Genomic DNA, 55,748 nt, shown 5'->3' with positions numbered 1-55,748 from the left:
ATTAATTAATAAAATATTAGTATTTTTTTTAATCTAGTAAAAAAATAAAATATTATATTGAAATGTATACATTCAAAGAATTTTAACAAAATTTATTTATATCACATTATATAATTACTCAAATTAAAAAATATATTATGTAAAATAAAATGCAAAGTCCAAACCACAAACAAACACATTCGTGGAGTTTTGGTTTTGTTTGGGAAAAATATAAAATAAAATGTAAAATAAAATTTTGATTTTATGTACTAAATATGATACTTTTAATTTTAAAGGATCGACACTGATTTGATCTACACGGTCAGATCATATACGTGGTATATCGGATGTTTGATATAAAAAAGATAAAAATTAATTTAAACTTTAAATATATACTCTTTAGTTTTTGAGTAAGTATCAATCATATAATGATTGTGCATATAAGCATTTTGCCTGGAAAAAAAAAAAAAAACACATTCAATTGCCAGAGAAAAAAAAAAATAAAAAAAACACATTCAATAAAAAAAAAAAAAATCTAATATTGAGAGTGAGAAAGAAAAAGAGAGCGGTGAGATTCTAATTTCTTCAAATTTTTCTATTTGAATTTTGTATTTTTTGAAAAAAAAAATATTTTTATTTCTCAAAATATTTTATAAAATATTATTCAAATACAAAATCTAAATTAAATTTTTTCAGATCAAATTCAAAGAAACAGACCCTTTGTTTTCTTTTTTTTAAAAACTTACTAGGTATTTTGTAGGCGGAAAATCCGTATGTAGACAATTTTATGGAAACACATCACACATTTGTAGTCATACATTAATTTCCTCGCATGTTTGTGCATTATTATTTGTATAATTCTGTTTTGAATTATTATTTCACAAAAATCTGACACAATCTCCATATGCCCATGGTGAAAAACCTAAAAATATATGTTATCGAGATATTATGTTATTCATTATTTACCATGCGTGTATTAGATTCTTCATGACTTGTAGTGTACTTAAATCATATTTCTCTCCAATTTTCTTATAATATTTTTTTCTAAATTATAAATATTTTCTACTTCAACGTAATAGTTAATTATTATTTTCATCATCTTACACGTATATGCATATATAATAAATATAAACAATTTTAAAACTATCAAATCAACATATTTATTATTGTATCCATCAAAATTAGAAAATAAAAAACCAAATCTCTATATCTAAATGAAAACAAAATCTCAAATTCTTTTTAAAATTAAAATCTAATCCTTAGTAAAATAAAATCTCATAAACCAAACTCATGGGTGTGTATCTTCACACCCATTTTTTTCCACCCGCTGTGGCTTATGCTTCTTCTCCGACTCATCATATGTTGTGTTGTCTTTCCCTATTGATAGTGGCAAAATCAGTTTCTGAATTCTTGTGGGGACTGGGTGCTAGTTCATTTTCATCGATCTGACACCATCTTCTTTGATCCCCAAACGCAGCGACATTGAGGTGAAGAAAATGAAGGAAAATAAATAAAATGAAAGAAAGATAAAAAGTAGAAATAAAAAAAAAAAGAAATATCATAACTTGTGGTTGAAGAGACATTTAATTATAACGATATAATTTTTTTTTTATACGTAAAAAAAAAACTTTTTTGTGAGATTAGGACAGCTGCCTCTAACCCCTTAATAGTTATTCCTTAAAAAAAATTTACATTCTTGATAAAAGATTTTAGAAAAAACAATCAAAAAAACAAAAATACTTAAACTCAAAATTTCTCAAAATTCTCATTTTCACAACATTGTACACATATCTTTTTAGAAAACAAAAAAAAAAAAAAAAAAACCAATCTCTTTTGTATTAGAGAAGATTGCCGTCAGAAAAGAAGATTTCTACGGGCAAGTTTTACAGGATGTTGTTGTTTTTTAAAAATTTAATTTATGGCAGAAGCAATACAAACTTTTACTTCTTCTTCAAGTTCTTATATTTTTCGGTTATTTTATTCATACTCATTTTTATTAATTATATTTTTTTTTTGAATTTTTGTATAATTTTTTAGCCTTTTTTTATGGTAGAAAACAAAATTTTCTATTGGAAAAAATTGCCACCGGGAGCAGGAGCAGAAGTCGTCTTCTTGAAGTAAGATTTTTATTAAATCTAAGTTTTTCAATAAATTTTACTTTTTTTTAATTTATTTTAATTAATTATATTTTTTTGAATTTTTGTATAATTTTTTACCCTATTTTTTATTTTATTGTAGAAGTCAAAATTTTTCTACCATAAAAACCAGGAGCAGAGTCTGTTTTTTTTTTAAAGTAAATTTTTTAATTTTGAGTTTTTGAATAATTTTTTTATTGATGAATTATCCAATGAATTTGTGTATAAATTAATTATTTCATAAATTTAGAGATATCTTCATATTTAATCAAAAATAATTTGTAGAAAGAATAATCCCTAAAATAATAATCCAATATTTTATTCCGTAAGTTGTAAAAAACATAAATTGTTATATGTATATGAATAATAATTTTATTTTCATAATCAATCAAATTCTAAACACATCCAAATATACGTATAGTTTTTATATATTTTTTATTGATTTTATTCATAATAAATTAAATTGTTGTTTTAACATTAAATTATTTTAGTTATATTGTATATTTTATTCCAAATATATAATGTAAATCATAAATTTATATTACATATTTCTTTCAAGAAAAGTTTGTGTTCGAACAGTCGTGGCTGATGTTGGTGTCTGCAGAGGTGGCCTGATGCCGACTCTATTTGGTGCATGTGTTTGGCCGAGAATTAATGGATGATGATAGATGATGATGATGTTTTTAGTTCGAACTTGCAAAAGATCCGGCGGCAGCCGCTCAAATCAGAAGATGTGTTAAAATTGTTGTTATGGGTGTAGTGAAGATTTTGTTTGTTTTTCTTTTGTTTTTTAAGCAGTAGAATGAGAAATTTGTTCGGTAGAGTCTTGTTAGATGATATATTTTTATTTCTTAATTTATTGTATGATATTTAGTGGAAAGACGGCGGTTGTGTAAATTTTGGATATATTATTTATTAATTAATTTTTAATATATTTGTTTTTTAAAATGATAAAATAAATTTAAAATAAATATATAGTATTATCTAAAGGTAAATGCATATATTTTAGTAATTTTAAAAATAACTATGTAAATACATATATATGTTTAAGAAAAAGCATAGACTTAGGTTTTAAATTTATTCTAAAATTACAACGTATATATTGATAAATAATTTTTATTTGTAATTACTATTATAATGAAGATATAAAAAAAATTATGTTAAAACTTTAAAATGTAATTTATTTTGTATTCAAACTTATTTTAAATAATAATACTAATCTTATATTCAATTAAGAAATAAAAGTAAAATACTACAAAATTAAATATTTATTTTATAATTGGATGGAAAAATTACTATTAAATATAAAAATATGATTATAATTTTTTTCGTTGATTTCACCATGGGTATTCCACTAGTTAAAAAATAATAAGGAAGAAGAAGGTTATTTAAACTTTAACCTCCTCAAAATTCTCAATATTCTAGTTAGAATTTTCAAAAAAAAAAAAATAGTCAAGAGAATAAAAATAAAAAATAAAAAAATAACTCCATATTCTTTACCATTGTGATCGTTCTAAACAAATTTTTCTGAACAATCAGAGGATAAAAAATAAGCAGGATGTTATTTAAGCTACTCAAAATTCTCAATGTGGCAGATTAACTTCAAATTTTTTATAATTCTCAATATTTTAGGCACATTTTTCTGAAAAGAGCGGTCAGAGGATAAAAAGAAAACAGAAGGTACTAAAATTCCATATTCCTCAAACTTCTCAATGTGATAGATTAACTTCAAATTGCTTACAATTGTCAACATTCTAAGCAGATTTTTCTGAACAGTCAAAAGATAAAAAATAAGCAGAATGTTATTGAAACTCCTCAAAATTCTCAATGTGGCAGATTAACTACAATTTCTTACAATTCTCAATATTTTAAGCACATTTTTCTGGAAAAAAACAGTCAGAGAATAAAAAGGAAGCAGAAGGTTACTAAAACTCCGTGTCCCTCAAATTTCTCAATGTGACAGATTAACTTCAAGTTTTTTACAATTGTCAACTTTTTAGGTAGATTTTTCTGAACAGACAGATGATAAAAAAAAATAAACATAATGTTATTTAAACTCCTCAAAATTGTCAATGTGGCAGATTAACTCCAAATTTATTACCATTCTCAATAGGATATTTTTCTGAAAAAACAGTCAGAGAATATAAATGAAGCAGAAGATTAATAAAACTCCATATCTCTCAAATTTCTCAATGTGACAAATTAACTATAAATTGCTTACAATTCTCAAATTTCTAGGTAGATTTTTCAAAAAAAAAAAACCGCTAGAGGATAAAAAGGAAGAAGAAGATTACTTAAACTCCAAATTTCTAAAAATTTTCAATGTGGAATATTTTTGTGTAAAAAGTAGTAAGAGAAGTGAAAAAATTTTCTAAAATAAAACATTCAGAGAATAAAACGGAAGAAAATAGTTATTTAAATTTCAAATTCCTCATATTCTCAGTATTTTAGATAGATTTGTTAAAGAAAAAAACAGTCAAAAAATAAAAATGAAAGAAGAAGGTTATTTAAACTCCAAATTTATCGAGATTCTCAATATGACAAATTTTTCTAAAAAAAAAAAACAAACAGCGGTCAAAGAATAAAATAGAAGAAGATGGTTATTTAAACTCCAAATTCCTCAAAATTTTCAATATTTTAGGCAAATATTTTTTAGAAAAAATAGTCCGTTAATAAAAAGAAAGAAGAAAGTTATTTAAACTTTAAATTCTTCAAATTTTTAATATTTTAGACAAATATTTCTAGAAAAAATAGTCAAAGTATAAAAAGAAAAAAAATGGTTATTTAAACTTCAAATTCTCAAAATTCACAACATTTTATACAAATTTTTTAGGGAAAAAAAAAAAGAAAAAAGAACGAAGAGAGAATTAAGTGCGGAGAAACTCATAGGTTGTTATATAATTTATTAAAAGATAAAATATTTTCATTGATATTTAAAATATTCAAAATAAATAAATAAGTTTTTATTATAATGTTTTAAATATGAGATTTTTTTTTTAAAGAAAATTTTTTTATTTTTACAAATAACTATAAATAAATTTAAAAATATAAGTAAATACATATGTTGATTTGAATATCGTACAACTTATATGTAGGAAATGTAAAGGGGTTTTTTATTTTATTTTATTTTATTAATAATAAGGAACCATGGCATTTGAGTCTACCCCATTACCTCAAGATATTCCTTAGGGACTGTATGTATTTGACTTGATTTTGATTATGAATAAAATGTGTTTATTTGACTTATATTCTTAAAATTTATTATGTGTACTCTATACTTTTTTTAAAAAGTAAAAAATATTTTTGATAAAATATTTTATTAAATATTATTTATATAAAAAACTTAAATAAAAGTTTATATTCTCTCCGTCCCATTGAAATGTTGTCATTTTCTATTTTCGTCCGTCTCAAAACAAGGTTACCATTTCCTAATTTAGTAATTGTACTACCTACCTAACATAATAAATACCCTTCCAACTTACACTATATTACACAAATGTCATTACTTTTATATTACACAATGCTAATAGGGGCATCTTCGTCTTTTTCACTACAACCCATTATAATACTAATATTAAAAAGTCTACGTTCAAAAAGTAAACGACAACCTTGCACCGGGACAGAGAGAGTATTATTTATTTATTTAAATTATTTAAAATTTGAAATTATTTGTTTTTTTTTAAAAAAAAAAAAAGTTTAGTCATTATATATACTACCCAACACAATTTATAATTATTTACATTAATAAATAGGCATAATTTTTAAAATGATGCATAAGTTAATAATTATACATATTAGGAGTGTAGTTTACTTTTCATTATTCTTTTAATTTGGAATTAATCCATCTAGTTATATTTTATACTCCATTACCATTTTTCATTTTTTGTTCATAAAAAAAAATAATATTATTTGTTAGTTTATTAATTGTACTACTATATAACATAATTAATATCCTTACAATTTTCAATATATTACACAAATATTATTACTTTTTTATTATACAATCTAATCTAATAGAGGTATTTTTGTCTTCTTCACTATAAATCAATATAATACTAATACAAAAAAATTTATATAAAAAAACAAATATTACTTTTTTGCGGGACGGAGGTAATATATTAATTTTAAATATTAATATATATATATATAGCCCCAAAAATATTTTTTCATTTGATTTGAGAAATTTTTGCTTAAATTTGAAATTAATATAATATTTTATATAAACAAAATATTTAAAAAAAAAACATAAAATTTAAATAATAAAATTTAGAAATTTCAGCCAAAAGAATCATACGACACACAATACAAGAAAAATTCAAAAATAAAAATTTCAGTAGTGTTCTCTTACCAAACTTCATCCTATTTTTATTATTTATCAAATTTTTTTCTTAAAAAATATTATATTAAATTTTTACTTTCTAAATTTTATATTATAAAAAAAAATAATTTATGTTTAAAATATGAAATCAACGACTACTCATACCTTATTATAAAATTATTTTAATTTCAAAATTTTTTTACTATTTCAATTTCAAATAAAAATATAAATTAGGAACACAAATGCAGCTTGTGAATACGAGCGTTGGTACTGTCAATTAAATGCAGTGTGAACACGTGTCAGACACGTGGCATGAGTTGGAAAAAGCGCTGTTTGATAGGGGTAAAAGTGTCAAACACTTTAAAGCGCGCCTACTCTGGTGGCCAATTGCGGTTTCAAAACAACTTCCCAAAGCTGCTGCCAACCACTCAACTTCACTTTACTGCTCTGCACTTCTCTATTTTCTAACAATTTTTTGTTTGTTTAGGGCAGGGTAGGGTGGGGTTTTGAATGATTTTTATTATTTTTTTAAAAAATACTAATTTAAATTTATTTTTATTTTTTATTAAAATTTAAATTTGTATTCATAATATCGTACCAACAATCAACTGTGGGTGGGTTTGTTTTGTATTTTGCTTTCAAATTTTTTTTAGGTGAAATATACGAAGGATGTTTAAAGTATTTTTTAATGGAACAATTCTCTGTAAATATTATTAAAAAATATAAATATATATATATATTAATATATTCCCTCTACTTTTATATAAATATATATATATTAATATATTCCCTCTAGTAGGAGGGAGTAATAATAGTATTTTAATAATATTTACAAGGGTTACATTTACTTTTGGCGCAGTATTTAAAAATAATAGTATTTTAATTATAGTGAGTAGTTAAAAGTAGTGTAATAATATTTTTGCCCTTGTCTTTTGGTATAAAAGTAATGATACGATGTAAAGTAAGGGTATTTGTGGAAAAAAGTATGGTATTTAATGAAATGTAAACTTTGTAATTGGACGTCCCAAAATAGATACATGTAAACTTTATAAGCGGACGGAGGGAGTATTATTCATTCATAAAAATTCAACATTCAATACAAAATATTATTTTTTATATTATCAACACAATTTTTCATACAATACAAAAAAAATAAAAATTAATTCATCTAAAAACACTGATGGGATATAATTGAATTGAATTGACGTAGATAATATAAAAATAATGAATAATAATCATCTATAATTTTTTTTATTATTTTAACTAATAATAATTAATTTATTATTATATTTTCTAATCACCTAACTCTTTGTTATTACTATTTTAATAAAATTTCTATAATATTTTAATTTTACTTTCTACCTATTTCTTTTATTATTAAAATGTACTATTTTCGTTCGGTTCTAAGGGTCTCATTTAGTTTTTGCGTATTGATATTTGAATATTAATTATTATATTAAAATGTACTACAAATTAAGAAAAAAATTACAAAAATACTTTCATTAATGTCTTATAATACTAATAAAATGACATTTGTATAAAAAATTATACAAATTTAAAAATATTTTTAATTATAAATATAATGACACAAAAGATAAATACGAACGACGGATGGAAATAGTACAAATACCGTGTGCAAATAAACTTATGTAATTTTACATGGAGTATAACAACACACTACTTATGTTTAATCAGTCATACATATATCACATAATTAAGTATCATCCAACAATTTTTTATTTTTTATTTTTTATTGTTTTTTGGTGAATGCAATATTTTAAATTAAAATTTATTTATTAAATATTTTTTAATTAAAAATAAAATAGAAAAAACACACGCATACATAATAAATAACAAACACTGCACTATATTAATAGAACCTTGACTGTAATTGTTTATTTTAATATTTTTAAAATAAAATAATTGAAGTATTTTGATTAAAATTATTCATATAAAATATGAAATTTCTAAGGAAAATAAATATTGACAGATTTAATAACCACTAAAAGATTGATGTATAAATTACAAATAAATTAAATAAATATATGTATGGGTTGGCCCTGACAAGAACAAGTTTGGTCTGTAGAGATAGACATGATTTTGGAATTTCAATTGTTGATGGGATATTTGGACTAAACAAACAGCCCAGGCCAGGGCCCAAAATAATATAGATATATATATATATATATATATGTATAAAATAAAATGGGTAGTCAAATTAATTAAATACTTCATTTAGTTGGTTATATTTATGTTACATTTCATTTTTTAATTATCCGTTATATAATTTTATTATTCATATTTTAATGAATAATAATCGTTAGTATTTTTATATTTTTAACATCATTTTTTTTTAAATATTATTATCTTCATCCGAGTTTAAAGGTTCTATTTATTTTTTGTGTGGTGATATTTGAATATTAATTATTAAGAAAAAATTGCAAAAATATTTCAATTAATGTCTTATAATACTAGTAAAATGATATTTGTATAAAAAATTATATAAGTATAAAAATATTTTTAATATTAAATATAAAAATGCAAAAAGTAATTATAACTCTTAAATGCCAGACCGATAAAGTATAATGCAAATTGTGATAGGGTAAAGGGCCCGCTGAGTTGTAATTTGTTACATGGTAACGACAAGCAATCGTGCTTCTTATTTAATTGCCCTAACCCCACCCCACCCCACCCCAACCTTATTATTTATTTTATTTCGTTGACCATTATATATACTTGTATTTTATTTTGTTTTATGTATATATATTATCGGTAAGAAGATTGTGTGAAGAATTGAGATAATCTTGGGTTTTAATTTCGTTTCAAATTAATAATAATAATAATAATAATAATAATAATAATACCGACAACAATAATATGGGGACAAAAATCTGAGGCACGTGGGGTGGGAACAGCGCACGTGTGGGCACTTGATAGAAACTCAACTTCGAAAGGTTTAAGTGCGGCTCCACCTCACTTCTTTGACACTTCTATTTCTTTTTTCTTTTTCTTTTTTTAATTTGAAATATTTTTAAATCTTATTATTATTATTATTATAACGTAAAAATTCATAATCGTTATTATACTGGATAACTTTATGGGCAAACTTATAATCTGCAAATTAAGTCGGTAAGACAAATCACATTGAACAAATAATGTGTGACAGATAAGATCTGAAGACATCGAAGATTTAAGTCATAATTTCACGGTAAGACAAATCACATTGAACAAATAATGTGTGACATATAAGATCTGAAGACATCGAAGATTTAAGTCATAATTTCACGATTACGAGTTCATAGGTATTTTTGTTTGTATTTTAGATTTTGAGTTTAAGATTTAAATAATACTTCCTCCGTCCCACATAATTTATCCATATTTTCTATTTTCGTCGGTCCCACGTAACCTGTCCTTTCTATTTTTGAAAATATAATTATGTACTTTAATCGCATTTTAAATTTCAGATTTTATAATTTTCTTAATTTTAATTAAGCTATTTACTTATCTCAATCTTAATCTATAATTATTTTTATTAAATAATAATTATTTTTACTAATACACTTTTTAATTATTTACTAATTATACTCTACCTAAATTCTCGTATCTACCATGATAGTCTCATATTTTCTGGGACAGAGTAAAATATTGCTCTTAAATTTCACAATAATAATTAATTAAATAGAGAGGGTATTACATTAAATAAATTAACAAAAAAATAAATTGAAGCTTTAAATTAATTTCAGAGCCTTTGAGAATTAAATGAACTTACATCAATTAATTAATTAATTGATACAGGTAAATTTAAAATAATTGCAGAATTTATTAAAGCGATTCATATTTATTAAAATGTCAGATATATTAATTACTTCTGACCTAATTAAAGTTTAATTTATGGTTACTCTCAGATCTTCTTTAATTCAATATTAATATAAATTTGCAGGTTCAAATTTATGTTACTGAAAACCGAGGATATATTTGCATTACGGTTCCCTTTTTTTTAAAAAAATAAAAATAATAAATTTATATTATATAAAAAAAATTATCAAAATTTTATATTCAATATTTATTTGTCATTTCGAACATTTTTATTTTTATTACTATTTCTAAACTAACAAAAACTTTAAAAAAAAAAAAATAAATAAATACAAATATTTAAAACATACTTCAATAAATCTAAATTAATTTAAAATCTCGTTATTTCTATCTCTCTCGTAAATAAACAAATAATTTTACCTACATTTAAAATTATCTATTTTTTATAAAAATAATTTATGTTAATTATAAATAAATAAATATTTTTTTATTAATTTGTATTTTATAAAATTTTATTCTTTATAAAATAATATTAACTATATTACATATATTTTATTGGAATATAATTTTTAAAATATTTAAATACATATTCTAAGTTATTTTTAATCATATAGCATATTAATTTTTATTTTAAAATTATAACCAATATCACTCACATAAAAAACAATACTATTATAAATCATTGTTATTAACTAATTATTTTAAATATTCTGTCACAAACTAAATGTGTCAATCTTTCCGAAACAAATGAAGTATGTACTATTTATTTCGGTTTATCTCAATATAATTAATTTAATTTTTAAAAAATAATTATACATTTTAATCATATTTTATAATTTTTTTAATTAAATTAAATTAATTAATTATTCTAATTTTAATTTATAATAATTATTTATATTATAGTGCAATAAATATTTTTATTAATATATTCTCTAATTTTTTATTAATTATAATTTTTTACTAAATTAGACAGCAATGGGCAAGAAAAAGGTTGATGAGTACAACACCAAATATAGATTTATTACATTAATTAATTTACCAGCTTGCCTTGCAGCATATTTTGTCAGCTGATACTGACACGGTCATGGGATAGACGTTTGTTTTTTTTTGTTTTTTTATTTTAATTTTAAATTATACTCCCTCTGTCCCACATACCATGTCCATATTGTCATTTCTATCTGTCCCATATACCATGTTCATATTGCCGTTTTTGTCTGTCCCACATACCATATCACTTTCATTTTTTGGAAAATAATTACACACTTTAATCTCATTTTAAACTTTTTAATTTTATTTTTTTTAAATTTTAATTAAACTAATTAGTTATCTTAATTTTAATTTATAATTATTTATATTATATGATAATTATTTTCATTAATATATTCTTATTATCTACTAATTATACCCCTCATAAAATACTGTGTCTATGGTGTAATAGACACGGTATGTGGGACGGAGGGAGTAATTAATACTATTTATTTTATATCTTTTTCATGTAATATCAAATTTAAATATTATTTAAATAAAAATAAAAAATAATATTTAGTTTCAAATCACAATTAAATAAATTCGTATATTTTCATCCATTATGTAATTATAAGCTCAATTTTATTCTTGAATAATAAATATTACTCCCTCCGTCCCAAAACTATAGTTTGGGTTGTGTTTGACACAAAATTTAAGTAATATTGATATTATATTGGTAGTGGATAAAAAGTACGGGGTAAATAACTTTTTTGCCCTTGTGAATGTATTAGTGTAAAAAGTAATGGTAATTGTGTAATATTAATGAAAAAATAAGAGTAGTTTTATAGTGGTATGGTTATTTATGAAAATGAGACCATTATTTTGAGACGGACAAAACTAGTAAACAAGACTATTGTATTGGGACGGGGGGAGTATTTAATTATAAATTGAATTCTAATACTGTCTTCATCCGATTTTAAGGGTCTCATTTACTTTTTGCGCGTCGATTTTTAAATATTAATTATTATATTAAAACATAATATAAATTAAGAAAAAAATTGTAAAAATACTTTCATTAGTATCTTAGAAGGATATTTGTACAAAAATTTATACAAATATAAAAATATTTATAATGTTAAGTACAATGACGCAAAAAATAAATATGACCCTTAGAGGCAGACGATGGATATAGTATTATATATTTAATTAAAATAAATTAATATATTTTTAAAATATTCGTTTATTTAAACGAAACATAAATAAAAGATTACAATTTATGTAAGTGTGTAAGATAGTTTTGATTCATTTGGATAAATAGAAGTGTCTAAGATAATTCTAATATTTTTGTCATTTGCCTTTTTATGTATATATGTAATGTTATGTTTATAATTTTTTTTTTTATTTTAAATGACAAAAATATTAAAAAATTATCTTCCATATTTTTATTGATTAATAAAATATTACTATATTATTTTTTAAATCTACTACAAAAAGAAAACAAATATATTGAATTAAGAATTGGAAAAAGTATATAATTTTAAATCTTTGTTTAATTTGGATAGGATATAATGTTTTAAGGATTGAAAAAAATAGTGTATAATAAATAAAATTCATAGAGTAGTATGATTTTGTTCTTTTTAATTTGATTTTACTTTTTTTTTGTTAAGTAACAATTGCAGTTTAAATATATATATATATACTCCATTAGTCCCATAAATATAGTTTTAATTGGATTGGACACGAGATTTAAGAAATATTGATATTATATTGGTAGTTGATAAAAAGTATGGATAAAAAACTTTTTTATCCTTGTAAGTGTATTAGTGTAAAAAATCGTAGCAATTGTGTAATAAAAATGAAAAGGTATGGATAGTTTTATGGTGATATAGTTATTTATGGAAATAAGTCTATTGTTTTGGGACGGACAAAAATGGTAAACAAGACTATTGTATTGAGACGGAGAGAATATTATTTTTTGACTTAAAATATTTATTAAAAAAAAAAAAAAAAAAAGGATGATTTGTAGTGAAGTGAGGTTTGGAAAGGTAGGTAGGTATAGTCATTTTGACAAATGGGAGAATTGAATTGTACATATCACCCAAGCCCATACTTCACTAATTAATGTATATATACATATAATTTCATTTCCTATAGCCCACACTATTAATTTTTTTTTTTTTTTCATTATCACAAATTATTTTTAATACATTTATTTTATTTTTAACATTATTTTTCCCATATTGTAGTCGATACTAAAAATAATTTGGTTAAAATTATTATTATTATTCTTATTATAAATTAACTCTATTTAAAATATGGCATTCAATAATTATTTTTAAAATTACAAGCCAAACACCAATGGTCATATCATCTTTAAATTTATTTCAAAATTATTGCACCAAAATCTTATTTTGAGCTTCTTTATTATTCAGTTGTTACGGTTCAATAAAAAAATATATTTCTTTCATCCAATAAGAAATGTACCATTTTTTAATTTCTGTCAGTTCTAAAATAAATATATTATTTTTTAATTTAGTAATTGTACTATCTATTTAACATAATAAATATTCTTACAATGTATTATACAATATTAATAGAGTTATTATCTTTTTTAACTACAAATCAATTTAATACTAATATTAAAAAATCTCCTTACAAAAAATAAATAATATTCTTCTTAGGTCACGGGAAGGCGTATTATTTTGTTTTACAAAACATCACATTCAATCACTATTCAAACTAAAATTTTAAATTCAAATATGAATTCATTTAATCAATTTCTCTTCTCTTCTTACATAAATATCATAATCATATATATATATATATATAAATTCAATATTTATTGGAATAATTGGAAAAATGGATTTTGTAGCAAGTAGGGAGCTGCAAATTAAAGGGCTTGCATGTGCAAGTGAAAAATTAGGGACCACTTCACTCAACTATACATATACATATATATATATCATTTTAATTTAAATATTTAATAAAAATCTAGCCATAAAAAGTGCAAATATTTGGATTTATTTTGACTATCAAGATTTTATTGTCTTGTTTTCTCATTAGTTGTAATAAATTAACCTCCAAATATTTGGAGGGATCTTATGCATGTGGGATATTGTTATTATTATTACTATTAATATTATTATTAAAAATAATAATAAACAAAAAAAAAAAAAAAAAAAAAAAAACTAAACAGGGCTAAATATTTATTGATAAAAAAGTGCAGATGTGATATAAAAAAAGTCTATTTGTGGTGAATTAATTAAATATATATATATATATATATATACATAAGCATAATGTGAGCAGAAATCACATGATGGGCCTATAATCATATGTACCCTTAGGCCTCAGCTGACCTTCATGTGTATTATTGTTCACTTAGTATTTATTATTATTATTATTTTAAAATCATTTTTTATAAATATTATTAAAAAATAAAATATACACATATTAATATAATACACTATTTTCGTCGTAATTTAGTAGTGTCTTTTGGAGTTTTATAATAAATTAAAAAATAATATTCCCTTCGTCCTATATAATTTGTCTTTTTTTTAGATATAATTATACACTTTAATCACATTTTAAATTTTATAATTTTTAAAATTTTAATTAAACTATTTAGTTATCTTAATCTTAATCTATAATTATTTTTACTATACAATAATTATTTTTACTAATACACTTCTTAATTACTTACTAATTATACTTTATCTAAATTTCTGCGTCTACAGTAATATACTCATATTATATGAGACGGAGGGAGTAGTATTTTATTCATTAATGAAAGTATGTAAGAAATTGTTGACATTTTTGTTCTTAGACTTTATGTATAAAATAATTAATTGTGTAATTTAAGTAAAAATTAAAGATATTTTGGTATTAGTGTGATTATTTTTTAGGAAGAGATACTTTGAAGTTGACGGATGAAAAATATAAAAATGATATTTTGAATTAGAATGGAAGAAGTATAATATATATTTTATTCCCTCCCAAAAAAATTAATAATTCAATAAAAAAATATTATTTTTTGATATTACAAACACAACTTTTCACATCCAACATAAAAGAAATGTATCCATCCAAAAACACAAAATGAACAAACCATATATTATTCAAATTTTTTGCTATAAATTTTAATTTGAAATATTTTATTTTTTCTATTTACAATTTTTTCTAAAAAAATAATACAAACTACAAACCAATTCCAATAGAAAATTATCATATATATATAATTATAGTACTATATAAAAAATTATGTCACAAATAAAATTAGCAAAATTAATGAGATGTATATATATATATATATTGGATGGCCCATTCCATTCCATGCATTAATAAATTCATCTTTAATTTCACACCATCTAACCTACCCCACATTAAATACATGAATGCACACAACCCAATTATTCATTCTTTAATTTAATTTTATTTATTTTAATTAATTCATCACTCAATAATTAAGCCCCTTTTATATACTTACATTACTTTTGGTATTATTTACTTACAATATTAATTAAAAATAAATATATCAAATATATATATATATATATATATCTTCTCTTATACCATGTATATAATATATATTCCATCCGTCCCAATCATCCTACAATATTTTTTTTTTATTTGTCCCAAACTCACCGTAATATTTCCAAATTTAGAAATATTAATAATATTTATATACATAACTTAATATATACTTCACTTTATCCCATCACATCACTCAAATAAAAAAAAAAAACAAATAATCATTTATTTCTTTAATGACATCAGTTAATATCCAAATTATCTCAAATTACCGTACTTAATACTTTCTACTTAAATTTTTGTGTCAAACACAAATATTGCACAGTGTTTAAGACAGAGAAAATATTTTTTATTCATTTATAAAAAATCAACAATTCAATACAATATATTATTATTATTATTTTATGTTACTAACTCAGTTTCTCATACATAATATAAAAAATACATCGATTTAAACACAACAAACCATATATCATTAAATAATTTCTTATTTTATTTTTTAAATAATAAAAATTGGATCTATAATTTACAACCAAACAAAAGCCTTTTGGTACATCTAGTTATCTATTTGTAGGCTAGAAGAAAAAATGACAGCAGTTTAATGCCCTTTATGATGAAGTCAAAAAAAAGTTTGGGACAAAAGTGGCTGTAAAAATACTGAGCCAAATTATTTTCTCCACTTTCAATAAATTAATAAATATTCTATGCTTAATTATTTTTAATTATTATTATTAATTAATTAATTAATTAATAATGTGAATCCCAATGCACTTTGATCATTATAGAGTTAGTATTTCATTTCACAGCCCAATTAATTTCCTATATTTATTCATTTCATCACTTTGAGTCACATTTCATAATTTAATTCTTGATTTTGAAATTATGGTTGTGTGAACTAAGAACTACACACATTGATAAATTTTTATTTATATTTAAACAATTAATATTTGTGTGTGAAACTTTACAAGAAAAATACAATATTTTATTGAAAATTATAAAAAATAAAATAAAATTGTACGGAAAAAAGTTAAATCAAATCTTTAAAAAGAATGTTTTTTTAACCGTAAGTTTTAAATTGAAATAGCATTTAATATAACATTTTAAATAATATATTAATTTTTATATAATATATTAATCAAAATATAAATATTTGATTTGCAATCTTAGAAAAGAAAACTTTTGATAAATAGTAGAATAACAAATTAAAAATTTAAAATTAGAGCCTAATTAATTCTTTTTATTATTATTATTATTATTATTATTATTATTATTGTTTTTAAAAACTCTATTTTTTGTTTTTTGTCTTGAATGGCCAAACCTATCCACCAGGACAACTGGCACCTTTGATTCTTCCTACCTCCATATATTACAATTACAATATATATATATATATATATTGTAATATACACATTTTCAAACTTTTAGTATTATTTATTAATATTTTTGTTTAAAAAAAAATATTTTCCTTTTTAATTTCTATAAAAATTATATAATTAGGCGTGTTTACCATTAAACATCAATTTTACACAAATAAGATTTTGTGTACTTTAATTTACTAAAAGGAAGTTTCATGTAATAAGTAAAATACTGTATTTTTACTAAAAATACAATGAAGTATTATACTTCCTCTGTCACGTAACTAAATATCTATTTTTTTTCACGTAGTTTTAAAAATATTAGTATTATATTTGGATGTAGTAAGAATAAAGTAGAAATGACTAAAATAATCTTATTAGTATGTGTGATATAAAAGTAATGATATTTGTGTAATATATTGTAAGTTGTAAGAGTATTTGTAATGTTAGGTAGATAGTACAGTTATTAAAAAAGGAAATAAATACTTTGATATGAGACGGATTAAAATAAAAAAAATGGATACTTTATTATCCGACGAAATAAGTATAATTATACTATACCCTTTAATTATACCCTTAACTTTTGGTTGTTTCTAAAATTTTTCAAAATTCCAAATTAATTAATTTTTATCGGTATATATATATATATATGAGATACAAAGAGAGGGAGCAACAGCACTAGTGTTTTTACTTATCCATTATTCATCCATCACTGATCCTCATATTATTATCTTATACTGTATATATATATATATACATATATACACATATAAATCTATTTTATTTTATATATATAATTATTAGATTTAGAAATGGATGATGATTTTTCAGGAGGGTTGTCTGAATGCAGCAGTGGGTGTGAATCTGGATGGACTGTCTACTTTGATGAGGTCTCGAATTCCGACAATTTTCAACAACACAAATTAGGGTTTTCTTCCATGGATGGATATTGTCATCAAATCAATCTTCAAGAGAATTATGATCAAGAAGATGAAGACGAAGAAGATGAAGATCTGTCAATGGTGTCTGATGCATCCTCCCCACATTTTCAAAATCAAGAATATGGTTGTGATTATAATAATTATTATTATTATAATTGTAATTATCATTACAACCATGTTTCTTCTGATGATGTAATTAGAAAACCCAAAAAGAAAATCAGTTGTAGTGATGAAAAAATAAATCAGAAGAAGAAGAACAACCTGTCCTTTGATGACATTGAAACTCATGACACTGCTACCTCTCCATTCTTCCATTTCTCAAAGGTAATTCTAATTCTAATTATTATTATTATTATTATTTGGTAATTATATATTTGATATTTTGTTGAATGGATTGGTTTTAGGGCAATGTGGGAAATAATGATAATCAAGATTATGGCTTTTCACATTTTGAGGTACAAAGTATTTTTATTTTTTAAATTGAGATGAAAATTATAGAGGTTTTTGAATAATTATAAAAATTGAATAGTGAATATATTTTTTTAAAAATATTGTTGTTGTTATTTTTCAGGAAGAATCCATACCAAAGAAGCACTTGGGATTCTACAAATCTTCCAAGAAAGGGAAATCAGGTAATAATTATTGTTTGAACTAATTTCACTGTACTTTCAAGATTTAACAGTTATAATAATTAATAAATAAATAATGGACAATATAATATAAAAAAAATGATTTAAACCTTTTCTGGGCACTCCAATTGATTGCAGTTTGTGGGTTTTTTTTTTTTTTTTTTTTTTTACAGGGAGTTTTCTTGGAAGAAAGAGGCTGTAAGAATTGGCAAGATTAATTACATAGATTTTCATTTTTTATTTTATTTTTTGAAAATTTATTTTTCTTGGTATTCTGTAAACAGATTTGATTATTCCTGTAAGAAGTGGGCAGTTTCAAGTTTCGAAAACATATATATATATATATATATTTGTTTGTCTCTTTGGATCCATTTGTTTAATATCATGTTGTTCTTTTCTTCCTGTCTTTCCTGTGGGGAACAACCTCAGACCATAAATGTAAAAACCATGTAAAAAAGTTACAAAAAAAACCATGTAAAAAAATAAAATAAAATAAAATAAAATTACAAGAAATGAAAACCCATTTATTTTCCCTCTGGTAATTAAATTTCTCTCCATTGCATATATTAAATAAAAATATAAAATTACGGTCCAAGTCTTTTTTTTTTTTTTTTTTTTTTTCACTTCAAAATTTTACAAATTTGACGATTAAATAAATAAATAATAATAATACTAAAATCTCACGTGGATGAAAGCCAAGAAAAAAGTAGTATCAAATACGACTAAATGTGGCAATGAGATCAACTACCAAATTAAAAATTAAAGTGTGTTTGATTGAAAATTAAAAAGTATAGTTGAAAGTTGAATTTTACGACTAAATAATAAGATATTATTTATTTATAAATTAAATTAGAATATAACGTTCAATTTCTATTGTCCTAAAGTATATTTACACGGTTCTTTAGGTGATTGTCTTCTTGTTATGAATTGACGTACAAGAGAAATTAAAAATAATAAATGAATTAAAAGTAAAAATATAAAATTTGTATTTCAAAAAAGAAATAGAATAACAGTTATTCAAATAAAAAAATAGGATATTAATTTATGGATAGAGGAGTATATTTGATAACAATAATCTAAATTATATTGTAACAAATATTTTCTGTATGAATATTACTATTTTATAATGAATGAAATATAAGTATCAAATTGAAGTAAGATATATACACCCTTAAAAGTATTTTCAATATTTTTACTATTTATTTGTATTTTTCCCAAATTCCAAAAGGGACATCACATCCCACCACTTATGACAGCTACATATAATATGTCATTAATTCTTGTAGATCCCCATATACAAATTTCTTCTACATTTAAATAAATAATTAAATAAATAAAATCCATGATTATCTATCTATCTATCTATCTATATTATACAGATTCAGTTTAGATAGGGGTTAGAGTTCTCAAGTATCAAGATTTTTTGGAATATAGAAAAAAAAAAAATTGAGTAATTATTAATGTGACATATAAAATATATATTTAATATGATATTATTTTAAAAAATTACTATTATTAATAGACACTATTAAACTTAATATATATATATATATATGTATGTATACACACATAAACAGAAATGTATCACTTAATATTTATTTCTACACAATTTCTAAAAATATTAATACATATAACAATAAAAAACAATAAAAATACAAAAAAAATACTACTGCCTCCATCACACTTAGGGTGTGTGTGATACACAGAATCGACAGTAGAGAAAATTTTACAAAATATTATATATAATTTATAATTTTTTGAAAAGTCATTAAAATATTTTTTTATAAATTCCTACTCGTCAAAACTCTTTTTTGTCCGATCAATCATTTGTTCATGTTCAATCAATTCAATTATTCTTTATTCTCATTTTTTTTTTTTTGCAGCTTCATTCTCTATATTAAACGTCCCCTTAGTGTCTAAGTTACGGTGGACACGAAGAATTAGAATAAGCATAATTAATAGATAATTAAAAATGTATTAATAAAAATAATTATTCTATAATATAAATAATTATAAATTAAAAATAAGATAACTAATTAATTTAATTAAAATAAAAAAGTATATATAAATTTAAAAATTTAAAATAAAATTAAGATGTGTAATCAATTTTCAGAAAATAAAAATGACATTAGGTGTGAGACGGATAAAAATAGCAATATAAACACGATAGATGAGACAAAGAAAATATTATCCTCCATTGTATTTCTTTATATTGTATAATAAAAATATTTAAAATTATAAATACTAAAAAAAAAACACATGTTGTTGGGCATGACAGATTTAAAGAAAATGACAAGAGCTACAGCTGTGGGCTTGGCCATAAGTATATCTCCACCTCATTTCATGGGACACTAATAATTGAGAACATTCTGGCTTTCCGAAAAAAAAATAATAATAATAATAAAAAAAATATATATATATATATATATAATTATTTAAAATTTAAAAATTTTAAAAAATTAAAATCGCAAATGAATACACCTATACTATACTTATATTTTGAAAGTATTTTCAAATTTGAAATCAGTTTTAAAATGTATTATTAAAAAATTATAAATATACACCCATTAATTTAATATATACATTATTCATTATTCATTCCTAAAATGTCAATTATTCAATACAAAATATTATTTTTTATATTACAAATACAATTTTTATTTAATATTTTAAATAAAAAATAAAATTTAATACTACAATAATATTATGCTAGAAATATATATATATATATATATTTATTGAAAATTTAAATACGAGAGTTTAACAATAAAATAAAAAGAATTAAAGAACACATCATACTTATTTCATTAAATTAAAAGCAAATATTAGATGCGATTTGAAAATGAAAACGAACGGTGAACGGTGTAGTGTTTTTTTTTTTTTTTTTAAATAATTTATTAATATAAATTTCTAATAGAATATATAGCAAAAATATACTCCTTCCATCCCAATAAAGTTGTATTATTTTTTCATTTTCGTTCGTCCCAAAACAATTGTCTTGTTTCTTTATTTAATAATCATATCCACTTTATAAAAAAATTATTTCTAATTTTCTAAACTATCCCTAATTATTACTCTAATCTACTTTTTAAAATAATTTAAAAAGTAAAGGTATTTTAGTCTTTTACTTTTACTTTCTATTTCAGTAGAAGTAAAGGTAAAAAGACTAAATTGTCTTTATTGTCCTTATTAGTATTGTAGGATATAAAAGTAATGTCATTTGTGTAATATATTGTAAATTGGAAGAGTATTTGTAATGTTAAATAGTACAATTACTAGAAAAACAAATAGATATTTTATTATGAAACGAACGAAAATGAAAAAATAGATAGATCGTTAAGGAACGGAAGAAGTATTATTCATTAATTCTCGTATCCACTCCCAATAAGACATCTTTTATGGGACGAAAGAGGAAGTATTATAGTCTGGTCCCAATTCAATGTATCCTCAAAAGTTTTTTTTTAATAAAAATAATTGATATATAAATATTAAAAACCTCTGATTTTTGTAAAAATAAGCAAAAGCAAAATATTAATACTATATTTTACATTTCTACTGACCAATAAAATATTATTATTGTCGCGTAAAAATCTGAGTATTGTCTGTCACATAATTGACCTATTGTTACTTGCCTTGTTGGGTATAGTTTGCGATTTTTTTAGGTTCGATCGGAAGTTTACTAAAAACGGATTAAAAAATTAACTAATGATATTATATTTACCTAAAGCATATTAAAAAAATAACGATTTTGGAGTATTTTTTTAAATATATATATATATGCATGCATACACATGGTGAGATTAAATTTATTTATGGACATGTGCATAAGAGTTAGGGAAATAATGTGTTTTTGATAATTATTATAATATTATTATTTTTATACTTCATCCGTCCTAATAGAATAGTCTTATTTATTATTTTTGTCATTCTCAAAACAATGATATCATTTTCATAAATAATCATATCACCATAAAACTATCATTATTTACACTAATATACCCACAAGGGCAAATAAGTCATTTATCCTTATTTTTTACCGACTACCAATATAATATCAATATTTCTTAAATTTCGTACCCAATCCAACAAGACTATACTTTTGGGACGGAGGAAGTATAAATTACAAATATACTATTAATCAGATAAAATATTAAAATTATTTATATATTTTTACTAATCAATAAAATATTAATATTTTTTAACCTACTATAAAATTTAAAAAAACCTCTCATTTAAATTGGAACGAAAGTAAATAAATATTTGATTTAATATTTATAAAAAATATTTTCTTAAATAGTACTATCTCCGTCCCAGATACCGTGTCTGCTACACTGTAGATAAGATATTTTAGGAGGGGTGTAATTAGTAGATAATTAAGAATGTGTTAGTGAAAATAATTATCCTATAATATAAATAATTATAAATTAAGATTAAGATAACTAATTAGTTTAATTAAAATTAAAAAAAATTAAAAAATTTAAAATGAGATTAAAGTGTGTAATCATTTTCCAAAAAAAGAAAGTAACATGGTATGTGGGACGGACAGAAACGACAACGTGGACATGGTATCTGCGACGTAGGGAGTAAAACATAACCACACCTCTACAAACAAACACACTCAATATATTTTTATAATATTATATTTCATTCTTTTTTAAAAAAAATAATAATAAATACTATTATTATTGTTAAGTGAATTTAAATTTAAATAAAATAAAAATAAACTCTTGAATACGACAAAAATATTGTTTAATTGGTCAAGTTCAAATAAATATTTAAGTTTGTATCTCGTACTAAAGAGATATGATCACGAGCCAAATTCAAATACAAAAATTTAAATTTACTTCAGCTAATTATCAGCTTTAGTTTTAACGAGAAAATATAATTCATATATATATATATATTTAAAAATATTACTCCCTTCGTCCCATAACTAAGTATCTATTTTTCCATTTTAGTCCGTCACATAACAAAAGATTCATTTCCTTTTTTAGTAACTGTACTATCTGCCTAACATTACAAATACTCTTACAACTTACAATATATTACACAAATGTCATTACCTTTATATCACACATACTAATAAGGTTATTTTAGTCATTTCTACTTTATTCTTACTATATCCCAATATAATACTAATATTTCTAAAATTACGTGAAAAAACAAATAAATATTTACTTATGGGACGGAGGGAGTATTTTCAACGAATATTATTAAAATTTTAAAAATTATGCATATACAAATATTGATATTATTTAATGGGATTTGTTAGTGAAAAAAAGTCCCATGTTAGATAGAAATGTTTGTCCTCTGTGTTTGTGTTAGAGCTTGGATTTTGAATTGAGATTTAAATAGTAAAAATTTTGAATTTGAATAATTGTATGATGTGATATAAATAGGTATTGATGTGATGTTTTGAATGTAAAATTAATTTTTAACTTAATATAAAAAATAAAAAAAATATATTTAATTTAATATTTTTGAAGAAAAAAATTGAATGAACACCAATGCCCGAACAAACACACCCAAATGTGTGTAAAAGAATATTTTAACAAAACGAGACTGGACCTCGTGATTGCAGCCACCCACCCCCACAATTTATTTATTTATTTACTATTATTATTATTATTATTATTATTATTATTATTATTATTTATTGAATATAATAATATTAGTAAGAGAAACACACGAATGCCACACCGAGAATAAGTCAACATCAAAAACTGATTGATTGATTATTTGTTTGCTCGTGTTTATCTTCATAATATTTATTTATTGTGATTTTTTTTAAAAATTTAAATTAATTTTTTTTTTTTATATATAAAAAAGAATTACTCTATTCGTTTGATTATAAGAGATTCGATCATTGTACTTAACATTAAAAATATCATTATATTTGTATATTCTTTTACACATATATCATTATATATAATACACTAATAGAAATATTTTTGTCATTTTTCCTTAATATAGACTAAATTTACATATAATAATTAATATTAAAAAATCATTAAGCAAAAAATAATTTTATTTGTAAATAATTTTATTAGTTTTACTTTTACAAATAATAATTAAAAACAATAAAAAAATAGTAAAATATTTTATATAAAAATTTAAAAGTAAAAAAATAAAATTCAAATATTCATTATAAAAATAATTTGAAATATTTATTACAAAAATATTAAATATTTAATTAAAAAATAATATATTTTATATTTTTAAAAATAATTTTTCGTACCACATATAAAAGAAAATATTTTTCATCTAAAAACACGTTTAGTGAATTGTACACTCCCAAACAGAAAAAAGCATCCGCGCAATATGGCGAGTTTAGAGATCCCAAGCAAATATAATAAAAATAATAATAATAATAATAATATCCTAATTATAAAATTATATTCCTCTGGTTTCCCATTTAAATAATTTACTTTTCATTTATGTTATCACAAATTATGTTAGATAGACAGTTACATTTTACTCTATTTTTTAAATTTACTACAATGATTCTCATCTAATTTCACTATATTATTATTATTATTATTATTATTATTATTATTATTATGACTGTAAATATATCCAAATACCGACAACACTCAGGTGTTTCATTCGTTTAATTTTAAATATTTTTTTATTATTTTTATTTGTTCTATTTAAAGATATTATTTTTTTATTATTAATAATAATTATATATTAATATTAAAATACTCTTTACTCTTTCAATAAAATGCAAAGATATATTAGATAGTTACACTGATTAATAAAATATCACAGTAATATTTTTTAATATACACAACTTTCAAGAACCTTTAAATTTGGACGGTTATAATGCACTATATACGTATCATTATAATGTGATAATTGAGACCATTACCATAAATGGTCCAATTATATATGTAGTTTTTAAAATAGATATAATTGAATTATATATATATCCATTTAATTTAAAATAATTAACAAATCAATACACCATATATAATATATTACCAAAATAACATATTCTTTTGAAATAATTAGCAAATCTCATAAAACAGTACTCCCTCAGTTCAAACAATTAGTATACATTTACTTTTGGTATTTTAATTATAGTGGTAGATAAAAATAGTACAATGACACTCTTACTTTTTGATATAAAAATAATAATATGATATAAAATTAAAATATTTGTAAAAAAAAATTGAGTATTTAATAAAATAATTACTTTGTAATTGGACATAACAAAATAAAAATATGTATATTTATAGCTGGAGTATATAAAACATATGTGGTGTGAATTCTATTTCTTCTTAAAATCAAAATATATTAAGCTATATAATCATATAATTTGCCATATTATATATATATATATATTGTATTATTAATTATATATATGCTACTTTTTTTTTTTATAAATATTTGCTATAACATTATAAAAATATCCCACAAATCAAATCATCCACACAAACATATATATATATATATATGAAAAAATAAAATAAAAATAAAATGGTAAACAAAGTTGTAAACAAATGGAAAATTGTGCATTAGAAGGTTAAGTTACTATAACTTCTCAAAAGAGTTGCAAAACAAGAATACAATGCACAACATGGCCAAGATATCCCCTTTTACCCTACCCCTCGACACCCTACCCCACCCCACCAGCCACACAAGAAGCAAGTACAAAATTGAATGAAGGAAAAAAATTGCTAACCTTCATTGTAAGAGGCCCCCTTTATGTCCCGTATATGTGTCTATGAACAGGCTGGGCGTCGAACGTGCGGACGACTTGCTTCCATTGTTTGTCAATAACCAAGATGGAATTTTTCGAGACATGTTGGACGAATAGAACGGGATCTTTGAAAGCGCAGAGCTCGAAGTTCATTCTAACACTTTGCTGTTTAGTTTCGAGTTCTTGGAGTTTACGCTTTAGTAATCCGTTGTTGCGCAGCTTCCGCATCAAACCATGGCTGCTCGTCAATTCAGTCTCGTCTTTGTTAACGGGCAGTCCAAAATCGATCATGCACATTGCCCTAGAGAATCACATCGTGTTAGTTGAAGATGGATATCAAACAGAAATGTAAATAAATAAATAAATAAACATGCTTGAATTTGCTAAATAAAATTAAAATTTTAATGTTCATATGTTCCCTATGCATTTACTTTTACCATTTAAATCAAAACAAAACAAACCCAATGATTGTGATCTTTTCCGATTTTTTGAAATTCTTTTCCTATTCAAACATCTATTTTTTATTTTTTATATTATACTAAAGATCAAATTTACATTCAAAACAACATATCAAATACCGATCTAAATTCAAAAGGTTAATGTTCAAAATTCAAACCCGAAACCTAAACCCTAAAAAAAGCTATCAAGCTATAAATGAATTTTTGGCACAATTCTAAAAAGGAAATGGGAATCTTATGTATGACATGTGAAGCTACAATTATAGAAAGAGTCATCTACTTTTGATACATTAGGAACCAAAAATAAGTTGGGGAAAAAAGGTCGATACGACAAATAATTTTCAAGATCAAGAAGCGGATATTCATTCGTTTGAAATGTAAGTTACCAGAGTTACGGGAATAGGAAATTACCAGGGACTATAAACAATGACGGATGACGAGGTAGGCGAGGGTGGAAATGAAAGACCGATAACTTCTCCCGGAAACTCTTGATATCTTCTAGGGAGAGAAAACGTATGACGCCTAGACCACTCCCCTAACTGTTTGGCCTCCACATCCAATGCATAAACTCGGTTAGAAGATGTCGAAACAATGAGAATGTTGCCATTTTGAGGGGTAAAGCCAGCAGCAGAGACGGATGCGCCGTCTAATTTTGATATATACCAGTGTTGCCTGTTAAAGAAAAAGTTAGCCGTCAACTGAAATTGAAACAGAATGGGATAATACGAGCAGTATTGTGTCGCGAACTTTTGTCAGGTGGGGATATCCGTAAATGCTAAACCCACTACCGAAAAAAGCATCTATTGCATACCTTAGTGTCTCGAGATTGAAAATATAGATATCTCCGAAACAGCCGATGGCGGCTAACCATTGACCATCTGTGCTTGTGAGCATTTTTGTAATCGGAGGTTCACTGGGCAGTGGATTATCCTCACCATCTTCATGACGCGGGGTGAATTCGTGGGCTATCTTCGCACTTTCAACATCTACCAGCTGCAACAAAATTAGAAAAAAAAAAACATGAGCACAACCACTTCCAGTTGATACAAAGACGAGATTCCAGGTACAGATTTTTACTGTTTTTGCAGTCCCAATAACTTCAAAGAATGTTTTAATAACTACAAATACAAGCACATCGATGCATGATAGATATTCCATTGTCAGCAAGGAAATTAGGGTTGTTTTCCAAAACAATTAACGGAAGACAAAAGAGACGGGAGAATCAATTCAAGCACTGCATCAGGATGGTGTCGAAAATTCTACTTTCACTACAAAACTTCCTCATTCTTATTAGAACAATACATACTAAGAGTACAATATATAAGCATTATTACAAAGAAGCTCAAACTCTCAATTCAAGAATTCTACATGAATTGGTACAATCAATTCAGGCACGTAACATGAGGATAGTTCACAAAATTCAATAACTACATGAATTCACAAGTTGCTAATTGTACAAGTTCCTAAAAACTATATATAAGCATATCACGAAGAGACTCGAACTCTCAATTCACGAATTCTAAACTAGGTCTTCAAGTTGCTAATTTCAAATCAAAACACCAAAATGTAAAGGTGCCATTTAGTTGTAAATAATAAAATCCCATTTCAGCGTGTTTCGCACATTTATAAAAGAATTTCAAATTAGTACAATAAGAACAATTCTATAGCAGTTACGTAATTCCAAGTCGATTGGTTGTCATCCCCAAATAGATATTCTAATGGCATATTTATTCATAAGAAAATATAGATAACAAAAATCAAGTGAATTATCAAAAAACAAGAAAGAAAGTACTTACATATATTCTTCTATCATGACCGGCTAACAGCAACTTTGAAGAATCAGACGTGAATACCATGCAATGGGAAAAAGGTAATTTACAAGAGTTTTTCCTTTGACTCACAGTCCACCTATCATCCGATTTATTTCTCTTCAATTGAAATAAACTGGATTTTGTATGGTCAGAGTAAGCAAAATATGCTCCAGATGAAGAAATCGCACTACATATGACCTTCCGAGAAGATTTACATTTAATCCGTGCCACTAAATCAGTGTTTGCAGGCGCAACAGACGGACCAGGAGATGCATCAGATACAGAACCATTTTTTAGATGCACACAATGGATTTCTAAACAGTTTGTGGACTGGATGAAAAGCAACGGGGTCTGGTTAAAAACTGTTTTCAACACAAGCTGCATTGGCATTCTCTGCGGTACAGGACATATATCGTGTGGAGAAAACTTGGAGAACTCTTTCACAGAAAATGCATAAAGTTTAGTGTCGTCACCTGCTGATATCAGCATGGGCACCCCCAAATGAGCCCACTTATGGTAACTAAATTCAAGGGGCTTTACCCGGCCACGTAATTTCTTCACCTTTTCAACTGGAGTTAGATCTGTTGATCGAAAGAGAATAGGAAAGGAATTTGGTCAGTAAAACAAAAATAACGAGGAAACATACAAAATCTTAAATTAATTCAACCCAGTAGCCTTCCACTCCATTACCTTCATCGCAGATAGGTACAGCTACAGTTAATGCCCTCACATCATGCGAATGGGCTCTCACATAGCCAACATAAATCCATTTCTTAATAGTTTCCGAAACAGGCATAGCATTATTAGAGCCAATTGCCTCGCTAGAAAGTTTATAAAGTATGACCTGCAACAATTGCGAGTATCATTATGTTTAACAGAACAGTTAATCGAAAGCAATGATCAGGTACAAATGACATAAATGGTTTTAATTTACATTATCCATCAGATTACGAATTACATACATCCTAAACTGTAAGCATTGATAAAGATGGTCGAAAAACCAAAGTCTTTGTAATGTATCTAAAATAACAACAACCAAAAGAAACATTAGAGAACCAGAATTTTCCACGAAAATCTTCTTTCAGATTCAGAACTTCATAAATCTTGACACATGAACACATTATACTGATGGGATTGCAGGAATACACCAATGATCATACACAATATAATTATTTATTATAGAAGACGAAACACACCTGACCATCAGAGCCAGCAGAAAACACTCTGTTATTGCTAGGGGCTGCTGCTAAGGCATTTACATCTCCCTTATGGTAAGAATTGGCCTGCAAAAGGGTTCCAAGTCGACCATCCCAAAACTGCACACTACCAGAACTATCCCCGCTTACAAGCGTCCCACATCTGAAACAATGATAAGAAAGACAACAGAAAAACAGTAAATAAGAATACGAGAAATCTAAAAATGAATAAAGCCACCAGGTCTGACAAACAGATTATAACTAATCCATTCGAGGATAAAAATGAGATTAGGATAGAACCAATACCTTAATGCAAGTAGCGACCATATGCAAAGATCATCTCCACTCCCCAAACCTCCAAGCCCAGCAGTTATTCTATAAATCTCGAGAGCTCTTTCAGCATCCCAACATCTTATAAACCTAATTTTTTTAAATACCAAAAACCAAAGAGAACAAATTAAAGGGCATCCCCGGAGTGTCTAACAATATATGAATTTTACATCTGCAACATCAATATTTATGAATTATCATATAGTATAAACACTAGAATACCCGTCGCTACTTCCAGAAAATATCCTCTTTCCATCTGAACTCCAGGCAACACTTAGCGTACGCCCTGCGAATGACAAATACGAAACAAGAATTTAATATGACTAGAATTATGAAAGCAGGGAAAGTTTCTCAACTACTCGGGGAAGATGCCTCACCACTAACCCTAGGCAGTGTTCTTTTATATGTGAGTTTTTCGGAATCAGAAACACAGTATATTCGCACACAGCCATCATCACAGGCCAATGCTACACACGTATTACTGGCATCACTCTGCTCATGAACCTCAACTGCATTGTTGTATTCATCTTCGCTTTCACTAGCATCGTCTTCGCTAATGCCACTGATGATTGAAGGACTAACAGATCCATTTTCAGTACTCTTGCTTTCCTTGTTTACATTGAACTGTTCATCTCGTGGTGGTTCAGCTGCAATCTGCCATATCGAGAAGCCGATGGAATCTAAAACCGTCTGCAATTAATACAAAGCAACAATTATTACATTCATAAATTGGAAATTCTCATAATAAGATTCTCCCATTCCGCACAAGTTATTACAAACTACATTCAAATGAAATATGCTACAGCTTAGGCGAATACAACAAAACCTTAGCACATAGATATTCAACTAAGCTTTGTTTGAAAAAAAAATTTATTATATTCTCCAACACATCATAAACAAATCAATACAAATGCAATTGATTAAAAAAATCTCTACAATTAATGCTAAGCAAATTATATTCCAGGGCTAAATTCGAAATGTCCAAATTGTCAGTACAAAGAACAATGCCTTAGGGACTGTGTAAAATCTCAAGAACTAGGGCTATTAACCTTTTGCCTCAAATCGAGCAAATCCCACTCTGAAATCGATCCATCGATGTCCGACGACAACAGCTTGTCCAAAGGCCTTCCCCTCGGCCCCGACCGACACCACACCAACGAAGAAACTCTCGAATTCGGATCTCCATGTATTCTCTACACATGAAATCCGCCAAAAACAAATAACACCAATCAAATTCGCAAATACAAAAACAATATGCGAAAAAACATCAAGAGTGGTGTGGCGTACAAGCTGACAGTGCCAGCCGACGGAGCCGGGAGAGACGAGCCAAATCTCGAGCGATCCGTCGGCCCGAGCGGCGGCGACCTGCGAACCGTCGGCGCTAGTGGCCAGGGCGACGACGGCGGACGGCGACCAGTCGACCGAGCTGATCCTGTGAAGCTTAGGCATTTGTGGCTATTGATTGATTCCCCCAAAATCTTGTCGGAATTGCGTTGAGGAGCGAAGAAGCATCACAAGAACGGCGGAGGTCGGCGACTCGAGGCGAGGGCAAACGAATGATGTCGTCTAGGTTTTGAGGGTTTTACAGTATGCTAGGACCCGACCCATTTATAATGAACTGGATCGGGTTGGTTCTGTTCCGGATTCGGGCCCATTATTCAATTTCTAATGCAAGCCCAATTTAGTAATGCTTTTTCTTTTTAAATTATAAAGCCCACTAATTATAGATTATAATAATAGTGCGTTTGTGCTATTTTGTGGGTTTTAACAAAAATTTATTATTCTTTTTTTTTTTCTAATAATATCAAATTAAATAATAATTTTTTTTTCATACTATATTATAAATTTATTTTATATTTAAAATATCATATGAGTTTTATAACTCTCTAATTTCTAAAAAAATTATTGACAGCCAGTGAACTTTTATCTCACTCGTAACTGTCACTTACATTGTATTTCATGAACACCTAACAATATATACATATCTTATATTGTCTCATTAAATGACAACAACGCGTGAATTTTACAATATAAGAAACTCACCGCAAATATGCAAATATTAGAATGTATTTTATTATGATACAATTAAAAAAAAAAGTAATAATTAGACATATATACAATAATATTTTTGCAATTTTTCTCGTAATAATCTTATTTTAAATTTGAGGCCAAAACCAAACAGATCCTTAAAACCTTATTTCCATCCATCTCAAAATTGAGTAGATAATTTTCTATATAAAATTTTACATTTTGTGTACTCAAATTTTGAATTTATATACTCCCTCCGTCCCATAACTAAATATCTATTTATTTATTAGTATTATATTGGGATGCAATAAGAATAAGGTAGAAATAACTAAAATAATCTTATTAGTATGCATGATATAAAGGTAATGATATTTGTGTAATATATTGTAAATTGTAAAAGTATTTGTAATGTTAAGTACATAATACAGTTACTAAAATAAATAAATACTTTGTTAAGAAGATTCTAAAATTAGTGAGCACTTAAATAAATAAAAAGGTATTTACATAGGCAACTTGTTAATATGCTGACATGTACACATTCATATTAATATTTAAATTAATATATTATATTTCTTATTTTACCGTTGTTGGATTTTTAGTATATACAGATTTGAACTAATTCAAAATTCAAATTTTTAAAAAAAAATTCAATTCAAAATTCCAAAAATTCGAACCAAAATCTAATTACAACATCAGCAATTTTGAATTATAAATTAGATAAAGTGCATCTATAATGTTGTAAGAAATCAATCCATGTGGGCCCTATTTCTTACAAATAGTAACTAGTATTAGAAAGTACTTTATTATTGGTTGGAATTTTTATTACTACATTAATTAATATATATATATTAAGAAAAAAGAAAATAATTTTTATTACTATATAAGCCTTACACTAGCTAGAACTTGCAAATCTAGAATCTTCCATCATGAAACATAGTCACCATCTCTCGATTATTTTCTTCTTGGTTTTTCTTCTTGCATTTCGATGCCAATTTGTCGATGGCGGAGCTTCGCAAGTGAAATTTCTCCCGGGTTTTGAAGGCCCTCTTCCCATTCATCTCGAAACGGGGTACACTATTTTCTTCGCCCAATTTTAATTGAATTTGAAAATTGAATCATCAAGAAGTTTTCAGGTATATTTTGACGTAGGGTTTTGGGGTTTAGAATTATGAATAGTAAAAATTTGAATTGCAGATGCGTCTGATGTGATATTAAAGAGATATATATATATATATATTTGATTTGATTTTTTTTTATGAAAAAATATAAATAATTGAAAAAATGGGGAATTTTGTTGATGTGTAGATACATTGGAGTGGGTGAAGAAGAGAAAGTGCAACTTTTTTATTTCTTTGTGAAATCAAACTCTAATCCCGAAAAGGATCCTATCGTACTTTGGCTGATCGGAGGCCCCGGCTGCTCTTCTTTATCGTCGCTCCTATTTGAGATTGGTAAAATGTATTTATTGTATTTTAATTTAATTTTTATAGTTTTGATTTCGACAGTTTTTGAATAAAATTGAAAGTTGAATATGCACTGAATAGGAGTTGAATATGAATGTTTTTTAATAAAAAATTTAATATTTGAAATTGAAAAATAAAACATGTTTTGATGTTTCCTTTTAACATAAACTTGTAGATTTTGAAATCCATAAATTTAATTCCATAGGTTTTTTGGTTAATTTTCTTAACTTTGTCAAATAAAAAATTTAAATCTCAATACAAATCAAACGAATCCTTAATCTCCTTGTATTCAAAAGGCAATTAAATTTGTTACCTTCCATTTATTTTGTAAGTTTTTCAATCTAACTTTTATTATTATTATTATTATTATTATTATTATTGCCTTTTTAATTTCTTGTTTTTTTATAGCATCCATCAATAGCATATGTAACTCAATTCCTATTTCATTTACATAGGAGTTTTTTTTATTTTTATTTTTATTTTTATTTTTAATGTGTGTGTAATGTTCTAGTGAGAGTTGACATATTAAACCGTAAAAAAATATCGAAAATAAATATAAGTAACGAATCTAAAGTATAAAATTTTATATTAGGACCGTTGCTTATAGATCGGGAAAATGATGAAAGCTTGCCAACATTGTCGATGCATCCTCATGCATTTACAGAGGTGAAATATTATATTACATTACAAGCTTGATCATATTATTTTTTTTTTCCTACGAATTCGATAACCTTAACATCTCCGATCAATTCTTAGGCAGCAAACATAATATATCTAGATTTGCCAGTCGGGACCGGATACTCCTATGCTAGAACGCCCGAGGCTTTGCGATCTACGGGCTTGCAATCGTGTGAGCACGCCCATCAATTTGTACAAAAGGTAATCCAATTTGTTCTTTAATGTTGTCAAGAAATTTTATTATTATTATTATTATTATTATTCTTTTTATCTAGAATGTATGTATATATTTACTTTCTATACGTAGATTAATAAATATTAGTATTTTATATCTGTTGAATAGTGTGTAAGAGTGTACTGAATAAAATGTTCTAAAAAAATACAGTTGATAGAGAATGTATATGATTGTAGTTTTAGATGAAATTATTTTATTTATGTGATGATCGCATGCACTAATTAAAAAATTAATCAATTGATTGTTGACAACTCAAAATGATAATATAGGTATATTGATAGTAGACTGAGGGAGTAATAAATATTCTATTGAAGTACGCCAACGATAAAAGATGGAATAAACGTAGTAAACTTGTTGCAAATGATACATTTAATTATGAACAATAGTTGGATATAACTCGAACAAGATAATATTATATAGTTTCTTCAAAAAAAATTGTTTATATCTACGAATAGAATATTAATTCTACTAATTCATCTACCCCTACCCTTCCTTTTTAAGACTCGATTCTATCTTAAGGATTGTTCTAGTAATATATAAATGACGACGAAAGCATAAACCAACTCATATAAGACCATATGCATCAAAGATATATCAAAATTATTTATCATTTTAATGAGTCGCTCTTTTTATAAGTTACTTAATTTTTTTAAACCAGAGTTCAATTAATTTAATCTTTCTATATATGTAAAATACTCGGTAAATACAGTGGTTAAAATACTTAATTGAGCTAATTAACAAATGAAGTATATATACCGACACCACATGAGATATATACTAACAATGCACGTGTATCTTAATATAACATAAATAAAACATATGAACTGACAATACAGGATAATAGTTCACATAACACATAATATATCAGTTCAAACCATATTATTTTCGTTTATACTTACTGTGTTGATTAGGGCTGATCAGTATGATCCTAATAAGTACCCTAACCATCCCTAGTAGATATTGCTACTCTAATGTATTTATATTTTGGCAATATATATTTATATGTATGCAGTGGTTAATCGATCATCCAGAGTTTGCATCGAATCCATTTTATGTCGGAGGAAATTCATATGTAGGCATAACTGTACCGGTCATTGTTGATTTTATATCAAATGGTGAGTTTTATAATATTTTGATTCTTAATTGAAATTTATTATCTCCATTTTAGCTGTCATAAAGTAATGAAAAATGTTTCTATCTTCTTATTACCGTTATTTCAATGCAGGAAATGAGGCAACAATCGATCCTCGGGTTAACCTTAAGGTTAGCTAAGAATTTTATCAATAATCTTCGAAAGAGGAAATGTCATAAAATCAATAGGCAGCCCTACTTTCGTAAATAAGTTTAAAATTACAAATACGCCAAAGATTATAAAAAATTGAAATATTGTCATGGCAAAAATATTTTATTTTTTTTAGAGCACAATTTTACTCATAATTATCTATTGTTAATCGTCTATATTAATATTGAAAATGTTGTATAACAATTTATTTGTATTTTTTTTCTTCATTAGGGGTATGTGCTTGGCAATCCCGGGACGACATTTCCAGCTGATGGCGACTATAGAATACCATTTGCTCATGGAATGGGACTTATTCCAGATGAATTGTACGAGGTTGTTTGTCATAAAATCAATATTTATGGGTAAATTATTTACAATTTTTTATACTCCAGGAGACCTTTCATAAATTTAGGAATTAGATTATGTGTAGGATTAGTCCCACAACTTTTAAATTGTGACATTAATATGACATAGACTTAGAAGGTCAGAGCTGACATATAATGACGCATAAACAGTTCCGACACCATGTAATTTTTTTTAAAATAAATAATTGGACCAAAGCAAAATTTTTACTGACTTATATATTTCTTCATTTTAAATAATCCATATGGTGCCGGAGACTAATAGGATACAGTTTATTTACATGTTTAAAATGATAAAATGACACGTGGAGAACAAATATATATATATGCATTATAATATGAATCCTGAATTTCTTTTTTGATCAATAGTCTTTGAAGGAAAATTGCAATGGAAGCTACATAAATGTGGATTCCAACAATTTGGCATGTTTAAAGGATGTCCAAAAATTCCATCAGGTTTTTAAATCCATTCCTTAATTCTTGTATGATTATTACACACTCTCATACTAATTTTTATTTTTCATTTTGTTTTCGCATAATTTAGTTAGTCGATGTTCTGTTCGAGGAGCAAATTTTAGAAACTACATGTGATCCTCGGCCAAGACCAAGCATGGAGATCGATGAAAGAACTCTCGACAGCAGCAACAACCATCAGCAATTTGCAAGAAATTGGTGTTATGTAAGATGTACTAAGTAAATAATTTGTCCTAACAATTTAAATCTTGATTTTCGATTTTTTGTTCAACAGTCACTGATGCAAACTTGCAAAGCAAACTACACAGGAAAGGATTCCTTCGAGTGTTCAAGGAACTTTCGAACATTGCATCAGGTCATTGCAAATGTTTTACTATTATTTGAATTATTTAGGTTTATTACACATCAAATATACCTTGTAATAACATTTTGTCATCTCGCATTTTCCCTAGTTGGTCGAAGATTTCCTCAAACAAGTTTTCGAATCATCTTGTCAAAAATTAAGGATGAAGGGCGATAGCGCGAGCAATGGACACCAAGAGCTCGATGAAATCAGACAACTTCCTCCAATGAAGTCATGTTATGTAAGAACTTAATGACAATTTTTTATACTATACTACAATTGTTTTTCTAATTGGCGAATTTTTTTTCGTAGAATTATCGCCTCAATTTTATTGATCATTGGGCTAGCGATCCTCATGTTCAAGAAGCTCTTCATGTCCGAAAGGTAACACTTTATTAGTACACTAAAATTTTGTTTATCCACAATCAAGGATGTAAAAACATTCGGTGCGTGTAATTCAGGGAACTGTAGAAGAATTTATACGGTGCAACCATAGCATTCCTCATACAGATATTTTGTGGGATAGCACGCCTTATCATGCGAATCTAAGCGCCAAAGGCTATCGATCGCTTATATATAGGTACAATTTATGATATTTGTCACAATTTATTCAAAATTCGAATGAAGAATGTTTTAAATTAGAGCTTGCTGATTAAATTCTTGTCACTATTTTTTTTTTTTTTTGGGGGAGGGGGGGCATAATTACTCATAACACATGTGATTTGAAAAGTCTACGTCTAGTTAAAAACAAAACCACAATATTCTTTTGTGTTTTAAAAATATTGTACAAAATCTCTTAATCTGCAATGCTCAAGTATGTTTGTTTAGACTTATAGATTTCGAACAGTAAAATTTTGAATTAAAAGATTTTGAGTATAATAAATATATACTCAATATATTTGATGTGATGTTTATTGGAGAATTTCTTTTTCTTTTTTTTTTTTAAGGAATAAGGAAAATCTTGTAAAATCTCCCAAAGGATAATGGTTATTGGGGGATTTTGTTCAATGTTTTTAAAAACAAGAAGGAATATTGTGCAATTTCTAGATATATATATATATATATAAAAGAATGATCCAGACTTTTCAGACTACAGGTAAGTTGTAAGCAATTTTGATGATTTTTTTTTTCTCTTATATCGTATATACATGTAGCGGTGATCACGACATGGTGGTTCCTTTCATATCGACTCAAGCATGGATACGATCTCTAAACTATTCCATTGTCGACGAGTGGAGGCCATGGTTTGTTGAAGGAGTTGTTGCCGGGTACGTTGCGATTAATTTTGAAGATCTCATCGAGGTCTTTCATTTTTGCAAGTCTAAATTAAAATTGTGTGTGTAGGTATACGAGGAGTTATGCTAACAATATGACGTTTGCGACAGTGAAGGTAACAATTTTTTTTTTTTTTTTTGTCTAAAAATATATTTAGGATTTGTGATACGTACGATCATACATATTGTGGTGTGTTTGAAAGAAATGTCGGGTGATTTGGTTGTAGGGAGGGTCACATACGCCGGGATCAAGTCACCCAAAGGAATGCGCGGCCATGTTCAAACGATGGATGTCGTATAAACCTCTTTGATATATATATATATATGTTATTACATTGTTCTAATATTTGAAATCCTCAAATTTGATTTAGATGCAATTTCTTTGTGGGAAAATAATGTATGCTTCATGAATTATATATTGAAGTGAATTGAAGCTTGGGTGAGGGATTTTTGCTTAGTTGATCTTAATAGTTAGTTAGTTGATATTTCAATTGAATGATCTCATAATAATTGTTCTATTTTGTTTACTTGTTTTAGCTTCTTTTAGACTATATAATTTTGATGAAACATTTTAAAATAGAAATAATATCATTTTCTATAACACAAAATTAGTTTACAAGACAAAATTAAATGGAGTTTGGTACAGCTGACACTAGCCCCCAATTTTATTGTTTTTTTAAGTGTATTATATGTGTATATATATATATATTCTTATAAAATTGTCCTCCTAACTTAAACTTATCTTTTCGTGTTCCCCTAGGTTTTTTCTTCTTTCTTTCATATATATATATTCTCTTTTTTCTTCACCTCAGTGGAAGTGAACAAATATCTTGAATCTCCAAAATTTAGAAGTTGATTCCGTCACGGTTTGTTTAGCAATGTGCACCGAAATAGTAATAGCTGTGGATTCCAACACTATTAAAAATAAATAAATAAAATAATAAAATAACACAATCTTATGTCTATGAGTCGAGCATCTTACATAGTTCAACAAGTACCCTAGATTATTGAACACGTTCAATACTATTCGATAAAATAGTTCAATGGATCAAATCGGCATTTCAACACATAACACAACTTAGACAAGCTCCACGCAAGCTTACACAACTTTTCCGATAATATTAGAGAGGCTTGTAAGAAATCCATCTTTCGAACATCGCAAAACATTCCTCGGGGTTGCTCTCCGGAGCTACATGGGCGCCTCCCTTCAATATATAAGCAGCACATAAAATATGGTAAGATACGAGATCTGATAAGATAAATTTAATTAGTTCTAACTTAATTCGAGCCTAAATCTAACTAACTTGATCATGAACACAAATTCAATCAAACCCAATTATAAATTAAATTTATTATATTTTAAAACAATTTGTAATTATTTGTATATATAGATTTTTTATTTTTTATTTTTGGTTTAGATCTACCATCATACACAAATTTGATATTGGATCTAAAATATTTATTCGACAATTGACCCAATATCTAAAATTTGGATCCAATCCCGGTGAAATGAATTGAATATCAACTAGACTCGGATCTATTGTCATCCCCATAAAGAACAAAATTTAAATTCAAATTCAAATGCATGCGTGCATATGGCTATGAATTCTTGCCTTGACGGTTGCAAATGTCATGTTATTGGCGTAAGTCCTCGTGTACCTGTAACCATACGATGAATCTTTTACAACATAAAATTTTAAAAATTTCATGGGTAACTATTTGATAAGTTTCTTTAGAAAATATAAAAATTCATAATCTAAAAGGGTATTAAATAATATAAATAAAAAAGCTCCGGTTACATAGGCATTTTTGCAAAACTATTTATTAGCACTTATTTTTTTGAAAAAAAAAATTACATCAAATACACTTTTTTTTTTACAAAATTTCTATTTAAACAGAATTGGTGTATTATATTGATGAGACATACTATTTATATTGTCAATGAATCTCTTAGAAAAATTACATGCTCAAAATCTAATTTTCATTAAACTAGATATTGAGCATGTATTTTTATTATTTATAACTTTTTTAGATATTAACACAATCAATGTGTACATAGATTAATTAGACATTTACAAATCATTGGTCGATCGAACATTTCTTATGTTATGTTTTCTTATGTTATGTTTTAGGGAATTTCTAAATTGTATATACATTAACAATGTGACTGCAAGCCTATTTATATATGAAATATAAAACCGATATAAATTAAATTAACATATATATATTAACACATCGAAATCAAACTAATGTTGCACAATCAAGAACTTACATACCCGGCAATTTGCCCACGTACAAGCCATTGTCTCCACTCATCCATAATCGAATAGTTAAGAGATCTAATCCACGCTTGCGTCGAAAGGAAAGGCATAACCATGTCGTGGTCACCGCTACATATGTTGTAAAAAAAAGATTATATGGTCATAAATCGAACATAAATGCTTGTACATTGTCTTACCTATATATAAGTGATCTATAGCCTTTCGTGCTAAGATACGCGTGAATAGGAGTGCTATCCCACGTCCCATTAGTGTAAGGCAAACTACGGTTACATCGCTCCCACAATCCAACAATGCTCCCCTACGCATATTATAATTCTATACTCATATGATTATAAATTTTTAAAGAAAATGTGTATGTATCGATGTATTCTTTTAGTTTTGCTATGTAATAAATCATACCTCTCGAATATGTAGGGCTTCTTGCACACTAGGATTGTTAGCCCAAATAGGAACGTATTGATGCCTATAAGTCTAAGACCAAAAAAAGAAAGTCCGTAGATTAGACCATTGATAGGGATTCAAGCAATATAAATGTAATTGAATTCTTACATAACATTTTTTAGTGCAAATTCGCTCTTCATTGTAAAGTACTCGATGCCCATTGCGTGAAGATCTTGAATCTATACGTTCGCACGTTGGGTCTAAAATTTGTTCACCAGACAAATCATCCACCAACTACAAAATGCAAGATCGAGTAATTATTCAAGTGGGGTGCAAGAATTGGCATAAATAGAAATGAAATAAAGCGTGCAAAGGACTTCTTGCCTGATGGAAAGTGTCGAGATTATCCAAACACGGATGGTTGCTAGAATCTACATTCACGTAGTTCCCTTCACAAGTTTGCATTAACGACTGCAGTCGAACATAAGAGGCTTATGATAAAAACGACAAAATTGAAACTTGGAACAAAGTTTTCAATATTGCAACCGAAATTTCATATAATAAATAACCTCATAGAGTTCATCGGATATTAGTCCCATCCCGTGAGCGAATGGTATCTTGTAGTTCCCTTCGTCCGGGAATGTTGCGCCGTTGCCCAACACATATCCCTACAACCATCGACTCCAAAATCTTAGCGATCACAAATCCTAGCTAATTTTTTTTTCAAAATAAAAAAATAAAATAAAATAAAATAAAATTCTAAAACAATTTAATTAAGTTTTTTCTGATTAAGTGTGATAATTGAATCAATGACATAATATTGTAAGATAGGAACTATACCATTGCACTATATCTTTATTTTTTATATATAAATTTATTTGTTAATATATTTATAAAATTATTATTTTTAATTATATTTAATTTAAAATTTGGGACGGACTGAGAGCACGACTCGATATTGATGGGCTCGGAAACAGCCCGGTTCATACTTGTGTTGCGCCAGGCATGGCCTAAATTTTTTCGAACTTTTTTAATTAAAGCTCAAGTATGATTTTTTCGTATTGGGTTCAGATCGAATTTTTAAACTGTGCCTATTTTGTGATTTCTCTTGTAAGAACTGAAACCTTGATGTTGATCCGAGGCTCAACTCCCGCCTCATTCCCTACATCGTGCAACAAAGACACATTAAAAAATAATTAGATCGCTACCATAAGTTCATGATGACAAGTACACGATGAAAATTTATCCACTAATCACTATACCATCGGATATTAACCGAGCAATAAAGGGCACCGTCATGCCGGTGTATGAGCTCCCTCCAATGTAGAATGGATTCGATGCAAACTCTGGATGATCGATTAACCACTGAAAATATGAATTCATGTTTATTAATGGAAAGCATAAACATCAATTATAGGATGATCAAAATAAATAAACACACACCTTTCGAAGAAATTGATAAGCTTGATGGCAAGATTGCGAGCCAGTCGAATGGGCAGCATTGAGTGTTTTGGCATACGAAAAGCCCGTTCCGACAGGCAAGTCCAAAAATATGATGTTTGTTAACTACATACATTAGTTTGATTCATTCATGGTTGCCGGAAAAAAGTAAAATAAAAATTTATATAGTTTTATTAATTTGTCCTTCTATTCTTCAAAAAGTTTTTTTTAGTGAAAAATATTAATATTTTTGTAATTTTGTTGATTTTTTTTTTATGCATACGACTAATCCTTCCCTTGCCCAAGTTCCTTTTTCTTCTTTGAAAAAGGCAAGTCGAACTGGTAAAAATGACTGTGTTCACTTTATATTTTTTCCTTACATGTTTTCTAAAAAAAAATGATATTTCCTCCGTCCCATTGAAAGATTATCATTTTTCATTTTTGTCTGTCTCAAAACAAGATTACCATTTCCTAATCTAGTAATTGTACTATTTATTTCACATAATAAATACCCTTTCAAATTACAATATATTACACAAATGTCATTATTTTTATATTACATCATACTAATAGGGGTATTTTTGTTTTTTTTACTACAATCCAATATAATACTAATATTCAAAAAATCTACGTGCAAAAAGCAAACGCCACCCTTCCAACGGGATAAAGGGAGTATATGATTAATTATTTTTATATTATCTACACATTTCTTATGTCTCACATTAAAAAAAAAAAAAAAAAAAAGGATATCGTTTCAAAATATTTCATAAAACAAACACACTTATTTTGCCCTTCAAAATCTTAAAACTTGTTTCGTTTAACGCGGATGGATTGTTCGTGTACCTTTGTCCATGCATAAGGATTCAAAGATAGCTTTGGCAAGCCCTCGTCTTCTCCCTTGTCAATAAATAGAGGCCCTATGGCAAATAACAATACTTCAAAAATATCAATTCAAATAAATCCCCAAATTGTTTACATATATTTTCAAATTATTTTTATAATTATATATTAATAATATTTTTCTTTCAAAACATATCATCTCAAATATATATTTTTAAATATTGCATAGATTTTTTATTATTATTGTTTTATTTTATTTTTTTTGTTGTTGTTGTATAAAATATCACTTACAAAACTTATTTACATTACATCGAATATTTATATTTATTCCTCTTTTTAATGATGTTATTTTTCTTTCAAATATTTTATTTCGAACTCTATTTAATATTCCGTATAACCATGGTTGCAAATTCTTTACTGATCCAACCAGATCCGATCAAGTCAATATATGACTTATTTGACCGAATCAATATATTATATATATAATCAATATATATTTACATATAATTTATAATATGATATATATTAAATATAATATAACATATAATGTATTATAAATATGCTGAAATATATATTAAATAATTATCATTTGGTTTCTCTATAAATAAATAAACATTATAAAATACAATTAAAACGCACTCATAATTTGACAAACCCTCTTTTTTCGACAACCTTTTTTTTGTCACATTAAGTATACAATAGTAAAATAAAAGGCTTTCCAAAAATAACTCGTTCTTATCCATTTTCTCAGTTGTGCTTTTATACTTAGTTATCCATTTTTTTTTAAAAAAAATATCACATATTCAGTAGATATTGAAAATATTATAATTTTTTTTTTCTTTTATTATATATTTAATTTTTATTTTTCGTTAAAATCCAAATTTGCTTTGAGTTTCTCAATTTTCAAAATATATACATATATTCTTAACATAATTTTTAAAATTAAAATGTTATCATTAATTTTTTATATAAAATATTACTCCATCAAACCACAATTACAAGAACTCAAAACCACATTTTCAAACTCAAAAGCAAAGGGTTTTATTCATTATTATAAAATACAATTCACCATTATTTGTTCATTAGTGTTTTGGACGGTATAATTCTCATAAATATTATTTTATTTTGGTCTGTCTCATAACAAAATATTCATTTTTTTTTAATAATTATACTAATAGGGATAATACTAATATATTACACAAATGTCATTACCTTTATATCATACAATACTAATAGGGATAATTTAGTTTTTTTCCCTTTATTTTGTACTTTATTTCAATATAATACTAATATTTCTAAAAATCCGTGCAAAAAACAAATGGATATATAGATATGTGACGGATGGAGTATATTTTTTAATTCACTCACAAAAAAATCAATAGTTTAATACTTCCTTCGTCCTATAAAAAGAATTTTATTTTTCATTTTCGTCCGTCCAAAAACAAGGATATTATTTTCTAATTTAGTACTTCTACCTAATATAATAAATATCTTTCAAAGTTACAATATATTCACAATACTAATAAGGTATTTTTGTCTTTTACTACAACCTTATATAATAATGATATTTAAAACTTTATGTGAAAAAAATAAATATTACTTTTTATATAGGACGAAATGAGTATAAAATATTATTTTTATATTATCATTTACGAAAATAATTTTTGGTACTTAAACGTAACAAAATATATTCATCTAAATATGCAAAATGAACAAACCCAAAATATTTATGAAAATATTTTAAAAGAAACCATTACTTTGAACCCTAAGTGAGGTTTTATTCTTTGAAAACAAACCCAGATTTATTTATACAGAATTCAACCCATTATATAATTTATTTTGATATTTAACATTATTGTTAATTGTCATATAATTATAATGATAATAAGCCAAAAACAAAAAAACAATAACAAAAAACAAAAATCATATAAAAAAATAAATAGTCTATGTAAAACATTCAAAACTTATAATTTTATTTCCAAAAACAACTTTCTTTACTCATGTTTTCAAAATTATTTGCCATTCATTAATCATCATTTTTTGTTCTAAATAAATATTATACTTAATCATTTAAAATATTACTACATAAATATATATATATATTATTTTTTCGAAACATTAAATCTAATATATATTTATTTATATTATATTTCTCTGTCTCATATCTATCTATCCGTTTATTTTTACGGAGTTTTAGAAATATTAGTATTACAGTGAGATATAGTATAAATAAAAAATAAAAAAGACTAAATTAACCTTATTAGTATTGTATGATATAAATGTAATGACATTTGTTTAATATATTGTAAATTAAAAAAGTATTTATAATGTTAAGTACAATTACTTTAAAAATAAAAATAAAAAATGAATAATCTGAAATGGCAAAACATATCTAGGGTTTGTTTCTTTTGGTTGAGTTTGAGAAAAATTGGTTTGAATTTGATATTAAAATAAAGTTTGATGGAATATTTTGTAAAAGGAAAAAAAATATACTCCTTCCGTCTCAATACAACAGTCTTGTTTACCATTTTTGTCCGTCCCAAAACAATAATCTCATTTTCATAAATAACCATATCACCGTAAAACTATCTTACTTTTTCATTATTATTACACAATTGCCACTGCTTTTTATACTAATATATTCACAAGGACAAAAAAGTCATTTATCCTTACTTTTTATCAACTACCTATATAATATCAATTTTTCTTAAATTCTGTGTCCAATCCAATAAAATTATACTTTTAAGACGGAAGGAATATTTTTTAAAAAAAATACAGAATCCAAATAATAAAATTTGAGTAAAAAAACATACCCGTAATAATCTAAAATCCAAAATAATGAATAAAAAATAAAAAATAATTAAATATTGACCTATCTCATAAAGGAGTGCAGAAAGTCCAGAGCAGCCAGGCCCACCAACTAACCATAGAATCAATGGATCATCATTTCCATTTGATGAAGACGATGACCGTACAAAGTAATAAAACAACTCCACGTTTTCTCCTTCATCTACTCCAATATATCTGTACATATATATATATATATATGTTACTTCATTTTAATTTTAAAAAATATTGAAATTCAAAACATACAAGAAAAAAAAATATATATATATAATCATATTATAGAACCAAACTTCAAAAGAATACATTTTTTATTATTATTTTTTTAGATTAAGTTTGAATAATAATTTGAATATAATATTTTATTAATAAAAAAATACTCCCTGCGTTCAGCTATAAAATATATTTATTTTTATTTTGGGATATCTAATTACAAAATAACAATTTCATTCAAGACTCTATTTTTTTTATATATATCCTTACTTTACATCAAATCATTACTTTTATAAAAAAAAAAAAAAAAGAAAAAAAATATTATTAAACTATTTTTACCTGTCCACTATAATTAAAATACTATTATTTTTTAAATTTCGCATAAAAAATAAATGTATATTTTTTGACACGGATTTTAATATGTACGCATAATGATTGATATTTTTATCTTCTAATTTATAGTAAAAATAAAAATTATAAACAAAAATACTTTATATATATAATATATGTGTGTGTGAATTGCAATTAAAATGAAGGATTTGTGATTGAATTTGGAGTTCAATAAATATTTGATTTGATTTTGAATTTAATTTTTTTTAAGAAAAAAAAAAAACTACAAGCCTCACACAATTTACAAGGGATCGATTTAAATGAAATTATATATATATATATATATTTATTTACCCGGTTTCGAGATGAAATGGAAGAGGGCCGTCAAATCCAGGGAGAAATTCGACGGGTGAAGCTTCGGCGCGGCCAAACAGGTCCTTAATCCATATGAAGAAGAAGAAAACGACGACGATACGGCAATAATAATACCTCATCATGATCGGTGCTTCTGCACCTAATGACCTGTTTGGTTGATTTATTTATTTGAAAACTCACTATTACTTTGATGACTAGGTTGGTCTACACATAGCTTGTTTCGTTGGATTTTCCAACCACTCCTCTATCATACTATATATATATATATATAATATAATATAATATAACTCAATGTACTTTTTAGTGAATAATTTTTCATAAATATTATTTAAAAAATATATATATATATATACATATTAATATAAAACGTATTATTGATTTATAAAAAGTAAATTATTTAATATAAAATATTGTTTTTATATTATTAATACAATTTTCAAACTACATATAAAAAATCAATTATTAAAAAACGTTGAGTGAACAGACTGAATATAAAAAATTACTATTATTTTATTTTTATTTCTCTTTTTAATAAATAAATATTTAATTTACATTTAAACTCATTATTTTTTCTAAAATTAATTTAATATTAATTACAATTTTATCATATTCTATATATTTGATTAAAATATAATACTTAAAATAGTTAAACATATATTCAAACAAAGAATTGATCTCTTATTTTATCACATACAAAAATAAATAATAAATAATTTCATAATTAACTATTATTAATGTTTGAATTTTTTAATTCTATTGGATCCACTTCAAATAAGACACATGCCTAATTATGCAACTTGAAATGAGCCTGAGCCTTGGCCCTGGCACATGATCCAAAGCTACCGACTTACCCTGATTTGATTAGGGGTGTGCATTCAGTTGGTTCGGTTCAAACCAAACCGAACTTTCAATTTTTACCGATTTTCGAAATATAAAAATTGAAATCGAAACCGAACCAAAATTTTTCAAAACCAAGTAAACCGAACCAAACTAGTTCGGTTCAGTTTTGTTTAAAACCGAAGAAACCGAACTTTTATTTATTAATATATATTTTTAATATACAATCAAATATAAATACTCAAAATTATAATATAAATTATTTATTTATATATAATTTATTACTATTTTTAAAAGTTTGGTATTTTCGGTTAATCAAAGTTAAAAATTGAAAATCATAATCAAGCTGAAACCGAAATTTATAAATTTGGTTTTGGACCGAACCAAATCAATTAACTGAACAATCCAAACCAAACAACACGTACCCAAAAAAAAATCGATTTTTTTTTGTTTGAACCAACCAATGCTCACCCCTAGATTTGGTCTCTTGTACGATCCAAGGCTGCCGACTTCTCTGACTACTGACTATTGACTACCCTGGCTGTCAACTACTCTGGCTACCGATTCCCTGGTTGCCTGACTTACCCAAAGCTACCGACCTACCTTGGCTGCCGACTTATCCCGACCCAGTCCCTTGTCCCATACTTGCCACTGGATCTGCATTTTTTTAAAACAAGACTTGATCTTGACCATCCGATCTAGGTCATTGATTATGGCCGTTGATTTGTATATATAAACAGAGAGAGCGCAGTCAGAAGTTTTTATACACTTCCACTTCATTCTAAAACTCTCGCCTTCTCTAGCCTCTTCAAACTCTCTCACTCACACCTTCCTACGGCGATTCACAGGCACCGTTGTAACTCTGTGGAGTTCATTTGACACGTTTTTCTCCCTGTTGTTGTTTGTAGTTGCAAGGGACTCGTTCAACGCTGTAGACATTTGTTTGTCTTATTTCTTTGTATGTGGAGTTGTTTTCTTTGTGTATTGTAAGTCTTGGGCCGATTCTTTTGTATAATCGCTAGTTATGTGTGTTTTAGTGTCGATTTTTGTTCCGAGTTTGATTTGAGACTGAGCTTAACCAAATCTAGTCAAAACTTTTGTCGATTTTCATAATAAAATTTTCGATGATTTTGTATATTTTTAATAACAATTAACTAATTAAAACTCATTATCCTACTCGAGAAAAAGTTGGGGAAAAGCATAGAGCGTGTGTGCTCTACTCTCGCCCTCGTTCCATCGGCGAAACAGAGCGGTATCTTAAAATAATATAAATATATTTTTTTATGTTAGTTATATCAAATCGTATCGGTAAAATAAAAAATTATATATTATATTAAAATTTTAAAATATATCTATTATTTTAACATATATTGTATTTTTTGTAATCCTTTCGTCTCTACTCAAAATACCATTTTTATCATTTTCGTCCGTCCTACTCTAAGTATCTCTTTCCTATTTTAGGAAAAATAATCATACACCAATACTAAAATAGACTTAACTTTTTATCTAAATTGCAAATATATCATTACACATACAATTATCTTTAAATAAAGTCAAAGCGCAAAAATGTCAAAAATTTCTTACATATTTCTACTAACTAATAAAATATTATTATTTTTTAATCTACAACAAAACTCCAAATAGCCTTTTTGAACCGGAATAGAGGGAATGTTCATTTGGTCTCACTTAATTTATCAACTTTTTCTATTTTTGTTCCACATAATATTTTTTATTTTTTTTAGAAATATAATTATACACTTTAATTACATTTTAAAATTTATAATTTATAACTTTTTATTTTAATTAAATTATTTAGTCATCTTAATTTTAATATATAATTATTTTTATTAAATTATATTATTTTTACTAATATATTTTTAATTATTTACTAATTACATCATATTTAAAATTATGTGTCTAAATTAAAGAGAATAAATTAGGTGGGATATGAAATAATATTTATAAAAAATTATGTACTTAAAAATAAAATGGATGAACAATGAAGACAAAAATTTGTAAGTAAAAATATATATATATATAAATATATATTATATATTTGGATAATTTCATATAAACATGGCATGTGTTGGGTTTGTTGCAATCAATGCATTTGTATGGTGACACGCAATTATTTATGTCACTTTTTTCCAAGTGGAATCCAATGAAATATTTCCTTCGTCCGCTACATTTACTCGCCGCGGTGTTTAAAAAATTATAATATTTTAATTATAGTGAGTAATTAAAAGTAGTGTAATGATATTTTTGTCCTTATTTTTTTTTGTGTAAAAATAATAATGTGATATAAAGTAAGGATATTTGTGAAAAAAAATAGGGTATTTAATGAAATGTAAACTTTGTAACTGAACGTTTCAAAATAGAAACATGTAAACTTTGTAAACAGGAGTATTATAGACTTGTTATTATACTATTAAGTTAGGGGGATAGAATGCCTTACATTATCCAAATTAAATAAAAGAAGAAATAATAATATTTATTTAAGATGATTTATATGTTTTTTATCACTACAAATAAAAAAAATTAATAATAAAATAGATTTTTATAAAAATAAAGAGTTTTTAATATATACTTTCACATAATTTGTTCTTATTTTTTAATTTCGTCTATCTTATATAATTTATTTTTTTAAAAAAAAAATTAATTATATATATTAATTATATTTTAAAATTTATAATTTATAATTTTTTAATTTTAGTTAATATTAATTTATAATTATTTTATTAATTATTATATTTTATTTAAATTTTGTATCTACAATAATAAGTCAATATTATCTAGGACGGAGAAGCATATAGTAATTCTTTATTATAATATCAAACTCATAAAAGGTTGGGCCACAAGCCCACTAGAATCCCAATACAGTCTTGGGCATAGCAATATAAAATTTGAACATGGGCTCGATTTTAAATATTAATATAAATTCACATAGATTTGTAAAAAATTATATTTAATATAAAATATTATTTTTTATATTAACAAAATTGAATAATTTATATTTTTGTTATTCGTAAATCCATTCAAAATTATTTCACTCTATCCAAGTTTGGGCTTAATCGGGTCTTTACAAAGTGGGCCTGGACCGGCCTATCTAGACAATTTAATTTTTAGTTCTTTTTTTTTTTTTTTTTTAATTTTACAATTCATATATTTATTTATTTTTTTGACGTTTAAAATTTGTTGCATTGATAGCGTGTTTGCTTGTTGGGATTTTGGGTTAGATATTACTATTTCAATTTATTTTATTTTATTTTATTTTATTTTATTTTTGAAAATATCAAATAAATATTTGTTTTTATTTATTATATTATATTAAAATTTAATTATATATTTTTTTTTCAATTTTTTATTTTTCTTGATTTCTGCACTTTGCGGTCTTTCTTTTGAACTGATCTGTATTATATATATATTGATATTTTATTCTTTATATTTTATATATAAATTAATTATATGTAATAACACATTTGTAAATTTATTAAACTTTAAAAGTATTTGTTATTAGTATATTATTACTTTTATTATATTAATAAGTGAATATTTTTTAATAAAACAAAAAAGAAATAGTAAAAATAATATTTTTAATTGAAATTGAAAAAGTATTGAAAATAACTATCAACACTTATTTGTCTTTTCAAATTATTATTTTAATTTAAAATTTTATTATTACCAAATTTAAATTCAAAATCAAAATCATATAAAAAAATATGAAATATTTTATAAAAATGATTATTATACATTTTATTTTTTATTTTTAAATAGTTAATATGTTGTTTGTTGAATAAAAAATACTCCTATATATAAAAAAAAAACAATAATAATAAAATACAAGTATCTAGTTTATTTGTATAGTTCGATTAGTGGCCACGTCTCTAGGGATTCCTCAACTTTGGATAAACAAAGATAATATATATATTTATATAAATCAAATACATTTTAAATTGAAGGACCGAATTTGATAAAAAAAAATAAAAATAAAATAAAAATTATAAGTATATTATAGAAAAAAAATATTTTCTATCTTTTAATATAAGTTGTATTTATTTTATTAAAATTTTTAATTTATTTTAAAATTTAATAGATTAAATTAAAAAAAAATTGAACTATCCATATTTGTTAAATTCAATGTATACTTATATTTTTAATGTTAATTTTAGTATAATATATAAATAAAAATAAAAATAATTAATTTTAAATAAATTTTACGTTACAATTTATTCTAACACTTTATAAATTATAGTATTTAAAACTATTAGATTATTATATAACTAAAATTTATATTTTTTAATTTAATATTTCAATTTTTTAGATTTAATATAAATATAACATATAAAATTAGAATTAAAATTAAAATTAAATTATATATAAATTTTGATTTAATTATAATATATAAATGAATTGTTTTTATTTTTATTTTATGTTATTTATTATTAGTAGATAAAATAATACTTAATTGAAGATATTTCTTTTTTTTTTTTTTTTTAAACACTCCATAAGATGTTTTCAAAAAAAAAATAAAAAAGTTCCAAAAATAATTTCAACTTTAGATCAAAAATCAATATAAAAATAAATAATTTTTTTTTTTTTTTTTCAGAAAAAATCCAAAAATATATTTTTAGAAGCCAATCCAAACCCACCTTAGTAATCTTAATATATATGATGTCTAGTAACGGTACGTTTGGTGATGTATGGGTTGGACTTGTGACCGTGAGGTCATGGGTTCAAATCCCCGATGCCTCAGATCTTAAGTTTGACTGGAGGTTTACTTACACATTTTCGGGTAGCGGCCGCGGGTTGATTATAATTGTAACATTATATATATATATATATTTTTTCTTATATTAATTATTTGTCTAAAAAATTAAATGTATATCATAAAAATAAATAAATAACAACATGCATAATAAATAAATTGGTCATTAAATATATATATATATACTTACAGAAGAAACGTACACATCAAACGCCAGTCCTATCGACAACACTTTATTTCAATAATATTGTCTGAAAGTTGACTTATTTGTAAGCATGCACATAAGGTTTGTTTTTATTTTTTATTTTTTTATTATTATTATTTATTCAATTTGATTAGATTTTGAATAGCTCATCAGTTCTTGACTTTTGAACCAGTCCAAATTGGCCTTTTTAAAATGTTACAATCATAATAATTGATTATTGTGAATTATTAAATTAAGATTTCCTGTGTAAATGGACATTGAATCGTGACCGTTCGTTTAATTAACGGCCCGGATAGTTGATTGAATTTTAAAATAGCATGAGATTATTCTCAAACTTTTTCCCAATTGACAAAATGGTCGTCCAAAATTACATAAGAGCCAATTTTTTGATATAAAGGTAATATATTCGTATAATATATTGTAAATTGAAAGGATATTTGTAACGTTAGGTAAACAGTATAATTACTAAAAAAAAAAATTGATAAATTGTCAATGGACAGACCAAAATAAAAAAAAAAAAAAATAGATGATTAAAGGACAGAGAGAATACAATATAAACAAAAAAAATAAATAACATACCAGATTTAGTGATCCAGTTTCATATAACAAAATAACAATTTACATACGAGAATTTCAATTCACAAAATGTTTAATAAATCTTTCACTAGATATACAATAAATTTTATGATTCAAAAGACATCGACTATCAATTTTTATTTATTTTTTTCTACAGTCCTTTGTGGATATCTATCCACAAGAAATTAGTTCCTATAAATTGTTATTTAATTTTAAATATATATATATAATGAAAGATTGATCAGTTATTTATTATTTTTCATTCAAATAAAATTATTGAAAATATTAGATTTTTTTTTTTTATAAAACTTGTGTATTTAAATGGGTATTTACAATCAAATATAACTTTGGACAAAAAAGTTATTTTTGTACATTTTTTAATTTAACATAAGAATATTTAATGTAATAAATAAAATCCGACTATTTAAATATTTTTACTAAAATAGAAGAAAAAATATTATACTTACAATTTACCCAAACAACTGTACACATGATTAGCTGTCCATTTTATTTTGGGCATGTGCTATAATAGAATTATTAAAATACATAATTATTCAGATCATTATTTTTTGAATTTGAAATTAGTATGGATCTGAATTTTAAATGAAAAAGCAAATGAATATATAGTTTTGAGACGAAGAGAGTATTATCTTACAAAAAGTAAATATTTAAAATAGAATATAATTTTTTATACCTCGGGTACAAAAATACCTTAAACTAAAATACTAAACAAATAAACACTCTATTTTTAATCTATCATTTTTTTGAAACTTTACACATTAATTTTCTTTTTCCATTCCATATAAAAAAAATAATAATAATAATAAGCATGATACCATATAAATAAATATCAAAATTAAAAACCTAAAAGAATTATGACAAAAGTAAAATATGTAAAAATAATTGAGATGGGCTAAGTATTACTCCCTCCGTTCCACGTATTGCTATATTGTAGACACAATATTTTATGAGAAGTGTAATTAGTAGATAATTAAGAATGTACTAGTGAAAATAATTATCTTATAATATAAATAATTATAAATTAAAATTAAGATAACTAATTAGTTTAATTACAATTTAAAAAAAATTAAAAAGTTTAAAATGAGATTAAAGTATATAATCATTTTAAAAAAAAAAATGACATGACATGTGAGACTGACAGAAACGGGGCAACGTGGACATGGTATGTGGGACGGAGGGAGTATTTAATTTATGGACTGAAAATACAATTTTATCTAACAACAACTATATATATTTGTTAATAATAATTTTTTTAAAAAATAATTATAATAATAAGGAGGAGTATAATCCACGGATAAGAACAGATATATGCAATAATGAAAAGACGAAAAAGCTCTCATCTCCGCCGTCAAAAGAATTTTCCGGCGACGGCGCCGCCGGCCTGACTTTTGCTCCGGTTATACTTCATCACCTCCTTCTTCAACCTCGCATCAATTTCTTCACCAAAATCGATTCGCGGCTGATCTTCGTCAATCCTCCCCATCCCGACGCTGACGCTCCTCGGCGGCGCCGGCGGCGGAGCCGCCGTAACTCTGCCGCTCCGGGCGGACGCCGCCCGGACCAGCTCCCGGAAATCCTCGCTCCGATCATCCGACCGGACCGAATTGACGCTGAAGCTCCGGGGCAGGTCCGCCGCGTGCAGAGCGGCGCCGCCGCCGCCGCGGAGGCCGGCGGCGTTTCCGGTGGCGCATTGTATCATGGAGTTGACGTAGAAGTCCCGGGCCCGGCAGAAAGCCCGATATGGACTTGTTATTAAACGGACGAAGATATTTTGCTGATTTGCCTTTGTCTTCATTTTTCTGAAAAATCGAAATTTTAGGGTTTTGGGGATTGATTGAAATTATGGGTAAGAAATTTTTTTGAGTTCGATTCTTTTTATAATGAAAGAATACGAAGGTTCCACTGTTCAAAGATTTTTGGTCGTGTTATAGGGAAATAATAATATATATATATATATTTTTTTAATAGGTATTTTGATGATTAATTGGTTAATAGACGCCACACGACTTCTGGGTGGAAATTAGGGTTTGAATATTGCGGGGTACCGGGACCTGAGCGCCACTCTATTGATGCATATTAAGGTGATACATAATAAGATTTTAAATATATTTTATTTAAAAAAGTAATAATCAATTCGTTACAAATCAAATGGTTCTTCAGGTTTTATAATAAATTAAAAAATAATAATTTTTTTGTTAATCGTGGAAGTCCGTAAATTTTTTTTTTGACATTTTTACTGTTTTATTTTTATGTATAAAGTAATTGTATGTATAATAATATTTTTATATAATTTAAAAATATATTTTTACTAAAATTATATATATATTTTTTAAT

The 55,748-nt window shown here is 25.3% G+C and overlaps 5 protein-coding genes across 10 annotated transcripts; 2 read left to right on the top strand and 3 right to left on the bottom strand.

Annotated features, from left to right (window-relative positions):
- The first annotated feature begins 17,761 nt into the window (after nucleotides 1-17,761).
- LOC127264443 (protein SOB FIVE-LIKE 5-like) lies at nucleotides 17,762-19,068 on the top strand. Its single transcript, XM_051293980.1, has 4 exons — nucleotides 17,762-18,361; nucleotides 18,442-18,492; nucleotides 18,609-18,669; nucleotides 18,840-19,068. Exons 1-4 carry the CDS (start codon nucleotides 17,909-17,911, stop codon nucleotides 18,866-18,868), a joined length of 594 nt encoding a protein of 197 aa, XP_051149937.1. The 5' UTR covers nucleotides 17,762-17,908; the 3' UTR covers nucleotides 18,869-19,068.
- Nucleotides 19,069-26,163: 7,095 nt separating this feature from the next.
- LOC127264400 (WD repeat-containing protein PCN-like) lies at nucleotides 26,164-31,734 on the bottom strand. Its single transcript, XM_051293905.1, has 11 exons — nucleotides 31,454-31,734; nucleotides 31,216-31,359; nucleotides 30,544-30,856; nucleotides 30,389-30,452; nucleotides 30,143-30,256; nucleotides 29,837-29,999; nucleotides 29,331-29,484; nucleotides 28,626-29,221; nucleotides 27,641-27,822; nucleotides 27,241-27,501; nucleotides 26,164-26,672 (listed from the first exon to the last, which is right to left on the bottom strand). The coding sequence occupies exons 1-11, from the start codon at nucleotides 31,613-31,615 to the stop codon at nucleotides 26,375-26,377; spliced, it is 2,451 nt and encodes an 816-aa protein (XP_051149862.1). The 5' UTR covers nucleotides 31,616-31,734; the 3' UTR covers nucleotides 26,164-26,374.
- Nucleotides 31,735-33,120: 1,386 nt separating this feature from the next.
- Nucleotides 33,121-38,745, top strand: LOC127264339 (serine carboxypeptidase-like 11). The gene is made up of 16 exons (XM_051293820.1): nucleotides 33,121-33,263; nucleotides 33,500-33,645; nucleotides 34,250-34,323; nucleotides 34,414-34,536; nucleotides 35,583-35,685; nucleotides 35,796-35,833; nucleotides 36,084-36,185; nucleotides 36,584-36,670; nucleotides 36,759-36,893; nucleotides 36,963-37,043; nucleotides 37,141-37,272; nucleotides 37,344-37,415; nucleotides 37,493-37,611; nucleotides 38,186-38,299; nucleotides 38,376-38,421; nucleotides 38,533-38,745. Exons 1-16 carry the CDS (start codon nucleotides 33,121-33,123, stop codon nucleotides 38,614-38,616), a joined length of 1,599 nt encoding a protein of 532 aa, XP_051149777.1. The 3' UTR covers nucleotides 38,617-38,745.
- A 463-nt stretch (nucleotides 38,746-39,208) lies between these two features.
- On the bottom strand, nucleotides 39,209-47,238 carry LOC127264490 (serine carboxypeptidase-like 11). Of its 6 annotated transcripts, none has more exons than XM_051294041.1 (14): nucleotides 46,990-47,238; nucleotides 46,121-46,272; nucleotides 43,252-43,325; nucleotides 42,412-42,534; nucleotides 42,231-42,333; nucleotides 42,093-42,130; nucleotides 41,538-41,636; nucleotides 41,353-41,439; nucleotides 41,137-41,262; nucleotides 40,987-41,058; nucleotides 40,764-40,902; nucleotides 40,578-40,695; nucleotides 39,919-39,964; nucleotides 39,209-39,510 (listed from the first exon to the last, which is right to left on the bottom strand). In XM_051294041.1, exons 1-14 carry the CDS (start codon nucleotides 47,130-47,132, stop codon nucleotides 39,427-39,429), a joined length of 1,404 nt encoding a protein of 467 aa, XP_051149998.1. In that variant the 5' UTR covers nucleotides 47,133-47,238; the 3' UTR covers nucleotides 39,209-39,426. The 6 variants fall into 6 exon arrangements, with proteins under 6 accessions (XP_051149998.1, XP_051150000.1, XP_051150001.1 ...); XM_051294043.1 differs by having other exon boundaries at nucleotides 40,582-40,695; XM_051294044.1 differs by having other exon boundaries at nucleotides 40,764-40,885.
- A 7,286-nt stretch (nucleotides 47,239-54,524) lies between these two features.
- Nucleotides 54,525-55,305, bottom strand: LOC127264475 (uncharacterized). The gene has a single exon (XM_051294022.1). The coding sequence runs from the start codon at nucleotides 55,207-55,209 to the stop codon at nucleotides 54,763-54,765; it is 447 nt and encodes a 148-aa protein (XP_051149979.1). The 5' UTR covers nucleotides 55,210-55,305; the 3' UTR covers nucleotides 54,525-54,762.
- Nucleotides 55,306-55,748: the final 443 nt, after the last annotated feature.

Source organism: Andrographis paniculata, unplaced genomic scaffold (genome assembly GCF_009805555.1).
Source record: "Andrographis paniculata isolate CXL003 unplaced genomic scaffold, ASM980555v1 Contig70END, whole genome shotgun sequence".
NCBI classification, from domain to species: Eukaryota; Viridiplantae; Streptophyta; class Magnoliopsida; order Lamiales; family Acanthaceae; genus Andrographis; species Andrographis paniculata.
The sequence above is the reverse complement of the archived record's forward strand: the minus strand, read 5'-3'. Positions and strand labels throughout refer to the sequence as shown.

Excerpts from the sequence above, each read along its gene's own strand:
- LOC127264443 (XM_051293980.1), top strand. The coding sequence starts at position 17,909 with ATGGATGATGATTTTTCAGGAGGGTTGTCTGAATGCAGCAGTGGGTGT. Across the intron at positions 18,362-18,441 it reads CATTCTTCCATTTCTCAAAG|GGCAATGTGGGAAATAATGA; the intron begins GTAATTCTAATT and ends GATTGGTTTTAG. Across the intron at positions 18,670-18,839 it reads TTCCAAGAAAGGGAAATCAG|GGAGTTTTCTTGGAAGAAAG; the intron begins GTAATAATTATT and ends TTTTTTTTACAG.
- LOC127264400 (XM_051293905.1), bottom strand. The coding sequence starts at position 31,615 with ATGCCTAAGCTTCACAGGATCAGCTCGGTCGACTGGTCGCCGTCCGCC. Across the intron at positions 29,222-29,330 it reads TGTACCTATCTGCGATGAAG|ATCTAACTCCAGTTGAAAAG; the intron begins GTAATGGAGTGG and ends TTCGATCAACAG. Across the intron at positions 27,823-28,625 it reads GTCATGATAGAAGAATATAT|CTGGTAGATGTTGAAAGTGC; the intron begins GTAAGTACTTTC and ends ATTTTGTTGCAG.
- LOC127264339 (XM_051293820.1), top strand. The coding sequence starts at position 33,121 with ATGAAACATAGTCACCATCTCTCGATTATTTTCTTCTTGGTTTTTCTT. Across the intron at positions 33,646-34,249 it reads GTCGCTCCTATTTGAGATTG|GACCGTTGCTTATAGATCGG; the intron begins GTAAAATGTATT and ends ATTTTATATTAG. Across the intron at positions 36,671-36,758 it reads ATGTCCAAAAATTCCATCAG|TTAGTCGATGTTCTGTTCGA; the intron begins GTTTTTAAATCC and ends CGCATAATTTAG.
- LOC127264490 (XM_051294041.1), bottom strand. The coding sequence starts at position 47,132 with ATGATGAGGTATTATTATTGCCGTATCGTCGTCGTTTTCTTCTTCTTC. Across the intron at positions 40,696-40,763 it reads TATAGATCACTTATATATAG|CGGTGACCACGACATGGTTA; the intron begins GTAAGACAATGT and ends CAACATATGTAG. Across the intron at positions 39,965-40,577 it reads GTGGGCAAATTGCCGGGTAT|GTACACGAGGACTTACGCCA; the intron begins GTAAGTTCTTGA and ends GTATGGTTACAG.
- LOC127264475 (XM_051294022.1), bottom strand. The coding sequence starts at position 55,209 with ATGAAGACAAAGGCAAATCAGCAAAATATCTTCGTCCGTTTAATAACA.